The following is a 71,468-nucleotide window of genomic DNA, read 5'->3' as shown; positions in this document are numbered from 1 at the left end:
AGGATGACATACCACAGGACATACCATTCTACCACTCCACACCCTATGTTTCAGGGAGGCATTCCTATATGGCCCCATGCTATACAGCCCCAACAGTGTATTGTAATCCTACTGACGTAAACGCCTGCTGGCTGTCATTAGCTCAGGGTGAAATGACACACAAACCTGTTGCTCTAATTCCCCTGCGTCATGCCGGCTTGGCTTGGTGCTTGTCTTAGGACTGTGCTCCCCTGGCTTATTTAGGGAGCTGGCAAGTTGTCACAAGTGCGTTAGATTAGTGAGGAATGCAGCCCAGGATGGGCTTTTCCAGTTCTAGTGCTGGGCTGTGAAGTTGTATTTCCCTAGCTGATCATAAACATAGATGAGTTTGCACTGTATATCGCATATCTCTATAGTAAATTGTATATCTTTTTAAAATCTCGACATGCTATTCTGAGTCTTGCATTATTCTGTAAATGAAAATAAGAGAATTAGCATTTTTTCTTAAAACAATTTTCACAGGACATGGGGAAATAAAAAATGGAAATTTTCAAAAAGGAAAAGCTGTATTTTAATTGGACAGACATTATTAAAATCTGGTAAATATTACAGTGGCAGAAGGACTGGTGGGAAGTGTCCTGAACCTTATTTTTTTAAATTTCACATAATTTTAGAATAATTATAAATAAAATAACTTGTATTATTAAAAATTCTCCCTAAAATCATTAATCTCTACTATCACTACTGCTGAAATCAATAATGCATTGCTGCAAGTGACTGACTATAAATATGCTACAGAAATCTCCAGCTGCACTTCTGTAGCACACCTGCACTTTATTTGGGGACTAGTCTTGTTCTAACACAGCTGTTAGCTCAAAAACAACCTGATTTTTAGCTAATGCCTTTTTATTTTGAGGAAGAGATGCCAAAGCAGGTGGATAAGACTAGAAATTCTATCCAAGGATACACTACACCACCCCCGTTCCTCACGCACATGTTGCGTCAAAGGGTTTAGGTTTTTGTCTTTCGGCTGTTTTTTTGGATGCTTCCGAATGGCTGCCCAGTGCCCACGACAGACACATCGGTCCAGTTAATTACGTCTCTAATGTTGTCTTTGTGTTTGGTGTAGGAGGTTTTTCTGACAAGCTTTATTTTCTCCACATCTCTGCACAGCCTCATTCACCAGCCACGGCTCATCGCTCCACTTGTTGAACGAGAGGCATCGTTTCATTCGGCTCCATCCAGTCTTTTTTATTTTTTATTTATTTATTTTTTTTTATATAAAGGGCGTAGGAGGACGCCGCAAAGCCGATGAGTCATCAGTTTAATTTGATTTCCCTGACTTTGTCTCCATCAAGTAGGCAAGCCCCTCAGTAATGGCAACCGGGGCCCCTTTTTAATTGTTGGCTAATAGAAAACGGGTTGAATTGCCAGAATTGTTTTGAGTGCTCCCCCCATTTGCGGAGGATGTTTGGAAAGCAGCATGTCCCTGGAGCACCATGTGCTCAACCTGTCACTTCACTGTCATCAGATGGAAAAGGTCTTGGCTTGTGGGTCCATGCTGGCTGGACTCTGTGGTGTTATTGTGGGCTGTGTGGAGGAATTTTTTTTTTTTTCCTGTGAGGGGGCAGTCAGCTTAACAGGCCTCTGAGGCGGGGTGTTGGTGTGATATAACTGCTGCCAAAGGAAGACTAACTTCTGTCTGGTTTAAACCAGTGTCAAGGCTATAAAATGTGTTTTTAAATTCACCAAAATATCTGTGAAATAAGTGATCGATCTGGACATTACTAACAGATTAAGAGCCAGTTTTTCTAGACCCAGATTCAGTCTAAATGGGATTTTAAGGAAGAACCACATTGCACATTATAATGCATAAAGATCGTTATAGATCTGAGGTGTTTGCATGAGTAACTTCTCCCGTGATGCTCTTAAACCCTATTCAGAGGGGATTAGTTTTAACTGCGGATGTGGGGTAAAGTAGTTGTTACAGGGGTGTCTCAGTAGTCTTAATCCTGTCCGAAAAGACCATTTCACTCATTTTTTTTTTTTCCTGGGGTGCACGCTCCAGCTTCAGGAAAGATTCCTGAGTCTTTTACCTAAAGTAAAACAAGCAGTAAAAATATTTAGTGAATATTCAGTTATCCTGTGGTAGATTAATATATAAATGCTGGAGGAAGCATTTACTGATTAAAATATACAGTTCAAGTACAGCTCAGCTGCTGGACAAACATTATCACTCAGTGGAGAGAGCTTTGGTACTGTACGTTTTATTGAACGTGTGCTGTACTCAATAAAGTATGTCAAACTATTTATAATGGTGGTTAATAACAGTTATAATAAATTGTGTTAATAATCAGTGTTATAAAAAAGTCCTTTTCTCACCCATTATTTTGAAGGATGAATTGATGTTTGGTGGGAGGGCTGTTCTCAGAACAGTAGTGACAGTAGATCTCCTGTACATGATGCACGCTGTGATGATGCATGAATTGACTTGCCACTCCAATCTGTTATTTTTACCAAGATTTATCTATTGCACATTATCCATAAACATTACTGAGGCTCTTCGGTAAAATAAAATTAACCCAGCTCCCCATGTAAAGCGAATCCCATCGGAATAGGGCTTTAGAATGTTTTTTATGGATCTTGTTTAAATTATTCAACATTTTCAGCAACATGTAGAGTACTTGCACTAAATGTGTGGGTTTAATGGATGTCTATGATATATGCCTATAATATCTACATGGTCAGCATAATAAACCTGACAGGTGTTTTAAAATGGAAACTACTCTCAGCCTTGTCTTACTATCGGACAAGTACAGCCTTGTGTATGTTTAGTGTTGAGTTGCGCTTTGGCTGGTTCTGTTGCTATTGATTAAACACTTAGGCTAAATTGTAACATCAAATGCGCCACAATTTAATTCCATTTATACTTGACCTAGGATTAATCTGGGTCTGAGAACCTTGCTCTTACTGCTGCCTGTGGCTTGGTAATTTGTACAGTGTGGTTCAACAAGCACAAGCCTGGTCTTGTTGCAATGAGGCCCTGAAGGAAGGTCCTTTTCTCGTTCCACTGTGTGCTTGTATATCATGCCATTTGGAAAATGTCAACAGAAGTGGCCCAAAATTATTTAGAATCAAATGTCATTGCATTTAACGTGATACTAATGCTTTGAGTAGTGGTGCTGGCTTTGACTTCATTTTACGAGATCTGACTATTCAGCCAAGAGTACCTCAGCCCTGCCCATTTATGTTGAGGTTATAAGGAGTGTTTTAGCACATGCTACTTCTTGAAACAAGGCAAAATACTGGGTATCTTATCAAAACATGACTCATTTCATGAATAGTGGTCTTCAAGTTACAGTATGAAGTGTCGTGAATAGCCTTTGGAAAATGGTCAGGTAACAGCTAAAGCACCACACTTTTCCTGTCTTTCTCCCTCAGCGGTGCTGGCACGAGTGGAGGGGAGCTGGAAGAGGAGAGCTGGCAGCCACCAGACCCTGAGCTGACCCAGAAACTCGTAACTCAGATAGAGTACTACTTGTCGGATGAGAACCTGGAGCACGATGCCTTCCTGCTCAAACACGTCCGGCGAAATAAGCTCGGATTTGTTAGCGTCAAGCTGCTCACGTCTTTCAAGAAGGTTAGTAACAGTAACAAATGTGTATCAACAAGAGGCCGCATCTGGGAGAACTGACAACTGTTGCATAAACTGTTCGATGGGTCTGAGTCATGCTGTGGTTCAGAGAAATCTCAAATTACATGATGTGATACACTTTGGATTTCAGGAATTAATATGAACTATTTATGGAATATGCCATGCATTTGGGCCAGAGTTTTGGTCTCCACCTTAAGAATGCCTTTTTAAACTTCTACTTAAAACATTGTTTTCTAACATCATTGATTTCAGTCATTTAAGCTGCTAAATGTTCCCAAATGGTTGCTCAATATTTGATTATGTAAATAGTCAAATTCTCTAATTTCTCCAAGTACATGCAACCTGGGTGGTGCCAGTAAATGAGTATTTCAGCCCCATTGCATTATGGTTCAGTTTCTTGTGCACTGAAGCAGCTGTAACTTGCTGTCAGTTGCAAACGACATACTGACTTCCTCTTTATATCAACTTCCTGCTTATCTGATGCAACCCTCAGGCATTGTTGCAGGAACTTGATCAGAAAATGTGATTTTAGCTGCTCGCTGCTTTAGAACTGGGTCATTCGGGCTTGTCCTTATTGAACGGATGTTCTCGTAACAACTGAGCAAGTGGAATAGCCCTTGAGGTTGGTAATGCTGCAGTCTGAGTGGGCTGAGAGTGGGAGGACTGACAGTGAAGTTTTCTTCCTGTCTCCACAAACAAGATCATAAAAGCACACAAGATCCTTGAGTATTTCTAAATCAGTGTTGTCCACTGCATGTACATGTTGTGCACTGAATGTTGTCCCCCCCACCAATTTGTCAACTTTTAAGGGGTTAATAAGAATAGACATAAAGGAGCAACCTGTAAGCTATTTACTGTACTTGGTTATAAAATGTCCAGGGTGTGTGATCATGGATTAAAGAAACAGTCAAAGCTAAAACACGGCTGCCTTTCACAGCATTGCTGAAGCAGTATCTTAGTATATTCTCTTGAGAAGTGCCCAGTCCGGAGCACAGCTCCTGTGATCACGCCCTCTATCTAATTACATTACAGTCCAAACCAACTGCGTTGCTAGGTCTACAAACAGTGTTGTGCAGCCCTGAAATGACCAAGTGAACAGAGTTAATGTTACATTTTACCAGACCCAAAAAGCCCCATTGCCCTTCTAAAAAATCTCCATGACCAGAGAGTGAGTAAAATGAGAGGAAATATTGGCCTTGTGTTTGAAAGGTGGAGGCAGTTTAGAAACAGCAGTACGATAGAACAGGGCCAGAGCTGGCTATTTCTCTCCTAAACAGCACATCATTTCTGAAAAAAAATATAGAAGTACAGATGCCTATGTAAAGATTAAAAGAAGTAAACAAGGGTTCTGTGTTTTATATAAAGTGAGGCATAGCGACGTTTGAAAAGGTGATTAACATGATTAAAAGCTGTAAATACGTTTTGTTTTAAAGAAATTGAGGCGGATTCATGTTTTTCTGTGGTGCACGTGTGTTTGTAAACAAATTAAGGAGTAAACAGCTTGAAAAGCCTCGCATATTCACTTATTTAAGGTGGTACTGAGAAATCAAAGTTGCTAGAGCACAAAGGAAAATGTCTTAATGTAAACTGAGCACTGTTTAATGTAAAGAGGCTTTTAAGGTGGAAATTATCATGGTTTTTGGGGGGCATTCTTAAGGTGGAATGGAATGCTGACTGTCTACTGCACCAGTTTAAAGTGTAATGGGGTGGAGGTTTTGCAGTTCTGGCAAGAATGTATTGGTTTACATGAGACAGTTTGTTTAAGACGACACAACAAGCAAACCACATTTCTAGAGTCATGCTAAAAGGCATGTGTTTACATTGTGTGCTGCATCTGCATGGCTGCCCCTGGGAGACTTTTGTTCACTTTGGTTGATACTGTTCCAGAACCTCCTGTAGTGGGTTGCAGGTACAAATTAATGGTGTGTCAACAAAGAAATTCCAAGTCAACAGATTTTTATAATTGTGAAGTCAACCAAGTGTAGCAGCCCTTTTTAGCACTAAACTAATAACCAAGTATAATGGTGGCGATTAATTTATGGGTGAGGCACAAAGGTCGGGTAATTAGAACAGTGATTTGTCTCTTAAAAGCACAGCCAACATACTGTTTTAATAAAGAGATAATAAATAGAAACTGGCCACATTTTAGCTTCTAGAAACCCACATTTCTAAACAGATCTTAGAAAAGTTGTCTTGTTAAACTGACAGTCAATTTAAGGCCTCATTTTTCTGTCTCTAAGGTTAAGCATCTGACTCGAGACTGGAGGACCACAGCCTATGCACTGCGGCAGTCTGACCTCTTGGAGCTAAATGATGAAGGCCGGAAGGTTAGACGTCGGACGAGTGTCCCCGTGTTTGCAAGCGAGTCGCTGCCCAGCCGCATGTTGCTCTTGAGTGAGTTGCAGCGCTGGCCTGAGCTGGGCATGGCTTTGGCGGGAGGAGGGGGAGTTGGAGACGGAAGCCCTGGAGGTGGCTCTGCCCAGCAGGAGCGTCTCATGGAGCTCCTCCTTAAAGCTTTCGGCGTCTATGGCCCAATTGCCTCGGTACGAGTGCTGAAGCCTGGCAAAGACCTTCCAGCTGACCTGAAGAAGCTGAGTGGCCGCTACTCACAGTTGGGCACTGAGGAGTGTGCCATTGTGGAGTTTGAGGATGTAGAGGCTGCTGTGAAGGCACATGAGGCCTATTTGGGTGGAACTGGAGATGGCAAGGGCTTGCTCGGTCTCAAGGTGGTGCTGATTGGCACCAAACCACCCAAAAAGAAGGTGCAGAAGGAGCGGTCACCAAGGGAGGATGGAGGAGGCGGGATGCGTAAAAGTCGTTCGTTAAACAGCAGAGTGCGTGAGCTCCAGTATCACGATGACTCTGCCTGTAGCTCTTCGGAGACGGAAAGCAATCCCACCTCTCCACGACTTGCTCGCAAAACACGCTCCAGCTGCAACAAGCTGAGCCCCACAAGTGGAGGTCCACCAAACTTCCACCTTTCACCACGTACCAGCCCATGGAACAGCCCCAGGGCTAGCCCCAGTGCTCAGCGCAAAGCTACACCCCAATCTGGAAAGTCGCCGCTGGCCAGTGAGGGCAGGCTGAGCCCGGAGCCTGGACGTCGTTGGGCAGACTATTCCTCGGACAGTAGCCTGACCCCCTCGGGCAGCCCCTGGGTCCAGCGACGGAAGCAGGTGGCCAGCCAGGAGAGCAGCCCTGTGGGAAGCCCAATGCTTGGCCGAAAAATCCAGAATGCAGATGGGCTCCCTCCGGGTGTGGTGCGGCTCCCCCGGGGCCCAGATGGGACGAGAGGCTTTCACGAACGAGGTAAAGCAGCTGCCACTCAAACTTGACTCCAGAGAGAAGGGGGAGGACCCTTGCTACCCCCTGACCACCCCCAACCCAAAAAAGCAGCACTGGATTTGTACAGTAATGAGTTCCTTGCCCACACTGAGTTACAAATGGTCATGACTCATCCTGCCCAAGAAAGACCACTGAACTGCCAAGTGTCACTGTCTTTGATCTGAATGTTGTCTGTTACATTTTTATGAGCTTTGTTTTTGTTTTATACAGATTCTAATTTGACTTCATTTGAAATTGATTATTTTATTTGTTCTAAAGAAAAGGGATGTTATTTTGAATGAAAGACAAAAGGGGAATTCTTTTATTTTGCCTAAAATAACAGGTTCTAATGAAGCTTGACTCTGACTGTAATAAAAGTCGTGTGTGTACGTACTGGTGTGGACAGTGGTTTAGGCACATGGTTTTGATACATATCACCATATGCCTTGTCTATAAATGTTGAGCACCTGAAAAGCAGCGATGAAGCTCTCTGTGGCCATAACTTCTCCCTGCTAATTGGTTGAATAGTAATCGCTTAGGAGAAATGGTTTTTGTTCTTAAGTTTTATTGTTTTTTATTTTTATTTTTCTGCCTTTTCTGGACCCTTTGGTTTATTTTAGAGGTTACTATTCTAGCAGGGATGTGTCATTAAATTAAGCCCCATTTGTGCCCCCCCCACCCAAGTGTAGCATTGAAGGGAAAGGGGTAGTGAGGAGTCTGGCTCCAGCATGTAAATGCTTTGCTTTTGCCTTTACAGCTGAGCAGAGACTATGTACAACTCATTTCCTATTGTACAAATAAATCACTACTATGGCAATTGAATGTTCCCTTGCATTTGTCATTGCCTTTTGACTTTATTTTTGCTTTTATTTATTTCAGTGCTTTTATATTGGGGATAACACATCGTCCTGTGATGGATCTATTGGACCACACGGCCATTTTAATTGAATAATTGTCTTAAGACCAGCATGAGCAGAAAAATGACCAGACTCGGCTGTGTAGGTGGTGGTTAGGATTAACTGTAAAAGTAAATTGTATGTATGAAGTGCTTTTGTTACCTTAACTCTAAAGCTGGTGATCTGAATTTATAGGCAACCGTTACGATTCTGGGGAACTGCTACTCTCTGGTTTATGTTCAGAAGTGCTGTTAAAGTAGAACAGCATGTTTGAGGAACTAACTGTGGCTGAAGTTGAACGTGTCTGTAAAGTTTTTGTTCATTGTTTGCATTACCAGTCACTCGTTTCATTTTATAGCACTTAGTCGGTTTTCTGAAATTCAAACATCACAAAAGTCTATATATATAAATAAAATATAAAAAATAAATGTTATAAGTATACCCGCTTCTGGAGTAAGAATAGAGCCTCTCCGTTCATACTTTGCAATGTTTGGAGGCCTCTTTGCTGTCTAAACACCTCCAGGTATCTTTTCTCCACCTTGAGCAGAGAGTGTAGCATCTTGGCGTATATGCTTCACAGCGTTTGAAAAAAAAAAAAAAAAAAAAAAAAAAAATTTTTATATATATTGTTATACCCAGTTGATTCTGGGTAGGATCTGGACCCACCACTGGGTAAGCTGTTACAGACAATAAATGGGGGGGGACACATAAGGGGGCCTCAAATACATTAGACAGGTTCCTGGCACAGACTGGAAAGGGAATGTCCTCAATTTTACAAAGGGTTTTTTGATTAAATTCATGAACATTGCCTTTAATGCAAACCTGAAATAAAAGTGGACCTTTAGCTCATGTGCATTACACTGGGCACAATTATTTTAAAAGCATTCGTCTTCCTATCAACTCAAATTGTCTAATGTCATAGGGAGTGTGGGGTGGGGACTCTTCCCTAGCTTTCTTTGTAAGGAAAGGATCTACTTACTATAAAACTGTGCCTGATGTGGTTTCACTCGTGACAGAAATTCCCTTCCACATGACTTGGGATTGAAAGTATTTTTGCCTATAAGAAAACCCCTGCAACGCCTAGATTTGAGGCATTAAGTTTACTTTAGTTTTGAATTGTAGCTAAGACACGGGCAGCTAACAGCTCCAAATATTGGCAATGTGCAAACCTTATTCCTAAATCACACTTGCCTCAAATCACCAGGCATTTTGTTTCCATTTGTGAGTGCTGCTGGGTTACTGCTGCTCTCACGCGCCTGTGTGAAATGCAGTACAGATGGATGCAAGCTTATCTGGGTTTTTTGGAGCCTTTGTTTTGTAGAACTTGGACCCTATCAGACACACGGTTTTGTGTGAAGGAGACAGGCTGCAAACTGGCAATCGCTCAGCTCCATTACCTCTTGGGTAATTTATTCTAATGTGTGAGATGCCGTTTGTGTATCTTAGCAACCGCCCACAGAAAAGAAGCTTAATGAAAAGATTGGTGGAATTTAAAGAGCATTTGGACTGAGATGAATAAGGGAAGGATCGCACAGGGGAGGGATCAGTCATTCAAGCCACATTATTGCAACACAAATTGGACCTCTCTTATGTAAGTGATGTCATTAAAGGTTTTTCCTTTCCTCTTTTCTGCAAGCTCGGGTATGACATAGCCTTTCCTTGTAATTACAGTTTTTCTTACCCTTTTTGTCCATCATTTTTTAATTTTTTAAATTATATATTTAATGGGATGATTACACTAAGAATAATCATTATGCAATTTTTGAACTTTGAACTTCACGTCTTGGAGCCAGTCTTTGATGCTGTATAGATTAAGGCTAATGCTAAAGTAACAAACTGTATTAAAGGGAGGGAGGATTACAATAGTACCCTTATTCAAAATGATCTGACCAGCCAAGACTAGGTTAGTTTACGGTTTTGCACTGACGTTTGCTTTAATGCACACTACATAATATTCTTAACAAATACAGCTTCAAATATTGTGTTGATATGTAATAGAGGGAATAGGGACTCTTTTGTTTCCACACTGATATACACACTTTACAAAATCTGCAACCCACTGATTTCAATATAGTGTTGTAAAAATGAACTTGTGGGACACCACTGAAGGGAAAAAAACTGAAATTCTTACCTAGTGTTGCTTTTATGTAGCTAGCAAGCATATGCTGCACCATTTAGCATTCTGTAAATTCACAGCTAGCCAAAATATATGGAAAATAATTCACTTAGAATACATTACACTGCCTGAAATCCTCTGAATAATAAGACAGTAGTGTATGAATTCATATAAGAATTCAATCCATTCTCCTTAGTGTTTCAATACATTGTCTCGCTCCAATTAAAAACACTCAATTTTTGTGGCTTTTTAGTTGGCTACTTCATTTAAACACACAGCAGCTGCCCTTCAGGTTGTGGTAAAACATCATAATGAATTGACCAATAAAGATCCTGCAAAATTACATGGAATAAAATGTTTTTACATTGACTTTCATTTAAAGATATGGTTTTTCCTTCTGTAATGTTACTATTTTGGGAGATACATGTTTTAACTGCACAGTGATGATATACTTGCTTCATGTTCTTTATTTCACTGACTTTATGACTGGCCAACATTAGTGCAAGGCCTATTTTACTGTATGAAATCAGTTAATCAGTAAATACCATGAGCATCTTTTGTCTACTGCAAGTACAGAACTCTGTGGGCGTAATTTCTTTGGCTACAGGAGGCACTGGATGCAAATGTTCTTGCCCCATGTTGCTATAATTACAGACATTAGCCAAAACTGGACCCAGCATTAAGCACATAAACCTAACCTATAATTTTTCAAAATACAAAGTACATGTTTGTGTCATAGTTGCTATAGTCTGATAGCAACATTTCTTTCAAAGTTTCATTGGGATTGTCCTCAACACAATGGATTTAAGGTTAAACAGTGATTTCAAAAACTCAAATTTCAAATTCTGTTAGGTGTACAAATAAGTCTATGACGTTGTAATTTCTGTGGTAACTGTTGCATAGTATTTATTCATTCATTGTCTGTAACCACTTATCCAGTTCAGGGTCATACTCACACTCACACCTAGGGACACATTGGGGTAGCAAATCCACCTATCAACGTGTGGGTTTGGACCGTGGGAAGAAGCTTGAGCATACGGAGGAGACCCACATGGACACGGATGAGAACATCCCAAACTTAGGTTTTGTTGTTGGAAAAAGAAAAGACAATTGTCATTTTTAGTGCTACGCCATGGTTAGTGGAAAGAATGGATAGTGGGAGAATGTGCTGAATTTGAAATTACAATTACACGTCACCGAAAAAAAAAATCATCTAGTACGATACATCCCAGTAATTATCGACTTACTAATTCCAGCCCAAAAGCTGGCCTTATGTAACTTGTGAAATAATCTATTCAGCTTTGTGTTTTATATATTCACCAGCATAGCAACAAAGCAGAAGTGTAAGGGTCTGGATTTAATTAAGGTCAAGATCAGTAAGATAGACTCATTAAAATCAATAAAATCATTAGGCTGAAGGATATGCTGGTGTTAAAAAGCAAATCCATTACATGGGAAAACTGATTGTAGATAAGAAGTTAAGACACTAAGAAAGTTCCCGAGCATCAGTATGTGGGAAGAGAGTGGGAGTGATTGAGTAATGCAGATAACAGGCCAACTGACATTATACTGACTCCTTCCTACTACAGGGCCAAATGTGCCCTCACACATGGATGGAGTGAACACTGGAAAAGAAGGAGCCACAAACGTGTATAACGGGCATTTTCATTTTCATTTCATGAAGTGGTAACATGCAGATGGAGCTGGATATTCGCCCTCAAAGTTCAGTGGTGCTGATGTGTGCTGGGGAGAGGTGAACCATTTTTTTGGGAACTAAAAAATGGGCAATAAACCAGTTCAAAATCAAAATTTATCTGAACTAGAAATTTCAAGGAATGTTGGAAATCAGGTTTGGTTCCCTATTTAATGAAGTATAAGATCATCTATTTTCATTCATTTCACTGTCCTTGATATGTTGAAGCAGAGAACAACTGAGCTGTTTAAAGCAGCTGTCTTGAAATCTTGTAACTATACTCACTGTCAATTTTATCAACTCCACTGACCAACAACTTTGTAGTTCTACATTTACAGACTTCAGTACTCCTGTTTCTCTGCATACTTTCTTATCCCCATTTCACTCTGCTCTTTAATGGTCAGGACCCACACAGTGTTTATGGAGTTTACAGTACTCTAAGTCCACTCACTGTCTACTCTGTTAGACACAACTACCACGTTGGTCCACCTTGTAGATGTAAAGTCAGAGATAGTAGACATGTTGCTAAACAGTTCGCCTTGGCTGTCCCCTAGTACTCTAGATGCTGTCCACAGGACGATGTTGGCTAGATATTTTGGTTAGTGGACTATTCTCAGTCCAGCAGTGACACTGAGGGTTTTAAAAACTCAAGCAGCATTGCTGTGTCTGATCCACTCGTACCAGTGCAACACACATTAACACACCACTACACCAGTGTCACTGCAGCGCTAGGAATGGTCCACCACTGAAATCATACCTGCTCTCAATTGGCACTGTGGGGGTCCTGACCATTGAAAAACAGGATGGCATGGGTATAAAAAAAGTATTCAGAAGTACACGTGGACTACAGTCTGTAATTGTAGAACTGCAAAGTGCTTCTGTATGGTCTGTGGAGCTGATTAAATGGACAATGAATGCAATTATAAAGTAGGTGTTCCTAATCCAGTGATGGCTCAGTGTACTGTGTCATACAAGCTGGCCATTTTAAAACCCTGTCCTGGAACCTGGATCCAAGGTCTGAAAAATAAAATCAACTAAGATAGTAAATAGGATTTTTAATATTTTTGAAAGATAGTTCTGAGAATTTAATGGCGTTTGGCCACAGGAGCATAATTAATAATAATGGATTATAAAGTGTGTTTAATGTAATGTACTGATTCTCGATGATTAATTCTGGATTGAATGTCTCCAATGCCTTACAAAGCTTCCACTGCTCCACAGCCCAGTGCTGTGTTAGACCTGACTAGTTGATGCATGACGTAATTCCACGTTCGTCTAGGGGGGCTGTATCTGCAGCAGGAGCCCCATACAGTAGGTACATTTCATAATTATAAATGGCTGTGTAATTTTATACATATAGTGTATACAAATTGAATAATTGTGTTTGTAGAAACAGAATTCATTAAGGCCCACCTTCATCAGATTGAGACAGCATCAGTGCTGGAAAAAGCTTGAGAAACTGGCAGAGAAAAAAAGCATGAGGCTATTTGTGAAGAGCCAAAGCACGTATGGAATTTATGAGGTGACACACAGTTCACTCTGGCTTTCACCATCAGCATCACTTCCAAACGGCAGCACTGGCATGATGCCGGCAGAAAGTAGAAAAAATATGAAATGGTTTAGAGATTTGAGCTGGCATGTTCCACAGCAAAACCACTATAACATTGCTACATTTAAACCGCAATAAAAAAATTAATAAAAAATACAACAGTAGCAACCGTCAGCACTTCTTCAAGGACGGCATTTATGGTTCAAAATATTTGAAGCTTGAAAGTATTGAGAACACACAAATACTGCTAGGGATATGATTCAGATCTCAGCCCATACTCTGTGTAATTGGCGTAATAGGGATCGACTCTTGGCAAATGATTCAGAGTCAAACCTCATGTGTAACAGTTATTTTTCTAACGTCTTCTTGCAGCAAACAGCATTTCCAAATGTATATCACATATTATATGTATATCACATACTATATTTTGAACCCGATGTAAATAGTGGATTATGACACTATCCTGATTCTGCCCATGGCTCTGGTGTGGTCCTGGGGAAATAGCAGCTCTGTAAACCATAGGCAACATTTTTAAATTTGCAGATCAATATTTTCCACCTGGCATTTTTGCCCCCTTTTGATACTGATGTCACACCATAGTCATATTCCTTCAGAAGAGATCCACAATATTATATTATCATCCACTCCTCACTCTCCTCTTACATGAAGCTGAATTTGTGGATTTTATTTTTCAAAATCCTTCCAGTTCTACCTTAAAAGTTTCAGTAATATCAGACACCCGAATGTAATTGATTCAGCATTTAAGGTGGAACTGTAAATTAACTAGCTACCAACAGAAACGTTAGCTTCCAACGATGTTTTATGCTTGTCGTGAAATGTAATAAAATTGTTATCATAGCTTTTAAAGAAAAAACAAACATTTGTAGGTTTATTTCCAAACAAAAACCTCCTATTACTAGGTAAAAATGGAGAAATGGGATTGACACTAATTCTGAATATTGTTAACAGCGGTGCCAAAAACAAACAGTCCAAATTCAGATATATTTAATTTTATAACGTAGTAAAGGTTTAGAATTTGTGATGCCTGGGTCCTGATATAAATTAATGGACAAAATATGGGTTGCTTGAAAATGCCCAAGCAAGAGTTCAGTGTACTGATAAAAGCAAAAGTCCAGTTTGCTGTTTGACATTTTTGCTGTTTATTTTTTAAGTTTAGGTCCCATTCATGCATCTCATGACTGGTAAAGGTCCTCATTGTCGCCTCTCTCAAACTCTGACAGTGTAACCATAAATAAAAGGTTGGAGCTTTTTGGGAGCTTAAAGAGTCTGTTCAAACGGGGGAAGATGATGGACAAATAGTGGCACAAATTATGTCACTGTCTAGACAAACTTCCAACAATGATGTACAGTTTTATGTACAGTTGTGATGCTACACTGTGATTATATCCACAGGTGACACATCTCAAATAATTTCTATGCCTTTTGAAAATAAAAAAGCCATCGCAGTATCCAGAGACTCCAACAGTAAACAGCACTCAGCTGCGAGACGGGGGTCCATTTGTCTCTCTTTCAGGACACTTTTGCAATTATAGTTACTTCATTTCCCTGCCTCCAGGAGGACAGAACTGTAATTCTGCCTCCTGAAGCTTCACTCCTAATGCAGGGGCTGTGGAAATCAAAAGTCATAGTGCCCCTAATGTGTGTTTCCACGTGTTCGTCACTTCAGTGTTTGCAACATGGAAGGGTGCAGATTTCCCCCTGCCGCCTCCTCTCTCCTCAGCACATGGAGTGGAGCGCATAACCAATGAGCCAGAGTCCTCCACACAAGCAGATGGGAATTGACAGCAGTGGGAGTTTGGATGCTCACACGTGTGCTAACAGGAGCGGGAATCATGCGGACAGCTATGAAGTCAGTCAGGCAGGCTTGAAAACAGCCTAATCCACATCATAATCATCTTTGCTGGAGACGTTAAGTCACTGTTGTTTTCTGTCTTACATTTCTTTTCTAATATGCAATGTCTCAGATGTAGAGTGAGCCGTCAGCTGGTCCCACGTAACCCACGGCAATAAGAAGGACGTCTATCAGGGTCCAGATGCCCAGCCCTCCGAAGCTGAAGAGCTTTCCCAGCCCCTCTCTCCACTGGCCCAGATAGAAACGGTCAGCGCCAAACCCACCCAAAGTAATGCTGTATGAATGAGACAAAGGGGCATATCAAATTAAACCACAACTTTAATATGATAAGGGATTTATCTATGTAAAACTAGGCCAGACCGGCAGGCGGTTCGGCATAAGTCTTGGGTGATAACTAACTTAAATTATACTGAGGAAATTAAAGCAAAAACGCTTTGGATCTCAAGCAAGGTATCATTCTCGACAGCCATGGAGTAACCAAAGGAAATTTTTTTTAAATCACACGAATTCTACTTTTCACACAGAGTCACCGTAGCAGATTGGATATGGATCGGATTTCAATACCACATAAGAAATTGGCCCAAAGCTAATCTACAAAAGTCATTCATTGTGATTTTTGCTGTACACAGCCACTCAAGCCACACATCTGTGTCACATATTAAAGAAACAGATCAGATTGGGCCACTTGCTGTGCGAATGTAGCCCAATATAATACATGCTGATGAAAATAATCAATAGGACACCATGTTCTCAGTGGCAGTATAATTACTGTTGACTGTATGTCCAAAATGAGACCCATCATAACTGTTAAAATACATTAGCTCATTTCTAACAGTACCCAAGAATACTTTAAATAAATGAGTCAATATTAGAAATGGCACTGATTCAGCAACAGGGATCGTATTTATAAAAACATAAGGTTTTTATTAATTTGAGTGTTGGGAAAGAAAGTTGGTACAGTCACATCTCTCTGTTACATGGTTACTTTTGCTTTTATTTAAACAAACTAATGACACTGACAATATCCTGTAGCTATTTGTGGGGAGAAATCAAACTCGACTGTGTGGATTACCTGAGCGTGAGTGCTGTAGACCATTTGTATCCTCCAGTCCAGTTGCAGAACAGACGCTTCGGAAATTCTCTTATCCCTGTTTAGGTAAAACAGAAACGGTCAAACGTTAAAAGTCTTGCAACATAATCCCATTTTACCATTACTGACTGGACCACATTCCTAAGATATGAGCAGGCGTGATTTTCAGGTTCTGTAACTCGCAGCTTTTCATTAGCTTCATTTTCAAGCAGCCTTTTCTACAGAAAGCCAGCTTCAAATTGCTAATAGAGAATACACTAGTTCATGAACTCTAAATTGTCTACCATTCCAGATAAAAGGAATAAGCTTGGTACTTTTATTAGCCCCGTGGCTCATCTAATGATGAAGTCAATCACACACTGAAAGCCTGCTGGTTCTAGCTGCACCTAAAATGGACCATATCTTGTGGCTCTAAGACTATAATACCACCCACATTACTCTGGAGATTTTGCCTTCAAGCTTTCTGAAAAAAGATGTCTTAATGAATTCTTAGCAATAAGCCCAAAGGAGAGTAGTGGGGGAAAAGACTAGACCAATACATCTGCAGCTCAATAATAGATATTAGACATATTTGGTCTCTGCCAGAAAGCATTATAAAATGTTGGGGGGCTCCTCTCTACATCATCCATTTCTGTTACATCCAGTTCAAAACATTTCTAATTGGTATTCTTGTAATTAAAGCAAAGTGGGCAGATAGCCTTCTTCTATGGAGAGGAATTATTGCCTGTGCAATAAACCGCAACAGTGCAATCACTGCTATAGAATAATGCGAAATGCAATCCACATGTCACTGCTTTTCCACATTGTGTCAATTTTTTTTACTATCTCATTGTGAAGGACAGGTGCTGTGTTCCCATCTCTGAAAATTTCATGATGAATGGTCCAAAAAGAAATGCTAGAAGTAACCTCATTATGTTAAGAAATACATTTGATTGCGCAGATTACATTTCTAGGTGCAATTCAGCTTTTTTTTTTTTTAAATGCAAATCCTCATGTATTATCTTTCAGTAAGAGGTCAAGCAACGTGAAAATAATGGAATAGATTTTTGATTTTCATTTTGACATGTATGCTGCATGTTTATATGGAAAAGCAATGATGTGTGTGGATTGCATTTCACATTGTTCTATTGCAGTGACTGCACTTAAATTTGCCCCTAATTACTCTCCATGTTCTTCAGATAGAACAACATTAAAAATCTTTTTAAAGAGTTGGAAGTTAAACTTATATTCTTTTGTGGTTTATGGCTGTTGATAAGAGATGCGTCACTGAAAACAACTAATCTATGTTAGAAGCTTCCATTTAACTGTTCGATAAAGTCACGACGTGATGTCACAGTGTACACGGGACACGGCTAAAACACAAAGCCCAGGGAGGGCAGAACGCCTTTTTAAATAAATGATCTGCATCTGTTTTCACACAAGAAAATGCCAGTGATAAGGAATCCACACTAATGTATACTTTTGGGGCCAATGACAAAAACTGCATTTTTACTTCTTCAAAGGATGTTTACAGTCTAAACGTTATGTTAATACTCTGAGACCTTAACGTTAACCATTTAAAATACATCTGAGGTGATGTCTAAACTAGCCCCTAGCCAGGGCTAAAAGGCCACTTTTTTAGGGCCTGTTTACACATGACATTAACATGTATTTTGAATCTAGATAAGTATCTGGATACACATTGACCAGATTCTGTTTACTCATCATTCAACCCCAGCCTGACCAGATGAGATTTTACTTTCCCTCTTAAAAAGGACATAAACACATACTTTGTTTCCATTTTATTTCCGCTAACTGGGTGTAAACATTTTTCACCTGCTGCTACCAGTGCGTTTTATGTTCTCAAACCTTGAGAACGAATGTTTAAACAGGCAGCGAATTGTCTGCAGCTGCCAAGGAAATGGCTGTCTCCACTGAAATTTCTACAGTGATCAGCACCATGACTGTCCAGGCCTTGACAAAGATATCCAGAGGGTTGGGGGCAGGGGGGTGAGTGAACTCTTTGATCACAGTGCACTTGGGGATGTTTACACCTGGCTTTTCTGATCTGAACATGATCCAATCACCAACAACCCATGTTAATACCAGCTGTAAACTGGCCCTTACATTTGATGATTCTTGTTCAGAGATTAAAAGGATTTTAATTATACCACTACTGTGGTGGTTGAGTGGAATCACTGGTCGCAAGGCGGGAACACACCCTGGAGGGGATGCCAGTCCCTCACAGGGCAACACTCACACCTACGGACACTTTTGAGTCGCCAATACACCTACAAACGTGAGTTTTTGGATTGTGGGAGAAAACTGGAGCCCCGGGAGAAAACCCGGGGTATACATACACAAACACACAACCCTTACCGATGCAGTTGACATGGTCCAGAACCTTGCAGGTCGTGTTGTAGCGTTTTCGAGGGCAGGACACAGTCATGCAGGTAGTTGAGATGTTGCAACGGTACTGAGACTGCTCCAGTTGCCAACAGAATTGGCAAACCACAGTCAGGTTAAAGTGAGTCGGCTGCTGATTTGACCCATTCTGAGATAAAACACAGAACATGAATCACATTAGAATATCAAGGCGCAGATATCATCATCAATGTACATCTTTACATTGTACTATGCCTTAATATCATTGATTTATTAGAATGCATTCAAACTATTTTACTATTGGAGCAATTCTCATATTTTGAATATTTAACAAATCCTTACATCACAGGATGCAGTGATATTTGGCAAAGTGTACATAAGAAAAACATACACACTTTGAAATGTTTACTACAGGATGTGATAATAACAAGATTTGAAAATCCCACTTATATCTTCACATAAAGAATACCAGCTCAGACCACGAGCTCCTAATGTGGGCATGACACTTGCGTCACAAATTAACTGCCAGAAGTTACCTCTGAACATTTTCTGCCCAAAAGACCAGTTATGAGGAACAATTTTGTAGCAAAATGGAGTATCATGTTTGAATACAACCATGCTTGGTTTTCTGGTGTCCATTAATATACTGTATTAATATATTGGTGTTGTTAGCTCTCTTGAACTCAACAGCCAGATGTAGGTTTGGATGAATCCAAAAAATATCCAGATACTGCCATTAGTTTTATGGAAATAAGTATAACAAACACACCACACAGTGAACTCCATTCTTGGGTACGCATGTGAAGTTGGCTGGTTTGCCGTAGCTGCAGTTGTGATGGTAGTTACAGGTGAAGCAGTCCGCAGGTAACTTACTGCACAGTCCTCCACTTGGACACTTGGCTGTGTAATTCTCTGTAACAATTGTCGATTCTGACAGAGATCAAAAATAAGAATGTAAGAAGAGGAAAAAATAAAATCCAACCTTCATTATGCCCTTTAAGAACTACTCTGGATACAATTAAAACAGTAAATATCAATACATCAGTAAGCATGTATATTTGTCTCTGACATCAGTGCAGTAGGAGATAATGAAAACCTAACATGCACTAATACACATTTAGATATGATCTAGTCAATCACCCGTTTTGCATGTGAAAAACAAAATGCACGGCTAAATGTGACATTAATCCATTTACAAATTTGCGTTTTGGTTCTTAAAATCTTTGCCCTTCATCTGAAGCAAGAAACGTTTCCTCACGAAGAGGCGTTCACCTGCTGATGGAGTGGATACAGCTGGACTGCTCAGAGCTGGATTGTGCTGAGGAGAGTAAGGTGGCTCCTGACCCACATGGGCAGAGCTCAGGTAGCCTGGAAAACACAGGGGAACAAAGATTTCACAGAAATATGCGTTAATTTGAAGAGTATGTAGTTGACGTGGAGTCAAGATCCATGTTTAGATTCTGACCTGTGATCTGTGACTGAGAAGGAAAGGACACTTACTGAGTAAATATCAACATTACAAGCAGGTTACATTATAATATACATCTGACCTTAGGAAAAGGTAACTAAAAAATAATTAAGAAGCAGAATAGCCTCATTAGGTGCTTTTACACTGCTTGTTAGCTGGGTAGCTAGCTTGCTAACTATAGCTATATCAAGAGACATTCGAGCTGTCAATTCTTTAAAACTGAAGAGCAAGCTTTAAATGTATAAATGCTAAAAAGACAATGACATACACATTTAAAGCAAGACCATTAATATTAAATACAGAGAAATGCACGGAGTCTGCTCTGACGATATCGCTAACTAGGCTATCACAACCGAGACTAGCCTGCTAACGTTAATACAACACAGTAAAAAACATTGCATATCAGAAGCTTTTACCGTGAGCAGAACTGAGGAACAAGTCCAAGAGCAGCAGTGAGAGTATTCCGTAAGTCTTCATTATGCTACGACCTCTCTCAAAAACCCATTTTAAACCATTAGCAGCCATTCTGAGCTCTTCTCTTCACCACTGCACAGAAAAGAGCCGAAAACAAAGAGTCGGTACCGAAGAGTCGATTCTAAAACGTCTATACTTCCGATGATGATGGTGCTTTCCAGAAAATTCAATAACTGCTCATTGATAGATTTAGTATTTATTGTTTATTTCGGTTTTCAAAATAAATACAGATAAAAAAAGTACCTAAAAAGTAAACAACGATAATGATAACAAATATCAAATTAATACACATGACAGTCAAAACAAAAACAAACCGAAAAGGTATAAGCTGAAGCATTAGCTTATTGTGCCTACATTTTACTATATTAAGCTAATTAACAATCCTTCAATTAAATTGTAGATTTAGAAGTTATTACAATGAAAATAATATCCTAATGCCTTAAAACTGATTTATAAATATACACATACACGTATTGCTTCTTCAAATAATTTAAAGCTGGTTTGTGATGTAACTTTATGGCAACTCTTGAGTAGTATGAAAAATGACAATTTTCTATTTATTCAACAAAAATTTGGATAGGTGTTATGAATAAATGCTTTTGCAGTGATCTTTCCTTGAACAAACTCAGTGAAGGATATTGCTTGCCATTTTCATATTTTTATGTTTTTGTCTTTTTTAATGCTATATAACCATAAAATAACAAAAGATCGTGACAATGATTTAATTTTGAATTATAATTATACACTACACACACAGTAAATAAATAAATATATAGATAAATAAAATTTGTACACCTAATGTTTAATCAAAGCACCACCACAGCTCAAAACTCTATAGTTTTATGACATAAGAAACCCAGGCTTTCAGATTGTCTTTTGGTACAATGCAGTTTCAAAGCAGAAATGCTCAGCCATGCATTCGCTGCTTATTTCACACATATTGTGTCTTTACCAGACTCCAAATAGCAATGAATATTTGGCCCAAACATGGCCCACATATGAGCAGTAAGTGGCAATAGTGGCCCACATTAGGCCCAAATACATATCACAAAAGTAAAATGTTTTTCAGATTTTTAAAATATGAATAATGACTTTTTTCATTCATTCATTATGTGTAACCGCTTATCCAGTTCAGGGTCATGGTGGGTCCAGAGCCTACCCAGAATCACTGGGTGCAAGGCAGGAACACACCCTGGAGGGGGTACCAGTCCTTCACAGAGCGACACCCACTCTCTCACCTATGGACACTTTTTGTGTCGCCCATCAACCTACCTACGTATGTTTTTGGACCGTGGGAGGAGACCCACACAGACACGGGGAGAACACACCAAACTCCTCACAGTCACCAAGAGTGGGACTTGATCCCACAACTTCCAGGTCCCTGGAGCTGTGACTGGAACACTACCTACTGCGCCACCTTGCCACTCCATAATGATTTCTTTTAACAGCAAAAGTAATATCCATATATTTTTATGATACATAACAGACAATTGATTTCCATCACTTTAAAAAATTCTTATGATAATGATTTAGTATTTCACTAAAGTGGATTATCATGCCTTATCAAAATAATCACATTAGTATGAGATAGTATAAACAAACATGAGCCTTTAAGACCTTGAAAAAGAGCTCTCTCCTGGCTGGGTGCCCTTACATTCAACAGCAATATTGTTTTGTTTTTTTGTTTTTTTACATCTTTCACTCCTGTCCTTACTGTCATATTTCAGACACTGAGATGAACAGTGACACAATGAAGTCAAGAGCTTATCTCTGAAAAGGCCTTTATTAACCATTCGCAGCAGGACTCCAATTGTTCACCATTAACATCACATTTTGCTCCACCATCACAATCATCATCCAAACCTCACTCTTAATGAAACAGTTTTCAGGACAACAGACAGAACGTATCTTCTGTCACTGTTGCTTTCATACATTGAGAACATGGCACAAATTCACATTTTCACAAACGCTCAAGCCAAGCGTCACCTTAATCCAAATGTTTTCCCACATGTCCACAGAACTGCAGTGAATTAATATGCATTGAAAAGTAATTCTGCCTTGTTACATAAAGACATTTCCATATAATCTCAAATGTGTCACCAATGTCTTTCTCCTGATGCCATTTTTCCTCTAGAATTCATCCATCTATACGCCATTCCATTTTCCACTGCAAACATTTATTTTGTTTCTACATTTCTCATTTTCCCATATGCTTCTCTGCTTTTACTGATGAAAGCTATCGAATAACCTCATCCCAGTTCAAAGGAAAAAAGACCCCTTACTTAATTCTTCTATTACCTGCCACTCAACATGGACGAGATTCTTTTTGAGAATAAGTTTAAAAGGAACAACAAATTTTTTCATAATTTAATGTACGTCTGGGTCAAATTTGTATTTGTAAATGCTGCTGTAAATGTGCATTTGGTTCTTTAGATTTGCACAATGATATTTGTGAAAATATACTGACATCCTTCACAGCAAACAAACAAATAAGTAACTATATGCTTATTTTATTTGTTGAGTTGACCATTTTAGGTGAAATAGCAATACAAAATATTTTCATGGGTCACATTTTAAGGCTTACTTTAAGGCTATATTAAATATGTGTATTAATAAAAACTAGAAATTAAAAAGTATTGTGCTCTGTGTAAAGGATGCATTAATTTTATTTTTAAACAAAAAAAAAAAATCCCTTTAACCAGAGGTGTGACTGCACATTGTATTAAAGGAGTATTAAATGTGCACTAGACAGTGTATTTTCATTTTCTAACTGGTATAAATCCATGATAATGAAAAGGAAGAGTCAGTAACAGGAAATGAATTAATGAACTAGTATAAATAAATTGCAAAGTATGAACAACATGTTTTAAAAAGTTATTTTAGCAATGGAATCAGCACAAGTGCATTCTTTAATTAATGCACTTGTGCACTATTTGTGATAAGGGAAGCAAATGAACTACAATAATGCAAACAGGCACTACAGTGAACTAGTGCACCTTTAATGGCAATGTCACATAATAAAAACGACTTATACAGCCCTTCATTACGGAATATCCCCGTAAACAGGAAATAAGGGAAGGTTTTTTTTTTTGCTCTGAGCTGGGATCAGATCAATGCTTAAATCAGAACACCTCCTCTGCGTTCCTGCAGCGAGACTGTCTCAGCAGCGTGAGTCTGGCCAGGACCTCAGGCACGGACAGTTCCCCATGGACCTTGTTGTCTCTTGTGCGCACGTTGACGCTGTTCGTCATCTTCTCTTTCTCACCCACCACTGCCAAGGACAACATCCAGGAAAAAAAAAAAAAAAAAAAGAGAAAAGCAAAAATTACACACAATGATGTCCATGTTATTCACTGCGGCCGCTCCACAAGAATCAACAGCTGGCATCACACGCTGCTCTTGGGAACGAGCCGAAGATTCATTCACAGTGACAGATTGGAAGCACGTGCTGGAAGCACATACAGTAGCTTGGATTTATTATCCCTACATGACAATAAGGATGGATTTAGATCATTTTATCACATTGTTTACAAGAGAACACACTGATAAACTACACAGACGAAAAAAAAAATACTAAACATTTCTTCTGAATTTAGGGGTACAAAGAGGTCATTAACCCATCTATGGTGCAGAACAGATTCTAACCTTACGACAAGAAACTTGGATCTTTGAGGATATAATGCCATTCCTACATGGAAAAAACATGTTGATTCCTTTATAGCACATGCTCAGCATTAATGTGTTAGATTATTATTACTACTTCTATTATTATTATACATTTATAATATATATTAAGCTTAATATTACTACTTTATATTTAGTATCATGTCATGTACTTCTAAAGAGACAAATCGTGAGAGAGAGAAAGAAAAGGTGAGAAAGGGAGAGAGAGAGATACTGACATTTTTGTGCACATTAATGTATAAGGATTCTCTACTTCTAAGGGGATTCTATAATATTTTTAAAGCTGGATGAAATCAAATCCTCACAGAAACGTCCCCTTTGTAACACTCCAATATAAACTCCATATTTCCACTACATACCACCTTTCTTGCTGCATACCACCTCTTAAACTCCCTTACCCAGGATGAAGTTGTACTGAGCTAGCTGAGCATTGCGAATTTTCTTGTTCAGAAGGCAGCCTGAGTCGAGATCTGCATCCGCCATGCAGCCGGCCTCAACAAACTGCTTACACACCTGCAGAAGAACAAACATCTATGGTGAGTTATAGTGGACATCTGGAGGCAATTTAGAATAAAATTCTCATTCTGGGGTTTTGGGTGTTTTTATGGAGCTGGTTTACTCATTGTTGCTTTGTGATACAAACACCAATTCCAGAGACGTTGGGACACTTTCTTTACTTTATTTAGCTCATAAAGAAACTATTTTAGTATTTTCACTGACAAAGGCAATCACACACCCTAAAGGGTGCATCAGTCCATCACAGGGCGACACACACAGACACACACAGACAGACACTTTAGGGTGGGCAATCCACCTAACATCATGAGTTTTGGGATCATGGGAAGAAACCAGAGCATGCGGAGGAAACCCAGATAGGCACAGTGAGAATGCAAACTCCTCACAAGCAGTCACCTGAGGTGTGGCTCAAACAACCCCAGAACTCTGGAACAGCGCGACAGCAACAGTACCTGTTGCGCCTCTGTTCTAACCGACAATCTTAATTGCATTTTGTAAAAAGAAGCATCCAGAACTGTCAGTCAAATACAAATACATTAATTCATTCATTCATTCATTGTCTGTAACCGCTTCTCCTACATGGAATCAGTACAAAGACATTATATCTCAAATGATATCTATAGTTCATATCATGAAAAGATTCAGGGAATCGGGAAATCCATAAAACCCATCATGGGACTCTGATGAACAGAGCCAAATTGTCTCTGAAGTATTTAAGAAAATCACTGTTGCTTGACACAGTCAGATTTTATATATATAAAAAAAATGTTGTGCAGAAATGCCAGCAAGTTCTCAGGGCTCGATGTAAACTGAGAGGAAACAAAAGACAGTGGAAACGTGTTTTGTGGTCAGACCAATTTGTTTTTGGGAAAAACAGGTGTCAGATTCTACATGCCAATAATGAAACTGACCATTCAGACTGTTACCAATGAAAAGTCCAAAAAACCATCTGTGATGGCAATGGGGGAGATCAGTGCCCACAGCATGGAGCATCTGCATATGTGAATGACCATTGATGGAGATATATTGGAGGGACAAGCACAAGATGATCTCTTTTCCCAGAAACTCCATGTCAATTTCAGCAGGATAATGCCAGGCATCATTCTTGCATGAGGTACAACACTGTGGCTTCGTATTCACGACATGAGTTACCTCCGAAACAGGAGGTATCAGCTTAAGTAAGCAGGCAGTAATATGCTAATATATGGGCTATAAACTGTTCCTCTTAGCTACATTAGGCTTGTATTTCACAAACTACGGACTCTAAACATAGCTTGACTGCTTGTGTGTGAAATAAACTGATTTTGATCTGATTTTGGCTACTGTGGTTGATCTGAACTGTTTACAGATTCATCCATAATACAACTAAAATAAAATGGTAGAATCAAAGCTTCTTTGGCATGTAGTGAAATATATTCCCAGACCTAGATCAGATTAGAAAGGATTTCCAGCAGAGAATCCCCACTAACTCTGCCTGTAATCCACGTTGGAAAGTGGCTCATCTTGTTCTTACATGCAATAAAACAAAGGGCTGATTGAACCATGGTAAAGTAGCCTACCTTACTGGCGTATTCTTCAAGAGATGGATTAACAGGCACTAACATCACCTGCCGAGGGGATAACCACAGGGGCCTAAGGAAAGAAGAAAGGGAAGTGAAGTGTTTATACTTCTACTTTCCCTTTTATTTAATGCAAGTTACACTGCAGAAATCAAAGCCATTATAAAAATAAATATAAAATACCATTTCCCTGCATAGTTTTCTGTGAGGATGGCAATCATTCTCTCTACTGAGCCCAGGATAGCACGATGGATAATAACCGGCCTAGCTTTGTCATCTCCATCTTTCCTGTAAAGAAATATGTTGCGTATGCTGGTTAGAGTATCATTTAATGGATCATTGCAACAGCAGGAAGTGATCAGATTTAGAAGGGTGCACATCTGAAATTACTTAATTTTCTTTAATCTTTTTATAAACATTGTATAAGATTAAAAAATATACCCAGTGAATTGTTTCCATGTCACATAGGTCTGGTCAATTATGCAGTGAATTTGTCCACATCTTTGGCCTATCCGTGGGTTTTAGGTGAAATCACTGTATATAGTCACCATATTGAGGATTTATTTCTCGAACACAAACTCAAATAAAAGCTGTGTTGTTTAAACAGATTTATTGTTTCTTACAAAACATTTTGTCCTCATTTAGACGTTAAAACTTAAAGAAGAGAAGCTAGGGCTATGTCCCAGAGAGCATCATACTCTCTAGATAATAAAGAGTAATCACAGTTAATAAAACAAAAAATACTGCACCCAGGCAGTAATTAGGCACTAATTAGACATGGAAATAGCTTACCTTACCTTATAGCTCACTTAAAATCATTTTTGACATACAACACACTATGTGGATGCAGAAAATGTTAATTTATGACAGACACTGTGCACTATGGAGGATGCAGAAAGACATTTGTGGAAACACCACTCACTGATCACACAAATCTTAAGACAATGATATTAACCCTGAAGACAAATCAGAGAATCTTTTCAACTCCGTTTCAAATAAAAAAATAAGAGTAAAAAAAAAACATAAAAGAGTACGTGGCTTGTGCTTGTATTCTCTATTTCAGAGTGAAATAACATGCTTACTGAAGCTTGTGTATCTCACTCAGAAGAGCAGAGAAATGCATTAGAGTCTAAAGTGCTAACAGTTTTCCATTAGATATTATGATGAAAATGCTAATGAGGCTAACAGTCTTTTTCTCCTCATTATGTAACACAGTGAAATTATTTACCCCCCCCTGACAAAAAGATACGGTGGTGTTCTGTGCTTCTGAGCACAGGAGAAGAGCTGCGAGTGAGATGTGGCTATCAATCTTTCCCACCTTTACTTTAGTCCTGTGTTCTGGAACCAGACTATTGCTCCCCAATATGGGGCCACACCCACCCGTAGTTACTCAGAGAGCTCACCCCACGTAGGTCAAGTCGAAGCGAATGGGCAGCTGGAAGTCCAGCTGGATGGTGGCACATTGGTGATAGCGTCCGATGGCATCCTTAATCTTGATGTCAATCTGTAACACGGCATATTTGTTTTTAGAAATGCACAAAGAATTTTATATTTTACTATTATATTGATTCACCATTTTTTCTCTATCAACATCACTGAATACAAACCTTTGGACCGTAAAAAGCTCCATCCCCGGGGTTGAGTTTCCATGGTTCTCCAAACTCATTTAGGCTGTTTTCAAGTTGCTGCAAAACAGAGCAAAAGCAAAGAATACTATGATGTGATTAACTACAAGAAACCTGAACTTTCCATCGTACTTGAACTTAAATGTACTCTACCTTTTCCGCCTGGTTCCAGACGGCAATGTCTCCAAGGAACTTTTCTGGTCGGGTGGAGAGGTGCAGCTGGAAGGAGAAGCCGAACACGTCATAGACACAACGTAAGAAGTCCAAACATCCCTTCATCTCCGACTCGATCTGGAAGGAGAGAACAATGTCATTCAGACTCAATGCCACCCCAGTTCATCTTAAAATTGTTCAATGGTGATTCATCACTCCAACATATTCAGCTCTTTAATCTGTTAATAGAAATGATACGCACTGTTCTCTTCTGATGTGATGGGAGATGTACATCCCTTCAACTTTGTTTAAGTGCACCAGAGAAACTCGATTTACAATTATTTTCTCGAGGGTACACGTCCTTCCACATTCCTGGATGAGTTTGGACACAGAGGGGCTGCTATTCCAGATGTGTTATAAGCCTAGTCTCAGGGTGCTTTCACACATACCTTGTTTGGTCAGGACTTTCAGACCTTTAAGTTTGGTCTGAACCACAACTGCATGTGTGGTCGGGACCATGGTCCGGACAAAAGAACCAAAATTTGTTCAGACCAAAAGAGGTCTTAGTCCAGATCAAACTAAACCAATGCCTGGGTCGTGTGCAGTGTGAAAACACATTTTTGGATTGTTCAGACATCCAGACCAATCACAGGAAATACAATATAAAAAGCTGGACCAAACCAGGCGATTTACTCACTGCCTTTACTCAAAAAAAAAAAAAAAAAAAAAAGAAAAAAAACCATGTAAAAACCTTTCATTAAACTGTGAATTAATTACCACTACCATACCACGCTCCTTCAGTGAAAACTGCATCATCAATAAACAGTGAACATCACTTCAAATAATGTTTATGCGTGTATTAATATTCAGAATTGTATGAGAATAAAGTTTAACGCGCATCGATTATCTCTGCTTTTATATTGAGTGTTAGTGTACTAATGTACTAAACCTAAAATATTTACCCAAACCGCACACTACGTAGGGTATAAACCATACTGCATCTTTTTAGAAAGACACTCAGTAGTCTAAAAAGTAACGTGCAGGCAGGTGTTTCTGGGATTCGATGAGTTCAATCATTTGTGGTGGAACAGAATTTGTGAATAAGGAAGGTGCTAAAAAAGTTCATTCATTCATTGATTATCTGTAACCCTTATCCAGTTCAGGGTCGCGGTGGGTCCAGAGCCTACCTGGAATCATTGGGCGCAAGGCGGGAATACACTCTGTGCTTCACAGGGCAACACAGGCACACACGGACACACTCAAACCTACGGACACTTTGGAGTGGCCAATCCACCTACCAACGTGTGTTTTTGGACTGTGGGAGGAAATCGGAGCACCCAGAGGAAACCCAAGCAGACACAGGGAGAACACACCACACTCCTCACAGACAGTCACCCAGAGGAAACCAAAGCAGACACAGGGAGAACACACCACACTCCTCACAGACAGTCACCCAAAGGAAACCAAAGCAGACACAGGGAGAACACACCACACTCCTCACAGACAGTCTCCCAGAGCGGGAAACGAACCCACAACCTCCAGGTCCCTGGAGCTGTGTGACTGCGACACTACCTGCTGTGCCTGCTAAATAAGTAAACATTGCAAATGTTATAATACCTGTGTTGTGCCACAGATAAGTAGAAGTTGTAAATATTAAATAAGAGAAATTAATCCATTCATTGCCCTCTACAAACCGATCAGTGTTAAGGATGAGTAGATGCAGCCCGCACAGGTGATGATGAAAGAACATATGAAAGTGCTTTAGTCTGCACTCTAAATTGCCATTTGAAACCAAAATTCACTGACCCAAATGTATACAATGTAACAAAACACAAACCATGGTTCAGAAATTAACGTGTGAAAACACTCAGACCAAATCGCAATCCCCTATTAACAAAATTATTTGAATACTCCAGGATTAGCTTAATATAGTGAAGTTTCAGTGCACCTGCTCCATAGTGCAGAAGATGTGTGCGTCATCCTGCTGGAAGCGCCTCACTCTGGTGAGTCCGGTGAGTGTCCCTGAGAGCTCGTTCCGATGCAACACGCCAAAATCCGCCAGCCTCAAAGGCAGTTCCCTCCAGGACCTTGGCCTGTGGCTAAACATCAGACTGAACAACAGAGAAAAGGAAAGAATGAAAAAGAGTGAAAGAAACCACTACAATTCAGCAGATTCTAGCTACCTCATTACTGAAATAACATGTTTCGTTTAAAACATGCCGAGAAACGCTGGAACATTCCAGCAAAACCACTTTCTCACAATGTGTAAACAGCTTGGTTTGCCAGGAACTCAACTCTGAACATTACATATAATATATAAGGCCAAAATGTTCCAGGTCAAGAACCTATTATATATAATACTTCAATAAACACAAAAAGAGAACCTCATTAACCAATGTTGCAGAATTCATTCAGTAAAGAAATAATGACAATGATGATGATAAATATGATGTAAATTGTGGTAAATTTGTCCTGATTTTTAGGATTATTGTAAATTCAACATCTTACAAAAACTTAAGTAATTCAGAGTAATAAAATACAAAACACCTTAATATAATGTATTTCAAGCATATAAATATACGTCAGCATTTTAGGAACACTTCTTAGGACCATTCTTCGTTCACGTCATTGCGTGAGTTCAGTGTTTCTCAGGGAGGCGGGTGAAGAAACTGTCAATCACGGCTACAGAAACACTGTGTGCACTTCTGCCGGGTTCGTGCTCCAAAAAGAAGAAGAAAACACAATTATAGACCCGTTCCTGTGTGTTTTGAGGAGGAGAGAATAGACTGGCTCCTGCAAAGAGAACTTGAGGTAATATGTGAGGAGCATTCCCTCAGTTTTGTTTTTCCACCTGACAGCTGCAGCAACAGTGTCCTTCTTTCTCTTCACTGTGTTTACACATGCGCGCCAGACAGCACTCTGTCCTCCTATTGATCATCGTCAAGTAACATGGCGTACAATATGTCACATTGGGTCAAAAATCCCAAAAATTCCCAGACGTTTGATTATGTCACGCTACATGAACGTTACTCGCCCCCGACGCTCATATTCAGTTCTGACACTGGAAATTTGTCGAATACGTCACAATCAGGCTACACGGAATCACTGGGCTCAAGGCGGGAACACACCCTGGAGGGGGCGCCAGTCCTTCACAGGGCAACACACACACACTCACACCTACGGACACGTTTGAGTCGCCAATCCACCTGCTGTGGGAGTAAACCAGAGCACCCAGAGGAAACCAGCGCAGACACAAAGAGAACACCCCAAACTCCACAGACAGTCACTTGGAGACTTAAATGATGATGATGGATTCTAAAATTGCTTACTGATGTCAAAAACAAATGTGACCAGTTGAAAGAAAATGTTATAAATGTTAATAAAACCCCCCACTGCAGCCTTAAGAACACATTCTTTGATGCACAGGGACATATTTTGCTGTAGGAATCATGTTACCCTTTAAATATTATTGTATTATTTTCATAGAATTACAATTACCCCATCAAACACCATCATATATGCCCTAGTTGCTACTTTTAACTTGGCTTTTAAATGTAATGTCACTATGTATTTGAGCATCTAGTGTTTGCATTCATTCAATTTAGAGTTAAGGCATCTACAGGAAAGCACCTGGCAATGTTTTTTTAAATTTTATATGCGAACTGAAATTTTGATGCATCCTAGACACCTAGACTACCTCTAAAACCCCTAATGAAGCTTAGAGAGTGTCTAGAGGACCCTGCAGTTGTCAGAAACCTGCCTAATGATCTATGTGTAAAGATGGCTTCGGAAGCCAAAGCCTCTCTGCTCTTTATTTCTATTGTGCTCATACCAGTGTCCGGGGCAATTCATGGGCTTGAGGGCGAAAACATCCTGCTCCACAGGAAAAGAAAACATGTTTTCGCTGTAGTGCTGCCAGTGGCCTGAGGTCTCCCACAGCTTGCTGTTGTAGATGTTGGGTGACGCCACCTCCTGAAAGCCTCTCCTCCAGTACTCCTCCTGTATACAGAATAGAGCTGGATGGTTAAGAGTTATTACACAGCTTACCTAGGACCACAGAAGGCTGTAAGAGGCAGTAACATTGGTGAAAGAGGACACTTGGGGCAGGTTGGCAGCACTGGGCTAGGGTGGGGTGGGGTGGGGGAGTTTTGCCAAGAAAATAATCTTCAACAAGACAACTAACAAATCCCTTTATAAAAAGATTCCATTCCATTCAACATTTAGTCTTAAACAATAATAACAAATTAAATATAAAAAACATTTTGACAGTTCCAGACCATTTATTATCATGGAAAGTCTGTTATTTCCTATTCATACCAAACTACAAAGCACTGAAGCACTGTATTAAAATTATATGCAAGTGACTAGTTTGCATACAAAAAACCATGATAATGAGGGGAAACAACATGATTACATTTAACTGTGATGCTTTTTAAAATTTGTATTAAACGCAAGGACAACGTTTTATATACTAGAAGTAATATATACTAGATAAAGGAACATGGCACTGCTGGGAAGACATTTATGTAGAAGTACTAACATTTCACATAAAGGTCTGACTGATAGAACTATGTAGTATGTTCACAGCTTCGTTCCTTGTTGTCTGGTGTTCCGGGTTTAATAATTCAGAGATTTCACCCGTTTTTTTTTGGTTAAAATTAAATGAAAAACTGTGCAGTGATATTTAAAGGAACACTATGTAATATTTTTACCTTAATGTTTCAGCTTCAAAATCATTGTGAGGCACCACTGACCTGTAATTGTGTGAATAGATGCTCTGTCATTGCTACTCTGGACTCAGCACTGCAGAATCTGCACTATGTAATTTTTGGAGGAGGGTAGGAAACCACCTTTCTCTTTCTCTTTTATCTTACCTAGTGTTCGTTTAAGCGGTAGTGATGTAAACCCCTGGATAAGTGCAAGACAAAGTGTGTCCCAATTTTGTCCTTAGCTCTAACTCCTTTAACACTTTTCCACTGTATGGAACCTACACGACTGTACTCGACAACGGTTCTTTTGCTGGTAAGTAGTTTTCAGTCCCAGTTCCAACGGTGCAGGGTAGGTACTAAATGATAATGTGTAAACCCTACAAAGCACTGATTGGCCAGAGCCATGTCATTCGCTCCGGAATGCAGAGCTCATTCTAATTCAGCACAAATTCGCTGCTTGTAAAATCTCTAAAGTTACAGCAGCTTTCACTTTTTTTTTGTTTAAACCGGACTCACAGCAACTTGTAACTTTATCTCGAGGTGTTTTGAAGTGGTTTATTCGCTCCTTGGGCCGATGGCAGATGAAATTTCCAGTGAATCAACTATCTGTGAAAACTGGGGCACAGAGCTGTGTTCAGATACCAAATAACTAAAACAACATGCAAATACATGATGAGTAAACAGGGCCCAACTTTACCTCTGCCATTTTTGTGGTTTTCAAAGCCAGCAGTTCTTGTTGAGACAAGGTTTTGCGATGTCATAGGCTCCATTTCGTGGTGGAGCCCATAGAAAAGGGACAAGGTTTAAGCATACCAAGCCGTGCCGTGCAGTTTCGAGTCATGTAGAGCCGGACCAAATGCAGTGGAAAAGCGGCATAAATATCCTGGCTAGATGCATATTTTAGGTCCCAAATACAGGACATCTGATCACCCTACATTATTCTGACACCAAGTGGCCTGGATGCATTGGTTTCTGTACTTAACCAAATTAAAATAAAGCTGCCACCATGTGTGGGACCTGCTTTATGGTTCTCTGGTTCAGTGATGACCCCTAGCTCCTTTGAAGCATGAAAAAAAGCCTTACCCTGATAAACTCAGTGAGAGTGTTGTAGATGTAGGCCCCTCTTGGAAGGAAAAAACAGCTGCCTGGACTCAAGTCATGGAAGAAGAACAACTCTTGATCCTGGAACATCAGAGAGAGAGAGAGAGAGAAAGAAAAAAAAAAGAGGAAGAAGGAGAGTGAAGAGAAGAAAGTCGAGGCTTAACAACCATGTCTCATGTTCTCAGTAGGAGGACGTGCGGAGCTGAAGTTTTCCATCTCCACAGGGAATCGAGGTGACACATGGCATCAAATCTGCTCTCAACTCAAAGACAAACTGTTCCCAAAACCTTTCAACTCCATCAAACTTCCAAATTTGTGGCACATGGCAAGGACACAACAGAGAAAATGATACACCGACATACGGCATTACACGGCTCTCTGTGCTCTTCCATTTCTTTCTTATTTTAGATGTACCTACGTGAAAATTGAATCCTCTAAAAGTGCCACCCCCTCTGTGTGCTTCCTTTGGTTTAATTAGGAGGCAATCAGCTACACATCCTACTGAGAGGAGAAAGACATCAAGAGCAGACTTCCTGTTCTCTAAGAACCAGCTGGTCGTCATGGGAATGGCGGAGGATATTGATCACACTTTAATTGAGAATCTGACATAAGCAGGAGTCTTCGCTTCTCACTTCCCTTCTGCACAAAGGCGGATAGAAAGAGTGAGGACTTGCTCTATGCATGACACACATGTTGGAGTACATCTACATAACATTCATGTCATGTGGTGGGGATTCTTTAACATTAATTGGGGATTCACACAATAGTCCGACTACATCATGTGTCCTTAAAATAGTCCCTTTAGAGGAAAAGGAGAGAGAATCTTCTTGTGAGCAAAGGAGAAACCTGAAATACTCATTTAGACCAAACTGCAGTCACTTTATGTCATCAAAACAGGCATGAATATCATTCTTCACTGTGTGATTTTATATCATTCACCATCCAGCACACCTTAGTAGAGCCCACATAGCTCCTGTTCAACCTAACTCTAGCCCACGTACCAACCCATCATGAACATAGTGGGTCTGTCTATATCGAATAAATGTGGGCAGCCCAAAAATCTGTATACTCACTGACCTAAAAAACCCAAACCAACCAAGGAGTCGTATTTAGGATTGAATGAATCTTTACATGTGTGTAATAAAGATACATGTAATCTATAATATTAGAGCGAAAAGATACAAAACTGGCTCTAGACCCCTGTTAGGCCACCTCTAACCTTGATACAAGATGATATTTAGTATGTTGTTTCTTACAGGTTCAGGTTCTGTATAGCATTTTGTGACACATATGCCCACAGATGTTGCAGCTGGGCCTGTAGATCCTGCACATACATAGGTTGCCAAAGCTGGAATCCCAGCTGGTCCCATAAATGCCCACTGGAGGCCCTTCCATTAGAGGAACACATGTGACCGACATGTCCTGCACATATCGCTGAGCTGTTAGTGTCCCTTATATCACTACTAGGTCTGACTGTCATATGCGATGGCTCCCCAGTTCATCACAGTAGCAGTTGTGGCAGTGTGTTGCTTCAAAGTAAAGGCAGGACTAAAGCTCTCACCATGAGGCCTTCATACTCAAACAAGACCTTTGTCTGATCCCGAACAGAACCTGGAATTATCGCTAAACTCAATCCCATTCCTGCCGTAGCAATCCAAGGTTTCTCATTCATGACACCACTGCTCCTGACACTTAAAAGCTTGGACAGTGAGGTCGAGATAGCGGCAATTCGTCTAAATAACCATCCTGCTCCTCTCAGTGCAATAATGCACCCCCTCTGTCAACTGGGCAAAATGTCTAGCAGTCAACAATCTCTCACAATCTAGTCCTCACTCCAGCACCAGCCAATTTTGAAACAGATCACAATAAAATGACAAATTTTCAAGAGCCTTATATAATCATTTCAAAAGCTGTCTAGTTCCTGATGTGTTAAGACTAGCTTCGAATTAGTGTTTACATATTTCAAATGTTTCTGCACAGTATTCAGTATGGCATCTTTTAGAAGTTTAGAGTCAACATGTTGACTTCAATATGTCCAGTCCCTTTAACTAGTACCTGTCTCAGATGCAGCAAACAGAAATACAGATTTAAAATGTTGGAGTGCTCTCAACAGTGGTGAGAAATATCACAAGGGTATTTCTCCCTTCAAAAAGTGACATTTACATTTTTTAAATGCCCTTTCTACCCTTTCTCACCTTCCCAATTTTGCGGTGGTCTCGGTTTTTGGCCTCTTCCTGAAAGCGCTCCCACTCTTTCAGCATCTTGCTGTCAGGGAAAGAGATGCCATAGATTCGCTGAAGTGTCTCCATGTCCGAACGGCCTTCCCAGTATGTGGACGAGTTCTGAAAACAAACAAAATAAATAAGATGGGATGCGAAAACCTGCAATAATCTAAATCAGAGGTAATCAAATCCGAATTTTTGATCCAGGTTCAAGGCCAGGTTTTAAAATGGCTGACTGGTGACACACTAGAGCTACTAATGCATCGGACTGGCCTTGTATAGAGTCATACCGACCAGCCATTATAAAATCTCTGGAGCCTGGATCAAACATCTGGATTTGATGACCTCTGATCTAGTTTTGATGCAAGTCCAAAGATTATTTTGGAGACTAAAAATGCAAAAATGGATCAATCCAGATTACCACAAATGAAACAACCAATAAACGAATACACAAAAAGCTGTGGTATATCAACATATTATTAGGCAAAAATATAACTATCAATCTTAGTTCCAACATGAAAACATCTGTATTCCTCTCTGTAAAAACAAATCCTGGCACATCTGTGTTTTGTGTGTATTTTTAAATTTAATTCTGAACAGTAGACATTAACTGAACTGCACCATTTCCATTATTTTAACCAAGCAATCTTTCATATTTTCATACCTTATAGACCTTCAGTGCTTTGATCTTTCCAGTATGACGCACATGAGGACCACGACACAGGTCAATGAGGGGGCCACATCTAGATTAGTGAATATCACAGTGGTTACAATGTACAGAAGAATAATCAGGTCCATACAAGACATCTGAGTTACTCAGAAGTGAACTATATCTGAACAACAAGCTTTATAATTTTACAGAAGCACAGCACTCTGCTTTTTAAATGAAGCTGTTGCAGGCTGGTTTACCTGTACACAGTAGTGGTGGGTGTGTCCACTTTTTCATTCAGGATACGGCATTTAAACTTGTTGTACTGTAAAGCAAAAGCCAGACAGGCTTAGTAAAATTTAATAACAAAAAAAAAAAAAAAAAAAAAAAAAGAAATTATTTTATAAGAGAATATAGTGTAAACTGTTCCCTTACTTTAAACATTTCCAGTAGTGTTTCCTTGCTGATCTCTAGTCTCTCAAATGGCTGCTTGTCCTTCATGATGCTTTTACAAAGTGTTTCCAGGTCTCCAAACTCCATGCTCGACACTCCTCTAATAAACACAAAATAATGCCGTGCCTTTATTAATCTTTTACAGTTATTTCACTTGTGTTTAACCGACAGTCAACTACTGACAAAATTACACTGTTCCTGGACACAGCCTTACGTCATTTTAACAGGTCAATGGCTGTTTGTGTTTAGTAATAAGTAAGATTGACTGTGGATTGATTAAAACAATAATCTAATTGCACAATATGCTGCGATTAATCAATAATTAATCTCATTATCTCTTCATAACAATGAAGCTTTTAATAATAGACATTGAAGTGTAAAATGGAACTATATATAAACAGGGCCTATAGATAAAAAAATGAACCACAAAAATAATGGGAGATAAATGTGTAATGTGATATACTATACATGACAAACTGGCTAGAGGAAGCTGTTCCTTTTTACTTTACTATAATATCTCTGTGTAGATTTGTTGATTTTTAAATTAAAATGTCTTAATTTGCTCATTAAATGCTTCAAGAAGAGTTTTATCATCAGACACTGAAGCTTTAATATAGGAATATATGTTCTATTTTCAACAGAGGGATTAAGCAATTTAGAAACAAGTGTTTGGTCTGAATATATAGAGTGAGAGAAGAGGAAGTGTTAGTTTATTATATTTAGAAAAACTCCATCATAAATAAAATGTAGTATAACTTCTGAACTCAACAGTAGCAATGCTGTGACTACACTGCTAAACAAAACTGCTAATATGTCACTAATCTCAGTAAAAAGTGTGAATTGTGGGAAGAAGTTGTGGCCAAATTTGGTAAAATGATAAATTAATGTTAGAAAAATTAACCCCATGTGCCTTAACGTATTAATATTAACAGCACTAGTAAAAATTCTCCACTCACTTCTGCCCATCCAGGAACATGTCGTAGTAGAAGCCATTTTCGATGGGTGGTCCATAACAGAGGCAGCCCCCATAGAAGCGCTCCATAGCTTCCCCCAGGATATGAGCGCTGGAGTGCCAATACACCTGAAAGAAACAGAAGCAAAAATACACTTTTTCACAGTTTGCTCTCTGGTCTGTTTGTGCACATTCGAAAAAAAATCGAATATGTTTGTACGCAGCCCTGGCTCTGTAAATAGGAAACAAAAAAGTGGGTTGCCCAAACTACAAAACGCTACTCTAGTCAACCAGCAACAAGGGGTGTTCCTGGTCTTGAACACGACAGACGAATAGGAGGTTACAAGTAATTTTTAACGTAAACCACTAACCATCTACAGTTGGCTCAAACCTAGAATTCCACCTTAAAACATGCAGCAAGTTACATTACTTAAGGTGGAACAGATTTGAAATTTGAAATTCAGCCTCAAACTGCTAGCAGAAAGGTACATGCTAGTAGACAGAGAAGGTGGAGTTGGCTTCCAATAGTGGCAATGCTAGCAGACAGGTTCAGCAGTGAAGTACAGCAGCATTGGAGTGCAATGAAGCAGCAGCACAGCAGCAGTGAAGCGGCAGCACATTGATGCTAGCAGCGAGCAATAGTAGCACTGGAACCAGATAGCCACAGTGCTAGCAGCAAGGTTCAGCAAAGTTGGAGCCCAATAGCTGCTATGCCATCAGCTAGGAATGATAGATTAGGGCTGGCTACGAAGTCTTGGTCACTCAAATTTTTAAAGTAGTGGAGCTAAAACATTTGGAGCTTGATGCAGTTGACCTAATGAAAATCTAAGAGAGGAGCTGTCTGTTTTGCTGTGAGAACAATTGTGGTCAAGAATCATTAAAGGGCTGTTCCGCTAACTACAAAATGAATTGAAATTTGTAAACAAATCACTAACATGGAAAATTATTCATTGTAAAATTACAGAGACGTTTTTATAAGTTTATTTTGAGCTAAAGTCCAGAATAAACAGGTTTCCTTCCCTCTAAGTTACACATGTCTGCCCCAGCATGTCTAACATGGCTGCTCTGAATGTCCAAGTGGTGAGAGACTCACAGCTTGAGCGTCCTCATGGTCGAAGCGCAGCAGCTCCAGAGAACAGTCCTTCTCCAGCGGTCGGTCCAGATCCCACAGCTCGCCGTCCACTCGGGCAATAACACAGTTATCGGCCAGACCCTGACTATAACAACCACATTTAACAAATGAGACAATTAGAGAAAAAAAAAACAGATATATGTATGTCTTAATCTGCGATGGACTATGATGTCATTACAGAAGGGGTTCAGTGGGTTTATGATAGATTTTGTATGTGGTTTCTGACACTTTAGTGTGCCTTTCACAAGCCTCCGGAGAATCTCTGGAGTGTCAGTTCCGGATTGGCGTTTGCAGTATAAAGTCTGTGTAAAGCCCGGGGCACGTATTGCAGGTGTTCATGTTAAAACATACAGCTCCTCCTGTTCGGACAGTTTGAGATGAGTGATGATTAAGACATGCCGTTTTCTTGAAGTGTGGTACAAGCTTCTATTGTGTTCACTGCAATAGATTCATAGCTAAAACTACAAACACCCAGCGTGTCACACACTGATTCCACATGGGACAAGAGGAAATCATATTACATTTAGACCAACTATCCCAGTAACTGAAAAGAAACACTGATTACCTGATGCCACAGGCCAGTTTGTATGGTGTGGTGATCCAGGAATGGGCCTCCACTTTCTGTCCGTCCGGTAACTGGACAGAGATGGGCTGACTGTTAGCAGCTTGCTTGGCCAGAATGGCATCGCTCTCTTTCTTCAGTCTCTCGTAAAGCTCTAGACGCTCAGGTATGAAGCTGGGCCAAGGGTTCAACTGCAGCAGGGAAAAGAAGCATTAATCTGGGGCTAATATTATCTGGCTATGGAACTTAACTCATGTCTTATTTTCTTTTTTAACTCCTTTGACGTTTTAAATTAGATATTGATTAGATAAGGATTGACTAACAGCTTAAAGGTTGGTATTACTTAGATGTTTTAATCATTTTTAAACATTATCTTTTATTGCATACCTTTGTCAAATGTTGTTAAATGTGAGTAAGTAAGTGTTTGAGGGAATGAGTGAGTAAAACTATCCAGTTCCATCAGGCGTTTTGTATCTAAAAATATAAAGAGCACATGGAGCTCATCAATATGTATTGGTACCTTCCAAAACCTCTGTCACAACTCAAACCCCGTTTCTGTTACAGTGGGACCAGACAGAACTGTCCCCAGGTCAGTATAAATAGGGACACCCTAAATCCAGTCTGAAAGCAGGGCAGCTGCCACTGATGCAATACCAGAGCAACATGTTCACACTGTTGATTATGAGCTCACTGTGGGTATGTTTTATAAAATACCTCTCCCACTTTTCCGTCTGTTTTGGGTTTCTCCTTCTTCTTGATTTTCTCTGCTGTATTGTGTACTTCAGGAGTCTTGGGTGGTGCAGCAATCTGGAGTTTGGATGTGAAAAAAAGCTAACATTCAGAGGGTGTTATGCTTCTGTTCCACCCTGTAATTCGTCTCCTGATCCACAATAAACCCAAGAACAACACTTTGAGGATTTGACGCCATGCAGTGACTAACATTAGTGGGATCAAGTACAAATTTGATGCTATAAAAGAAGCATCTACAAAATGCTGCCCTTCATCTTATCTTCAACAATGTATCGTGATAAAATGTACAGACGATATATCGCACAACCCTTGTAAATAAAGCCTAGGTCTCAAATGGCTGTCAGTTCACAACCTAGTGCACTACATAGGGAGCTGTGTAGTGCAGTGGGCGAACATAAAGGCTTTTAAAGCCTAACAATAATTTGGATTTGTGTACGCATAGCTAAATCTCCAACGGCTCGTGGTTAGTTACATGTTGTTTTTCTGCCCGGGCCCAGAAGACCTAGTGCACTCCGGAGAGCGCCCGGAGCCATTTGGGTCCTGCCCAAAGCTGCGCCGACCTTTTGAGGTGCGCTTTCTTTTGTAGTTTCCCTCGAAGCCTGCTGTTTTTGCGGGTGCGTGTCTTTGCTCTTCCCGTTGTTTCTAGCCGTCTCCAGCTCCTGCTCCTCCTGCAGGCCGCGGCGGAGGTGGAGAAGCCGGTAACGGAGCTTTTCGTTCTCGCTGCGGAGGCTGCAGAGCTCGACATTGTCTCCCAGCTCCGCGGCGCCGTTAGCGGAGAGAAGCCCGTCCCGCAGGCACTCGATCTCCCGTACAAGAGCTGCGATCTGCCGCTCCTGAGCGGACAAACGCTCCGCCATGCGCTCCGCCATGCTTTAAATGCCCCTCACTCTGACCACCGGGGGCCAGTAATCCCGTTCACTTGGTTGTCAATTAGAAAACGTCTTTGGAAACAGCGGCATCTTGTGGACATTTGTGAACTGCAACGTGCGTTGGAATTAATACAAGTAAACATTTAGCCGTTGATTCAACGTTGAAATAACTGCCGTCTAATCAACGTTCTCTTAAGGTTGAAAATGAAAGTTGAAAAAACGTCCAAACACAGACATTGAAAAGACGACTATTAGACGTATTTTGGACGTCCATTGACGTTATTAATTGGTCCCGAAATAAATTACTTGTATAAAATGCATTTTGGACGTCCACTGACGTTATCAGCTGGTCACCACTTAACTAACTTATTAAGATAGACTTTGAACGTCCATTGACGTTTAAAATATGTGCTTGACGGACAGACTACTTTTAGACCTATTTTGAACGTCCAGGGACGTTCCTTGTTCACTGGGTAACCTACAGCCCAAATCTCTCTCTCTCTCTCTCTCTCTCTCACACACACACACACACACACACACACATGAGAAATTATGTCTTGCTGTTTGAGTTGTTACAATACACCTCTCCATTAGTATGTCATTTATGTACAAATAAACATATAGGTATATTTTGTTCTTGTAAATTTGTGTCAAAAAGACTTCTATATTCCGTGTAGGCTCCGGACCCACCGTAACCCTGAACTGGATAAGCAGTTTTAGACAATGAATGAATGCATGAATTAATACACCTATTACCCTGCTTATGTCTTAGTAATGTAAGCCAAAGTCTGTATTGTGTAATAAGTTAGATACAGTGAAGCGGCCACTTCCTTCTAGATAAATAAAGTGTTGACTCACTTATGTCTACAGAGCCCTGCAAATTACATCTCTTCAAAATAAATTAAGGCGTGGGAATGACGTATTATGTTATGTGGCCAACCTAATAACATGTGGGAAACTCTAGGTAGCACCCGGTAGGACTCTGTGGTGTACAGTCCGGGTAACAGTGTCCGTGTCCGCCAGAGGGCGCCGGAGCGCCGCCTACTACGCGCTGACGTCATCAGCTGTCAACCAGCATGCACAGGAAGAAAACACTGGATGGTACCCCACGGTCCTCGCAGTGGACCCTCCAGAAACTGACCGGGAAGGCAACGGTAAATACCTCTGAGTACTCGCTGTTTAACAGCCCACAGGGTCCACTCCGCTATAACAGAATCGGTACACGACAGAGTCGTATTTGTTGCTCAGGGGCGCGAGGTTCTTTCACACAGCGGGAATTCAGAGTTAATTTAAACGCTCAGAGATGGTTAAACTCACCGAGAAGGCCGAGCTTGTTCAACAGGGGAAGAGATAAAAGACATTTCTTCTGGGACTTTTGGTCTTTCTGGGTTTATTCTTAGCTCCCTTGTGATTTAAGGAGCCATTCCACCTTAAAACTGCAATTTAATGTGTCATACTTTGTGATGTAGTGCACAACAGTACAGCACTTCGTATCTCAGCCCTGAAATAATTTTGTGTATTTTGTGAATGTGTCCCTTTTGTGTTGTCGTCCAGCTCGAACTACAATACCCAGAATGCACTGCGCATATACAGTCTCACTACCTATCCAGAAGTTTACAAATATCCCTTATCAGTACTGTATACGGGGCAGCCATTTTGGATGTTGTATTTATCCTCTTAGTACGAAACCAAATGGAGCAGCTGCACATGAGCCTAATAACACCACCCTCAGTGCCATAACTCAGCAATAAGTGTAAACTCCCTGCTGTGGAGCAATGGGCAGCCTGTTCCTTTAGGATGAAGTAGAAGGGTGTTTCTGATGCATAACAAATCATCCAATATCAGCACCTGACCTGGCTGAATGCCATCAAATCCTCACAGACATGTTCTACAATCTAGTGTAAAGCAAAATCATGTGTTGTTGGTAATGATAAATAGATCCAGTGACTGCTGTGTTCTCTTCTGATTAGCTGGTGGGTGTGTCCTGTCCAGGGAATCATGGCCTTTGCTCCACCCAAGCTCTCTGACTTCGTTCTGACGGAGAGACTTGGGAGTGGCACCTATGCAATGGTCTACAAAGCCTACAGGAAGGTAGGTCTGTAGGATTTCAGAGTTAGCCACAACCTAAGCCTGAACTTGAATCCTCAGCTTGTTACCTATTGGATAAGCTTGACCTTAGGTTTAATTTGTCTGGCTAAACTCAGAAATCCTGTTTTCTTAAATAGTCTCACAATTTGAATGATTTAATGTAAAATACTTGTGACATGTAGTAATGTTTATTTACACTAAACTACCCAAAAGACCACCCAAACCCCTTTTTTCAGTAAATCTATTTTAAACCCATGCGGGCAGCAAGCCGCTGTTACTGCTGTCACATGTCACTAACCCACAGCAAAAAACTGTGTCGCAGGTAAGTTCCTAGCATCAAATGGTACTGTCTTACCATAGCAGCCAAATACCATTGCAAAACTGTCTCAAGCCACAGCTCAACCCCTCTGTGGTTGATTCACATCAACCTTTCAGTACTGTTTTTTGAATATGTGAGACCCTGATCCATTTATATCCGCTTCAGGCCAGAGAACCAGTGAAAGGGGTGAGTGGGTGGGGCAAATATCAGTCATTTTCAACTACAGCCAATGGTCAGCAAGTCTTAACAATTCCAAATAAAGGCAGTAACCACGTTACTACTGGCCTTATATATATATATATATATATATATATATATATATATATATATATATATATATATATATATATATTACTCCAAAATGCAAATGGGGTATAAAACCCACCAGCATTTAGACTGTACAGTCACACAGTTGGTTCTGCAGCTTAATAAGATCCTTGACGGCTATTTAAATGCTGTTCTAGAGATGCTACAACTATTACCAGGAGCTAACAGATGCTGTCATAGATTAGCCCCCCTTAACATGTTTGTACAAGAGTCAGAACCTCAGTATCACACTCAGTATAGTAAATATTCAGTATTAATTCCAGACGTCTAGTTACTTTGGCTTTTACTACACACATATCTGTGTTTAGACGGACAACAGAGAGGCGGTGGCCGTGAAGGTGGTGAGCAAGAAGACCCTCAACAAAACTTCGATGGAGAACCTTCTGACAGAGATTGAGATCCTGAAGACTGTTCGCCATCCACATATTGTGCAGTTTAAGGACTTTCAGGTACACGCAAAAAGCATTTTCTTTTTGTGTAATATTAATCAATATTAATCAGTTCAAAGTGGAGAACTATATATTTTTTCTGAGTAAAAAACACATACCTCTTGCAAAAACAGAAATTAATAAAAATAAGATTACAGCATAAAAATGTAAAAAGGTAACTGGTGTTAAAAGTAAATGGTGTAAAACCCGTTTCCATGCTGTTTACGCAGTTATTGTGTACGGCTGAAGGTTATATTTAAATTTGTTACAATCCATGCTGGATGTTCTAGACCTGCTGACCACTTCCATCTTATACCCAGGAAAGCAAATTTATCAACAATAACAGAATGAAATATTGCCCACCCCTAGTCCAACTCGACCCTCAGGACTGGTGTGTGGCAGATGTGTTTAGGAAGGAAAGGTAACGGCTTTAATATTGATGGAAACATAATGAGGGGTACTACGCAATACCAGGCCACTACCTATTTACTCAGCTGTCACTCAGAGTCTGACACAGAGCCGGCCAGGCTGCCTGCACTGCTGCTATTTTAAATATGTCTATATATATATATATATATATATATTTTACCCTCTTTTCTCATGTTATTAATGTATCAAATTATAAATTACTACAACCGCATTTCAGTGGAAATAAAAATCTGTTTACATTTAAGTAATAATATGGCTTAAATGCAAGTAATTTATTATGCCTAATGTGGGCTTGTGTGTGTGTGTGCGTGCACTGCAGTGGGACAATGAGAATATCTACCTGATTCTGGAGTGGTGCTCAGGTGGAGATTTATCACGCTTCATCCGGAGCCGAAGGATTCTGCCCGAGAGAGTGGCTCGTCGTTTCCTTCAGCAGATAGGTCAGAAAATCATTTTAGAAAGATCTGAAATATCACAAAGCACTGCAGTTGGTATAAATGCTGCACACATTGAGAAATCCATTATCACATACAGAAAAAAAATGAAAGAGTTTTCTTTGACGGCAGAATAACAGTCGAGCTGCTGTTAAATGTGTTTAAGTGCTCTCAGGAGGCGCCTCTCTTTAAACATTGGCACTATCAGTATTCTCCTCCAAGAATGTTAAGATCCAGTCAAATGAACAGAGGCTTGCTGGCTGTTTTTATGGCAGCATCAAGTGATTGTGGAAGACCTAGCAATAGGATAGAACTTTATTTATTACTATAATAATTATTAGTATAATTAATCTAGTTTTAAAAAGGTGACACAACAAAAAGTCAATGAAGCCAATTATTTTTCCATACTATTATTCATTCATTGTCTGTAAGCGCTTATCAAGCTCAGGGTCACGGTAAGTCCGGAGTCTACCTGGAATCATTGGGCGCAAGGCAGGAACACACCCTGGAGGGGGCGCCAGTCCTTCACAGGGCAACACACACACACACACACGTACACCTATGGACACTTTTGAGTTGCCAATCTACCTACTAATGTGTGATTTTTGACTATGGGAGGAAACTGGATCACCTGGAGGAAACCCACGCAGACACAGGGAAAACACACCCACAACATGAGCCCCCATGAACCCACAACCTCCAGGTCCCTGGAGCTTTGTGACTGCGACAATACCTGCTACGCCACCGTCCCGCTCCATACTGTTATTAGAAAGTGTTGTTTTGTGTTGGCATTTGTGAAACCTACGTTGTCCAGCAGATGGAGCTGCTGTTCTGAGTCTTGGACAAGTCTTTGACAGTCATCAAAATCAGAGCCAGTTTTCTATATGATAACAATCTTGCTTTGGCATTTCCAAAAGCACACAACATAGAGCTTATTTCACTGAACTCACACACTGAACAGAACCTTATATAAGAAGCAGTTGTGATCACTGAGATTTGTGTTAGCTCTGTTCTTAAAGCCTCTCTGACTCTACACTGTGCCCAGCCTGTGCTCTGAAGTTCCTCCATGAGAAGAACATCTCGCATCTGGACCTCAAACCACAGAACATTCTTCTGAGTGGAAATGTGCTGAAACTTGCAGGTAATCACAGCATCTGAGTCCTCACAGTTATGCAGATGTGCCGATGTAGATGTTTGTAATTATTTAAAATTAAATAAGAACTGATCTACTGTCAACTAAGTGGAGCTGAAGGTCATTGGCGCCTCTGAAAATAACAAAACAGTATTAATGAACATGCAGCTCTCATGTGTTCATGTATAAACCTGTTTGTGCTCCATAGAATGGGTCCTGTACATGGGGGAGGGGGGACCTGTCTTGCTTAACATACATTTAGTACAGACACATAACATGAAAAAGGATAATGGGGAAAAAAGCTGATTGAAATTTGTAATATTATGTAGTAGTTTTAGTGTATGCAGTGGTTTTATTTGATTACAGATTTTGTTTCCAGATGTTTTTTCTGCTCTGTAAGCTTATCATCTTCATTTTCTCCCTGTGGTCAGACTTTGGCTTTGCTCAGTATATGTCTCCTTGGGATGAGCAGAGCGCTCTGAGGGGTTCTCCACTCTACATGGCTCCAGAGATAGTCTGCAGGAGACAGTATGATGCCAGAGTAGACCTCTGGTCTGTAGGGGTCATCCTTTATGGTAAGAGAGGCTTGTGTTTGCTGTTTTGTTTTTGTTCTGAATCTCAAACCTAAAGCAAAAAAACCCTGTTGTTTTCTCGAAATAAAGTTGACCTAAATGTAGACTCAAACATAAATATTGTAAGCAAATTTCCTTTCAATTTTATACCTCAACACAAATAGTTTTTTAGCCAAGTAGTGGTGTAACCACAAGATAACAGTTCTGGGGCCTTAATGAAACGTCTGTGAAAAGCTGAAAAGCTTTGGTCAAAATACCACAGGGATCAAAGATCACAGCAATGTTCTTTCCGTTTCTAAAATGCCCTGTTCAGAAAGTCCGGTTTCAGCTTCTGTTCCTTTAAACGAGAACATGTGCATGTGTGCATGTGTGTATGTATATATATATATATATATATATATATATATATATACACACACCCCTACGGACAATTTTAAGTCGCCAATCCACCTACCAACATGTGTTTTTGGACTGTGGGAGGAAACCGGAGCACCCAGAGGAAACCCACGCAGACACAGGGAGAACACACCACACTCCTCACAGAAAGTCACCCGGAGGAAACCTACGCGGACACAGGGAGAACACACCACACTCCTCACAGGCAGTCACCCGGAGGAAACCCACACAGACACAGGGAGAACACACCAAACTCCTCACAGACAGTCACCTAGAGTTCGACTCGAACCCACAACCTCCAGGTCCCTGGAGCTGTGTGACAGAGACACTACCTGCTGCGCCATTTAAACAGTACACTTATTTCTCCGCACTTGTGTTTGTTTTGCTCTGTTTAACATTGTCTTCGCACTCTCTGTCACTGTAGTTCTATTTTGCAGTTTGTGGCTTGGTAGGAGCTCCAGATCCCATATATATATATATATATATATATATATATATATATATATATATATATATATATATATATATATATAGAGCCTAAACCAAATGTAGGATCCATAACTTCTTAACTACATTAGCCTCATAGTTTCAGTGCAGAACTAGAGAAGCAAACCTCCGACACCAAGCATGTCTTGGATGAGTTTTTTATTATTTTTTTCTTTTTTGATCTAAATAAACCAATACATCTACCACAGTAGCAGGTTTGGGTGTTATTTGAAGCTGAAATAGTACACATATATGGACTGTCCCTGTTTTACATTATTTATATTTATGTGTGTTGTATCTTAGAGGCTTTATTCGGCCGAGCACCATTTGCATCCCGCTCCTATGCTGAACTGGAGGAGAAGATCCGCAGTGATAAACCCATCGAGGTAAACTGAGGCAGAGTTCTGTAGTAATACTGATGCTGAAAAGGCTGTAGTTTAGCTTGTGTTATTACAAGGTGGCACACTTGTTACTGCTAAACTCATCAAGGTTTCTCAATGTTCAAATATTGTAATTAAGATTAAAGGTGAGGAACATCACCAATCGTTATGATTCATGTTTCTGGTTTTAAGCTGCCGGCCGGAGCCAGAGTATCCAGGGACTGCAGGGACTTGTTGCTCCGGCTTCTGGAGAGATCCCCAGATAAAAGGATAACATTCGATGAGTTCTTTCTGCACCCGTTTGTGGATCTGGAGCACATGCCCAGTGCAGAGAGTCTGGGCAAAGCGGTGAGTGTGTGTCTGTGCTTATACATCTCTCACTAACATACCCTTTTGTTTGTTGTTAGTCATTCTAATGATCTGGTAGGGTTTGATTGCAGTGTGCTATGCTGCACAAGTGTAAAACAGCTGTTGGATGACAAGCAGAGCCACGACAAACCCTAACTGAGAGGATAATAGGGTTTTAGACCATATGTTTGTCGTGTTTGCTTATGCATTTACATTTAGGCATAAATAAAAGGCCTGTAATTACATCCATACACAGCAATGTGAAGAGAGCTCTGATTTTTGTGGCAAAAACAAGCTAAATACCAGCGGTGGACAAAGTACATAAACCATTTACTTGAGTGCAAGTAGAGATGCTTGAGGTAAAATATTAGTGGAAACAAACATACTTAAGTATTGATTAAAAAATAACAATTTATTATGGCTCTAACATTCTATTATAATTTTTGAAACACGAGTCTCGAAATAATTTAGTGTCATTCTTGATTCACCAATTATTTTAATAGAATATGATTAAGTTTGATGATAGTTTGACACTAATGTCTATTAAAGTTATCATAAGCATAAAAGCCAAACAGTTCCCATTAAGTAGAACCAAGTGGCAATGACATAAAGTGGGGAGGAGAGGGAAGGGTTTATGATACACATAACTCATAGTGATATGACTGAAGAGTATATTCTGAAGAGGACATATTCTGGGGTTGTGATATTTGGCGCTCTTTAATTTCAGAGATTTTCTTTTTCTTTAACGAGAAGTAGATTATATTGTGCTATGTTTTTTTTGTTTAATTAATTATTAGAAATTTGAATTCTGTTAAAGTTTTTTATAAAATGACAGTGACTCATGACAGAAGTTAAAAAATGCTACATAGCAGGAATTTCTTTACATTAAATGCAATTAATTGTTATATATACAGATCCATAAACCACGTGATATGGCTCTAACACAGCTGAATACTAAACTGTACAAATCATTAATTCATAAAGGTTCTAAGAACTGAAAGAAGTGATTATTACAGACTCGTACTCACACCAGTTGCCTTTGTTTTTACTTGTTTTTTTTAATCGAGAAACCGTAGGCTCTTAGAGCTCTGACTGTTTCCGTCTGTCTTCTAACAGTGGAGCGTTCCCTGTGGGGAGCATGAAAATTTGTTCAGACATGTTATAATTTTATGCACACATCCAAAATTAATTCATAGTGTAGTGGAGTAAAAGCTAAGATTGTTTTTTACTTTGAAATGTAATGGAGTTAAAGTAAAAAGTCAACAAAAATGAAAAAGTACAAACACATGACAAAACTACTTATGTACTATACCAAATAACTATTACTGTATTACTGTTTACCACTGCTAAATACACTCTCTCTCTCTCTCTCTCTCTCTCTCTCTCTCTCTCTCTCTCTCTCTCTCTCTCACTCTGTCTCTTGTAGAAAGAGCTGGTTACAAAGGCAGTCCAGATGGATCAGGAGGGTGAAAGGGCTGCTGCACTCTCTCTCTACTGCAGTGCTCTGGAGCACTTTGTACCTGCCATTCACTGTAAGATTCTTTATAAATTTCTCCCACTCTGTACATAACTACACTGAGGGGCTTTGGGTGCCCTGGAATAATAACATATTTAGTTGATTTTCTAGTTTAAAAGGCTGGTGCACAGTTTCAATTTCTGTAAGTCATTACTTTAGCAAAAATAAGTGGCTAAAATTATTTACCAAAGGATTTTTTTATCGTTATTTGTTTTTTTTCTAAACTGTAACTCACACGAGATGGAGAGTCAAATTATAGACTCTGAATGAATGAGTTTATGCTCCCTAGATTGGGTCTCCCACATGAGACAGCCATGTTTAAAACTGAGTAAGGTGTCACTAGGTGTCAGCGTACTGGCTGTTTGGCACAGGGTAAAAATGTTATGTTCTTTTTTTATTTTATTTTCACATTATATATCATAGAGCAAATAAAAATTAGTTGTGCATAAAATGTGAAGATGTATTTTCACTTAAAAAATCAACATTAGGTGCAGTTTGGCATAGTATAGCTGTACATGCACTGTATACGTGAGGGAATGATGCGGAATGTGGGCCCCCTGACATTTCATAAATACAGAAAAAGTGAAGACTTAATCAGGCCCTGGGCAGCGTTCCAAAAACAAAAAAGTCTGTATACTATAATAACCCCTGAGAGTAAGATACACTGTAGGTGGAATTTCAAGCTGATTTGTTGCATTTTTCATGCCTTTACTGTATGAATTTGGTCAGTTTCACTGTAACGAAATATCTTATCACTTGCATGAATAGGTGCCTTTATTCTACATGATCTGTTCTGTTTAATAGGTCTAAACTGATCTTTTCTTTCCTCAGATGAGCCAGATAGGCAGAGGAAAGAGGCTCTTAGACAAAAGGTGAGTACAGTTTTATATATGATCGACCCTAGCACGAATGGTCGTAAATAAATGATGTATCACCTGATTCAGAACACTTCTAAACGTCTTATTCAGAGATGTTCTGAATTAGGTGATTGATCATTCATTATTTTCCTTTCAGGTCAGGTGTTTCTGATGATCTGATTATTATGGCATTAAGCTTGTGAGTACAGCAGTTAGAGTCCAGCTAAAGGCTAATCTAGTGTCTGAAACCTTTCAGGTCAACCAGTATGTGTCTCGAGCTGAAGAACTCAAAGCTCTGGTGGCGTCAGACAACAAGATCAGCTTTGAGAATGCCAACTCATTCAGGAGTATGTTAAGAGGTAAATAAGATTTCTGCCAGTCTTACCACAACCAGTATTCTCTTTATTCTTTACTTCACAGGGGAGAGGTAGGTCAAGATACTTGCACATTACTCTATAATGGGCATCATAAAATGTTGGGCTGGGTCCTGACTTTAACTGAATGACTGTTCTATCCAGATCTGTGATCATCTTTTAATAAATGAAATTAATAAGTGTATAAATAAGGTTTGTGGCAGTCATGGCAAAAGACAAAAGCCTTCTGTAGCCTGCTTTTACAGTTCACTAGAGTGAGCAGGAGGAAGAGAGACCTGTCTCCCACTGATGGTCAGTCCTAGTGTTCTAACGGCTTGTGCTAGATTTAGTGCTAGTAATGTTTTTTAAATAACTTGCTAAAAGGTCTAGCAGCAAAATTTGCGGTTTGGAATCTGATGTGACGTTTTGCAATATCAACAGGTCACAACTTAATAGGCGGACTGATAATTCTTAATTGGCTCAGCACGGCTCAACACGCTTTTAGCTCTGGTCCCTTGTCCCTTTTCCATTAGCATAGCTCCCCAGTGAAATGTAGCCGGTGATGTCACAAAACTCATTCTCTAACCCATCCATGCGTATGGCTTCATGCCTCTGTTCTAACAGGTTAGTTATTTTTTCCTCACTTGTTGCAACTCCCGCTGAAGTCTTTTGTTAGCCAATGATTCAAATATCATTTCAACCTCTTCAGAATACCTCAGCGTAGGTTTATGAGCTGCTGTTGTGAGTTGGACGAGAACAAATGTGATCACTGCTATAAATTGGAGATTTTAAAGATGGCTAGTTTGTGCTGGATGTCTACTTTTTATGGTCATTAACAAGTCTCTGTGGCCTATAAGCTCTTTTATATAAATGTATATGTTTAACCTTACATAGGACCTTTCATATGACCTAAGGATGTTTTACTATTTGAGGGCAAAAAAAAAAAGATTAATTAGAGGGATTGGAAATAGTCAGAAAAAATGTTTTTAGCTGTGTTTTAATGATGGAAATAGGAAAACAGGAGTGAATAGTTGGAGGTAGTGTGTCCGTAAGGAAGGGGCAGCCACATTTAAAGACCTGCCACTCATAGTGGAAAGCCTGAAGAGAGGAACAGCTAATAAAACCTGAGCCAGAGGACTTTAAACTGCATGATGGACCATTATGATGGAGTAAGACAGACAATTAAAAAGGAATAAGGCCATGCAAGGCTTTAAAGATTTATATATATATACATATCCAAAATGAATCCTAACCCTAACTAATATTGCAACAATATTTAATGTTATGATCTCTTTGAAATGAAAGAACCATCACATCACAGTTTGATGAAATATTGTCATTGAATATGGGCCCCTCCTACACCATTAGTCAAGCTCTCCACATCCTGACTGTCAGATTGTTTTCATTTGCTTTACTATTTTCCAGAAATGTCCAGGGACCAGCCGAGATTACTGGCAGCTCTGGATCTCGCTGCTACTGCTGTAGCCAAGGTGATGGCCTTCAGTGCTCTGTGTATAATGAGTGTTCTAAGTGGTCCACTGTTGTAATGAACTGTGTTGTACAGGAGGAGTGTGGGCTGGAGGATTATGAAACACTGGACCTCTATCAGCAGAGTCTGGGAGAGCTGCTGCTGGCCCTGGCTGGTGAGAGCTTCTCTCTCTGTCTCTATCTTTCTCTTTCTGTATATATAAACACTACCATGTCCGGAGGTTTGTAGGCACCTTTATAGTAAGTGAAGTCAGCTATTTTAAATCACAGATGTACACACACTGTTGGTGTCCACAGAATCTCCACAGAAAACCATGAAACAAAATGAGAATTTTTAGAACAGCTGCACATGAGCTTCAGATCAGTATGTTCAGTGCCAGTCATGGGCCAGAGGAGTATAAAAACCTCCAGCACTGGGCTGTGGAGCACTGGAACTGTATTCTATGGAGTTACAGCCATCCATCTAACACTAATGGGATGAGTTTGAGATCCAGAACTAATCAGCCAACATCAGTACTTGCCCTCGTTAATGCTGTGAAATCAGGTGAAACGAACCCAAAACACAAACACGCAAAAGTCTGAGTAGAAAGAGAAGCAGAATATGAGTTCTGGAGACTTGCAGTGAGAGATGGAGAAAGAGAAGAGAGTGTTAGAAAGACTGCTAAAAAGAGAGTTGGAAGCCAGATGTGTGGTGTGTGAGTGGTTTGGAGAGCACGAGCCTGTGCCAGGGCTGTGTGTGTGGTACTGTTCCGCTGCCATATGGATCCCATTCAGCGCAGCTCTCCTCCTCTCTCACTGTTATTAAATACTGGAAACAAATGAAAACTGTTATCTCTCAAAGCACTCGAGCGCTCGAGCCAGCCGCCCTGGGGATAAAGGGGCTGGGGGAAGGCTCGAGACCACCCAATCCACAGTGAGAGCACATGAGGAGCACTTTAGCCAAAAAAATGCTGTTAATAATGAATGGAAGTTAGCAGGGGTGGGCTAGCGTTGTGAGCTGTGAATGTGATCTTACGATTGCTAAAGGAACAGTGGAACGAATAATGTTTTCTTCCACATTTTCCACAATTTCCCCCTTAACCCAAAGGTCAACAAGTGTTTGGGGTCCAGTGTTTGATTTTTAAAACAAGCTCAAACAAGACAGGTTACATATCTAACCCCCCTCGCCCAACCCCGATCCTGCAGGGGGAGCACAGGAGCAAAAATACCAAATCTGACTTACTGTTCCTTGAAGTATTTATTTGATTCACTTGGAGACAAGAATGTGATGCTTTAGGAAGGTGTTAAAGCTGAACTGATTAATCAAAGGGTTGATAATATCAGCTGATATGGACTGTCTCTAATTTTATTGATATAAAGCAAAAAACATTGGCGTTAATACACAACTTTTTTTACCCTGTTCTAAAATGGTCAGTTGCGCTATTAGGAGTGGATCAGACACAGCAGTGTTTGTTGGTCCACCTTGAACATGTAAAATACAAGACGGTAGCTCATCTGTCCTTCATCAGTGGAGACAGCACACCGCCCACAGGACACTGGTTGGTTAGTGGACTATTTACAATCCAGCAGTGACACAGAAATGTTTAAAAACTCCAGCAGCACTGCTGTGTCCGATCCACTCATACCAGCACAACACACAATAACACACCGCCACCAGCAAACTAAGTATGCAGAGCAACAGATAAACTTTGCACTCAGTGAGTAGTCAGTACCACCTGTTTAACTATATTTTATGGTCAGAAATGTTTAGACACCTGCTTCTTTAACATGTCTTCTGGCTATTAATAGCGAATAGTTTCTATTCCCTTTGCTGCAGGAGCAGCCTCTTCTCTTCTGTTAAGGATTTACACAAGTGAGGATTATACCCTTATATAGCCCACACTTGAAATCAGGCATGAAGAGTGCAGGCTTGTGTGTGTGTGTGTGTATAGCATTATATAGAATATAAGAAGTTTAAAAACATACTGTACACTTCTGAAATGAATGTAATATATTGTACAGTCAAAAATGTGCGCTGTGGTTTGTGTAGAAATTAATTCTCTTTCTGTCTGTTCCTATGTTCTTCCGCAACAGCTGAGTCTCAGGGGCGCAGGAGGGAGCTGCTCCATAGTGAGGTGGGTTAAATATGCGTATATATGATTATTTATCATTTAAGTGCTTAAGGGCTTAGATAATTGTACACACTGTATAAACATTGTTAACAAATCCAGTGACTTCATATATCTATCTCAATGGCACACAGAATATTAGCTCCCGTGTCTCTGTTATTGTCTCTTATGGAGACATCTCTCATATATATGACCAGTTGTGATGGCAATAATGTTTTGGTAAGTTCAGGACCTGCCAGTTTTTCTTAAGCAGTTACAAAGTTAAAATGAAGCATCTAAATGCACCAACGCTAATGGAATTTTATATTAAATGATGATTAAGCATCTCTCTTACAATAAGACACGTTAGTTAAGGAAACATTAGTTATGCCTGTGATTTGGCTTCCTAAATTATTTTACTTGCAGTTTTTGAAAGCCTCTGCATAGTATTATTCTACTAGGAGAACTTCAGTTTTATTACTTTGTCTTTTTTAACTGAAATTAAATGATCACTAATATAATCAATAGTGACAGCCCAATAATTCATGAATGTTATTGAACTGGTGCCGGTAGTTAAAAACACAACTGAGGAATTCGCCTGGGTCCAAACACTGCACAATTCTACATATAAACATTTTGCTTCTTAAGGAGAGAGAGAGTGGGAGAGAGTGAGAGTGAGTGAGTGAGTAAGATGAAAGTGTGGTTTTTAGAGTATTCCCATTTGAAATTTTATGACCCCTTAAATAAATTCAGATGCAGCAGTTAACCAAAAGCAGAGCCCTGTCTCCTCTCTCTCTCTCTCTCTCTCTCTCTCTCTCTCTCTCTCTCTCTCTCTTTCTCTCTTTCTTTCTCTTTCTCTCTCTCTCTGTTTGTATTGCTTACTGTCAAGCCCTGGTTTCAGTGCGTGAAGCATGTGTGATTATTGTTCCTCACAGTTTTTACTCTTAAAATAATCGCATCCTAAGATTGCTTATCACTCAAATATCATTAAATTCACATCAAAAATTAATCAGTGGCATTAAAGTAAATGAGAACGCAGATAATGCTGAAAACACGTTTTCTAACTACTGAACCATCTGCAACAGTCCATGCTGAAGCCCAGCTGTTTGCAGACTGTTGTTATGGTATATGTCTGCAGTCATTTTGTCCAGCTTTATTAACATTTAAAGGAACGCTATGTAGTATTTTTACCTTAAAACTACAGCTTCAAAATTATTGCAATGATTTTCTGACCTGTAATAGAGAGAATAGAGCCTCTGTTATTGCTAGTCTGGGTTCAGCACTGTGTAACACTATGTAACATTTGTGGGAGGGTAAGAAACCACCCACAAACACCCCCTCCCCTTAATTTAAGCTGTAGGGGAGCCTAGGAGTATAATTCCAAATCTTACCTAGTGTTCCTTTAATCACTGGCAATGTAAGGACTACGGTAAGTCAATGAGCTACAAACAAACAAAAGCAGTTGATATTATTCATCTAAATAATAATAATAAAAAAACACGATACTAATATATATTATACAACAATCAATCATTACTTACCTTGGCCTTTAGTCCATCTGTTGCTCTGCATACGTTGTTAGGACATTTTCATCATCCTTCAATGCTCAAGACCACCACAAAGTAGGTATTGTTTGGCTGGTGGAGCAGTCTCAGCGCTGCAGTGATGCTGATGTGGTTTGTGTTGAACTGGTATGACAGGATCAGACACAACAGTGCTTCTTGAGTTTTTAAACATAGTTAGACACTATGTTGGTCCACCTTGTAGACGTATAGTCAGAGTGCACAGTTGTGTTGGCTGTCCTCTAGCTTTCCTTCAGTGGATACAGGTCTCAGTTGACTGGATATTATTGGTGAGTGGACTATTCTCAGTCCAGCAGTGACACTGAGTGTTTAACAACTCCAGCAACATTGCTGTGTCTGATCCATTTTTACCAGTACAACACACACTAACACACCACCATGTCAGTGTCACTGCAGCGCTGAGAATGATCCACCACCACATCACACCTGCTCTGTGGGGGTCCTGAACTTTGAAGAACAGGGCGAAAGGGGGAAAACAAAGTATGCAGAGCAACAGTCTGTTACCGTAGAAATACGAATTGCTCCTCTACAGTCGGTGGAGCTCAGAGAATGGACAGTGAGTGTAGAAACAAAGTTCATTGTAATATTATACTATAATAATCATATCCATTCTTATTATGATCCAGTACTTTTTTTTCCTTTTATTAAGAAATAAATGTTTTTCTGTTTGTAATTATCTCTTTCTGTACACTTTTATCTGCAGATCAAGAGTTTGATGAGTAGAGCAGAATATCTTAAGGAACAGATTAAGGTAAGTTACTGGGTGCTTTGTATGTTTAATAAAACTAACACTTGTATTTGGGGTAATATCTGCATTCGCTTAGCAGTGTTTCAACATTTATAAACAATTTCTGTACTCAGGTTATACCTGGTGTTTATGTTTAAATTTTCTCACTTGTTCAGTGCATGTGACCATACATTTCAGGATCTGGAGCTCCTACAACCCACAAACTGTGAAACAAATCCACCTAGTCAGTTTAAGGCAGTGTGGGCTGCTTAAATCTTAGACCATATAATAAATCAAACTGTTCTGATTATTACATAGATAGCAGACACTTTAGAATTGTCACAACTCCTTGTCTGAGTCTGTATAATAGTCTTTCAGCGTATGTGTGAACCGAATGGCAAGTTCAAAGGGACCTTCTATGATTGAGGGAAAAATGCTGTCATCTCTGATTTGTTTACATTCAGAAGCTCTGCGTATTTTAAGGTGGAATATTATGTTTCAGGGAAAAAACCACTGTTTGTCCATGGCTGAAATTTAACTTTTTATTTACTGTTTGAATTACCACAGAAATTAATTTATAACTCAGGTTGTTTTGTTTTAGCCATCCCCTGAATTTGGAGATATTTCACTTTAAGTAATATGAAACAGCAAAAATTAGTCCATATTACCCACCTACACAGCAGGAAGAGAGCAGTATCCTCATCTCTGATTGTGCTTTTCAACGTTTGGAGTTCAGATGCCTTTTCACTGCCATGAACAGAGAGAGACAGAAAGCCTAGCACACAGCACCAAGACTTTTTTGTTTTTTTAGCCATTTACTGACATTGGGGCTTTTTTAAACACATTAGTTTAGATTAGGTTCTGACAGCTAGAAAAGGGTGAGGAAACACCTGAATTTTATAAAATATACTTTACAATCATGAACGTCACCTTTATCTTGTGGAAAACGTGTGTAATGTGTCCCCTATGAAAAGGAATCGAATTCACTGAAAGGCCAAGCCGAATCCATTGTTCTGTACACAATAATCATGCAGCAAATCTTTAGAAGTTCACCTAGGTTAATATGGTTGTGTGTGTGTGTGTGTGTGTGTGCATTTTCAGATCAGAGAAACCCAGCGAGATGTGGATAAAGACCCTGTGTCTGAATCTGTGCGGACATGTAAGTTTGGAACAGCTTCAGGTTTTCAGACACTTTATGTCCAATGCTGGTAGACACCAGATTTTCCCATTTCTTTGTGAAAATTGAATGTATTTCTGGGTATAGTCCTACTGTGGCAGAGAAAACCCAAAGCACTGCAAAATAAAAATGAGCTGCCAAATCCCAAAACACATCCATCAAAATTACAACACATTCGCTTCATTTCAAAAACATGATCCCAGTTCAGAATACGAATACAACTTCTGAAAGCCAATTACAACACAACGGAAGCGAACTCTAACACAGTGGGATTTTTGCCTATAACTATGGTAATCATTGTTAAAGGAACACTAGGTAAGATTTGGTATTTTTGCTCATGGGCTCCCCCTACAGTTGCAGAGTGTAATTCAATTTTACAGCACTGTCCTGAAATCAAGGGGAAGTAGGAAGGAGGTGGGGTAGTTTCCTACCCTCCTCCAGAATTTACATAGTGCAGTTTCTGCAGTGCTGAGCCCAGAGTAGGAGTGACAGAGGCACTGTTCTTCGTATTACAAGTCAGTGACACATCAAAATGAATTTGAAGCTGTAGTTGTAAGGGAAAAATGTTACCTAGCAAAGCTATAATGAATATAACATTTTTCTTGTTCGATTGCCCGTACTTGGTGGTTCACTGCACATATCATGTAGCTCTTGCGGTGCAGCATCTTCCAGCATCCTTTGGGGGGAAAAATCCATTGTGGTGTGGTTGGATTTGCAGCATTTCAGAAGTTACATAAGTTTTCTGAACTTGCAATGCATTTGTTAAATGAAGTACCTATGCTCTCATTTTGAAGGATTTGTTGTGATTTCACAGCTCATTTCTGCAGCCATTTGCTGCAGACACTACCTATGTTTGTCTTGTTCAGATTCAAGAACATTAGTGAGGCCAGGTACTGAAGATGTGACCATGATGAGGGATGAGAACCTTAAATCTTGTTAGTTCATTCTTTATAAGAAATGTCTACACACTACAAACTGTGTGTACTCTTGTGTAACCCCTGACTATGTTGTGTTTGTTATTCAGCATGTTGCCTACAGTAAAACTGACTGAATTTCACCATGGAGTCGTCTGGAAAAGTCATGTAACTAGATGTCCTAGGTGGATGTCCCTGCACTTCAGGCCTGAAGAAATCTGACTGGATCACAGGAGTGATTGCTTCTGCCCTCAACCAATCAGGCGGCTATTGCTCTTTCAGCCCGTAGCATTAGGAGAGGATATGAATTCTGTTTTTACATATTACTGTATGTTCTTTTTTGTTTCCTTTGGTTTTTGGTTTTGTTTGGCTCTTATAATTGCCAGAAAACTGACTGCTGTACACAAAAGAATAGCAAGGGAACATCTGCAAATGTGAGTGATATCTTACCTAAAGGAGCATTCACACAGTTTCTCCAATGATTAATTTCCATGTTAAGAAACAATCACTATACTGACACCCAGCGACCTGGATAAGTTTGTGTGCTAAACCTTTTTTAAAACATGTGTGTTTTAAACATGACCACCACCGAGAAGCAGAGACGTAGTCTGTAGTCTGTCCAGTCACAGCGCTGGACCCGTGATTATGTGAGAGCCCAATGACGAGTTTAAATGGAGGAAAACAAACAACGAACATGGACACATAAGACTACTAATCAAATATAAAGAAAACAAGAACAAAAAAAGAGAACTCAACCAAAATTATTCAAATTCAGAGCTTCCGCTCCTTGCTACTCACTCCTGGGTTCTCGTGCTGAACTGAGCTATAGCTCATTCCTCATTAAAAGGAACAGCAGCCAGTCTGAGGGCTGTTTGGGCAGGGCGAGAAAGTGGACAACGGGGAATTGTTTGATCCACGTGGTATTTAGGACCAAAGCATGCCACAGATGTTTAATTAAGACCCCAGAACTGTGTTAACTTGTGGAAAAGGGGCGTTAAATGTCCCCTCTATGGAGCATAAAATGATTCAAAGTATTAACTTGATAATCAGTTTCATGACTTTTGGCATGTTTTTGGCGGTGGAAATGACATACTGCACCTTTAAATCCTACTGTAGCATTTTCCATTCAAACTTTCCTCTCCACGCTCTCTTTCTCTGCCCTAGTCTCTCTCTCTCTCTATCACACACACACACACAGCCTTACCACAGCCTGTCCACAGAATAAGTGGGGCTTTGGGTCCATGTGGCTTTCCTCCCTGTTTGCGCTGCTCTTGCATTTACTTTCGGGTTGCCACACATCAAGAAAAACGTATTTTATCCCTCCCTGCCTCGCGCGCTGCTGGTTAACAGTTTAGATTGGTGGCTCAGCCATAAAAACACTGTGAAACTTCACATATCTATGTCCAAAACATGCAGAAAAAATTATAATGAGGCACTTACTGCTGGTGGTACAAAGACTAGTCAATGTACAGACAGCTGATTTTGGGATCTAGTACTGTACCCTGGAAAGTGAAGACGGTTTATGAAGCTTTTTTTTGTGCTCGTTTGTATAAGCATTTTTACAGAGTAATTATTGTTTGTTGGAAATATTTATTTAATATCTGCTGTACAAATGAACCTAATTAAAGAGATCTTTCCTCAACTGGTGTTTAAGTGCCTTTATATGGTACAATAAATTATATAAGACATCCGAAATTAATCAGTTTTACACATAATGGCTACTCTACTTAGTACAAATGGATGTGTCCCTAAATCTCCAGGAATCTTCCCTGGGATTGGGCTGTAAACCTATTATATACAACTGTCTACAATTCTTTACAAACAAAATATGTATATGGTTGTAATTAATGAGTCAAGCATTCATAACAATTTCATTTGATAACTTTGAGGGGTTTTAAAGGATCAATATGTAATATTTTTCCTTAAATGGCAACTTCAAAATGACTTGCTCCATTTATCAGTAATAGAGAGAACAGAGCCTCTGGTGTTGCTATTGTGTGCTCAGCACTGCAGAAATTGCACTATGTAACTTTAGGAGGAGGGATAACTACACCAACTTCCTTCCCTCCCACCCTCACCCCAATTTCAGGTGAGCTATAAAAATGAATTCCAAAATATAACTTAGTGTTCTTTTAAGTGGCAGACATCAGCTTCCTATCACCACAAACGTGAACAATACTTACTCTTAAATTTCTTGAACCTAAAATTCACGACTTTGTTTACACCTTAACCATTAATTAATTATGCAGAAATTTTCAAAAACAATGGAGTTGACCTGAATTTTCTTCTCCTTCTCACCAGAGATTAGCCTAAATATTCTCAGTCCTGCATTAATTCACTGACACATACTTATTCTCAAACATACTCTCACTGCCTCGCGCTCTCATACATTCATACTTTCACTCATGCATTCGCTCACAAAGCAGCACTGTGGCTGTAATTGGCCCCATTTTGCTTGAGTTCTGCCGGGGTCTCTGATGGCCTGTTCTGGCTCTCTCCCAGACACTGTTCCAACTGGCACTGAGTGAGAATGTGTGTGTGTGTGTATGTGTATGTGTGTGTGTGCTCTGAGAGGGTTAATCCTTGAACACAGAGCTCTCATCAATACCACACACACACACACACACACACAAAGTATTCATCTTACACTGACGTGGCCATCATGAATAGAACATTGTACCCATGGGACACAAAGCTAGACCTAAAAATCTGAACTCGTCCCAGTGCTCTGTGTGCATGTGTGTGTGAGGCTTGAAATATGGGTCTGTCCCAACACCCAAATAAATTAGACACCAAGGCCCAGCTCCTGTTATCCCACCCCACCCCCTTTACCCCCACCCCCTAACTCTCCTGCCTTTGTTTGTTTTGATTTTGTTCCCAGAAGCTGGCTGCAGGGGGACAGCTAAAGAGGGGGAGGGGGAGGGCCAGGGCAGTAGAGAGAGAAAGATTTGGAGCAAAACTCAGACGCATGCCTCCAGTGAGTTGTTTTCACAGGGAAACAGCCCCCTACTCTTTTCCTTAAAAGCAGAGAGCATTGTCGTTTAAAGTGCAGCAACAAAAACCATTAGTCCCAGCTCCATTGAGGCCAGAGAAGGGTAGAGTAGCCTAAATACATAATATATATTTAAGATATACATAAGAGTACTGCTACTCTGGTAAAGTAATGGCTCAGTGCTCAAAGAAATGTGCCACCTCAAAGATCTAGTGTAGAACTATCAGTGTTTCTTCTAGAAGTGCAGTGAAATCTCTAAGAACTGCCGGCACAGGGGCTGATGTGTGTACTACTGTGTTCTTCTCATTTTGGACTATTATAAAGATATTGATTAGTGTAAAAAAATTATTGTGGATCATTGGAAAAAAATAAATAATAATCTGAAGTGTCAAAATCAGAATAGTGACCCACTCACAAAGCAGCACAGCAACAACACACCATCAAATTTAGGAGCCGAGGACTCAATATTAGCAGATGAAGAGAAAAAAGAGAAAGAGAAAAATTAGTTCACACACTAATTATTCTAAGAAGTAAAATTTAATATGATTTGAAAAGAAAGTAGATTCAAATCAATTAATATATCCACTCATTGTCTGTAACCCTTACCCAATTCAGGGTAAGCGGTGGGTCTGGAGCCTACCTGGAATCACTGGGCACAAGATGGTAACACACCCTGGAGGGGGTGCCAGTCCTTCACACACTCACACCTACAGACACTTTTGAGCTGCCAATACCAAAGTGTGTTTTTGGATCCGGATGTTTTGGACCGGAGCACCCGGAGGAAACCCACGCAGACACGGAGAACACACCACACTCCTCACAGACAGTCACCCGGAGGAAACCCACGCAGACACAGGGAGAACACACCACACTCCTCACTGACAGTCACCTGGAGGAAACCCACGCAGACACAGGGAGAACACACCACACTCCTCACTGACAGTCACCCGGAGGAAACCCACACAGACACAGGGAGAACACACCACGCTCCTCAAAGACAGTCACCCGGAGGAAACCCACACAGACACAGGGAGAACACACCACACTCCTCAAAGACCCAGAGCGGGAATCGAACCCACAGCCTCCAGGTCCCTGCAGCGTTATAACTGTGACACTACCTGCTGCACCACTGTGCTGCCCCTCAGTTAATATAGACTTACGCATATACATGTTATTAAGTTATTGAGAAGACTTTATGTTTAAAAGTTCGGTTTGACAAATGTACAGTGGTCTCCCATTACCCCATATGTAATCAACCAACCAATAGCTCTGTCTAAAAATTCTTTCTGAACCTTAGTGTTAATAAGAGGATAATTTAACAAGTAGCTTATTAGCATCACAAATTGTTAAACAGTTTCAAACAGACTCTTATGTGATTTCTGGATAAAACGTTTAAGCTTTCTACTAATATGTCTACTAACTCTGTTTTTATTTTTTAAAAACTTGACACGTTAGCTTAGCTAAAACTAGTAGTACCAGCTGTGCATTTTTATAGAAATGTGTTAGAAAGCACATAATTAAGTCTATTCTTGGCACAGCTTAGTTTGAAAATATATTTATGTACACATTAGCCTTTTAAATCCAGTGCAATTTAACCCCAAACAGATATTTATACAAATACCAGATTCAAAATTATCTAATCAGTTAGCAACAATCCAAGAAGAGAAACTTTCCATTTTTAGCAAATTATATATATATATATATATATATATATATATATATATATATATATATATAGGCCCTGAAAATACTGTACAGTTTCACTTCAATTAGAAAAAAACACAGTTGAACCAGCAAATAAATTTCACATTCATTTTTATTCCTTCATATTTTTCAAAACATAAATATATTGCTTTCTGTACAGACCAAGTTTCTTAACAAATTTAAACAAAGCACAGTTCAACTATTGTCAGAACTTTAAATGTTAACTCTCCTAATGTTATTCCTGATTTAAATGAAGATAGGAGAGATTTCAATCTAAAATTTAGCTGACCGCTGACTACTGCTGGGAAAGGTCTTGGGAGTTAGTCAGGAAAGAAGGTTTTTTTTTTTTTGGTCATTCTGACGAGACTATGAACAGACCATTCATTCAGGTCCCTTCCCTCCGAACAAGACCGAAAATATCAGCAGAAGTTTCTAAGTTATAAAATGAGGGATTCTGTTGCTTTTAATCAAATCTGCAATCAGTCAAGCTTTCCATGTGCAAGAGAAATTTCATAACACCCAATTAGTTTAGAGCACAAACAATGGCCGGGCTCAGAAGCAGAGAGAGAGAGAGAAAAAGAGGGAAAGACAGAGAGGGATCAAGTATTTCCTCTAGGAATGGGGGAGGGAGAAAAAGAGAGGAAAGAGGTCATGCCAGGGGATGATTCAGTGAAATGAGAGAGGGAGCAAGAGAAACAGAGGGAGAGAGAAAATGGAGTAAGTGGAGGAGGGGGGGGGGTGTATTTTAGTGGCCTGTGAAGAGCCTCTCCACTTAATTTAACAACTTGATCCCGAAACCTGCTCTTTTCTCTGGCTGTCCACTGCAAATATTTGAAGTGTAATGGTCACCACAATGAGCGTGTGGGCAACAAGAGATCCGCAAACATACACCGAGCAAGTTCACTGTTTGTCTTACGTCTTACTTAGAAAAAAAAAAACACACGCAGCAATGAGGCGAAACAAAACATAGGGTTAGAAGCTGAGGGGAGAAAGAGTGGGAGAGAGAGAGAGAGTGGGAGGGAAAAGACCGTTTACATCTTCATAGTCTCTCATCAAACTGACTATTCTTTATCTAAAATGCCATAAATCTTGAAGCTTAAAGAAATACTCCAGTGTTTTTCCACCTAACTCCTGTCTGCTGCGTTTTTTAGCATACAGGAAAACTTCACTCAAAACACACTTACAATAAAAGTCAATGGGCAGTTGCTCAATCCCACAATCATCGGAGGCTGACCTGCCATCATTAAAAAATGTTATTTTAATCTAATACACTTTTTATGAAATCCTCACTATTTGATAGTGCTCCAGTCTGTGTGAACACCAGAAAAAAATCCTGTGTTTATACACAACCTGGCTCTGTAAATGGGAAACAAACTAAGTGTCTGTCAGACTTATTTGGGCTTTAACAGTTACATTAATGAAGGAGGAAGTGACTCCAAATTCAGGAGACTGCTAATTTTGTATGTAAATAAACACCTACCGAAAGTGCTACTAAAATACACAGCTTGAGTTACAAATGATTTTCCCTCATAATTAGACAGTGAAAAAAGTCACGAGTAAGCTAAATTTAGTTTCTAACTTAAACACACCATTCTACTTTAAAAGATGTGGAGCTTCTGAATGAAGACAAACAGGAGGAATGGAGTTATTGTCTATAAGAGCAGTAGGTCTCCAGAATTGTCTACGTTGTCTTTAAAGGAAGACTGGGTAAGATTTGGTATTTTTGCTCCTGGGTTACCCCTACAGTTGCAAAGTGGAATTAATTTTTACAGCACAGTCCTGAAATCAAATGGGAGGTGAGGGAGAGAGGTACAAGGTGGTCTCCTACCCTCCTCCAAAAGTTAGATTGTACAGATTCTGCAATGCTGAGCACAGAATAGCAACGTCAAAGGCACTAATCTCATTATTATAGGACAGTGGAGCATCACAATAAATTTGAAGCTGTAATTTTAATGTAAAAATACGACCTAGTGTCCCTTTAAAGCTACTGCAAATGCCCATTGACTTCTATTTTAAGTTTGTGGTGAGTATTATGAGAAAAAATGTTCTACATTTCTGAGTAAAAATATTTCTGCTGGCAACTGAGGTTATGCTACAGATTTAGCCCCTAGAGATTAGGCTGAAGATACATGATTCGGAGAACAGCTGAAAGTTTTAGCTTCATTCTTGGAACTTGGAAGTTTCCTGTTCGTGTAGCTTAAATCTTTCGTAAAACAAAATCCACACTTGACAGTGCAGGCCAGTACAAAATTCCTTACACACCTCTGGAATTAGCATTTGTCCATAGCCCTTATATACAAGAGTAGAAAAAGTGTCATAGAAATGCATCCTTATTCACAGAGCACCTTCATTATACCTTGGATGCCCCTTTGGGGCACACATAGGAAGAGCCTGGGAGGTGTTCAAACCCTGAGAAAATTCAGGAAGAATGACCCCCATATTAGAAGTATATGGCTTGAGAAATGTTTGGTCCCTGAAAATTGCACTGCAGTGTCCACATCCGTTTCCCTCTCGCCTTTAACTTCGTAGTCCTCGTCCTCATAGGCATCATCAAGGCTGTCATGGTCAGAGTAAACCCCTCTGTCTCCGACAGAGCAGAGCTTGACCATGTTCTCCTTGACCACCTCGCAGAATGGCCTCTCAACTCCATCGCAGATGCACTTGTCCAGCAGGACGCCGTCCGGCATGAACAGCAGCTCCTCGATAGTGGCCTTGCAGCGAGCTGAGCACTTTCTGCCATTGAACAGCTGGCCACAGGAGGACAGGTAGGTGGTCAGGGACGTCCGGCAGTTGGGGTTCTCCTCGCAGCGCTGCCGGGCCTCGGTGCAGCCCATTCCTCCAGGATGAGTTCTAGGCAAGCAGGGTTCGATGGCCTTCTTGGCCCTGCGGCACTCCACGTCCTGTCCACACTCGCAGGTCTCTAGCTCTGGGCCGCTGGACGTTTGGTTGAGCCGAACCAGAGCCCCGACACAGTGGCTGGGACACTGGCGCCTCGTCCCTCTCAGGTTTCCTTCACACGCCGTGAGGTACTGATTATACGCCAGCTCGCAGTCTCGCTCCTCGTGGCACTGCAGTACAGCCTGCCAGCAGACCAGATGACTGTCCAGCGCCATGGAGAGCAAACTGAGGATGAGGAAGGACACAGAGAGGAAGAGCGTCGGTGGGCCACAAGTGGCATCCATCCTCGCAGATACACACCAACTGTGAAAAGTCAGCTTCGGTCCACATTTGTCAGGCACAGAGTCAGGGCTGTGAATCTGAGAGTGATCCACATGCCGCAAGGAGGGTGGTCAACAGGTAAAATCCAATCCGAGAGAGAAAGAGAGAGAGAGAGAGAGAGAGAGAGAGAGAGAGAGAGAGAGAGAGAGAGAGAGAGAGAGAAGGAGGTCACTTGCTCCTTACAAAGAGAGAGAGAGAGAGATGGAGATAAAGAGAAGGTCTCAGATAGATTTAGAGACTTCCAGAGAGAGAGACAGATGAAAAAAAGTGTTCCCAGGAGTTTCTGGTGAAGTCCAGACCGTGTGACTGAATTCTTCGCCGTTACCGTCCTCTTTGCTCAGCTCTCCTCACTTTCTGGTCCCCAGGTCTCCGTCCATGTGCCCGAGTTAGAGTCTCTCTGTCCGTTGTTTGTCTCTCCTCGCCCAGTTCCGTTCTGCACGCTTGGCTGAACTGTTACTCCGCGCTCCTCCTTCTCTCCCTCATTTTTTTCTCCGCGCAGAGAAAAGAAAACTTTTCCCTCCGCCTCTCGTTGTTTTGTCTTTTGTTTCCCACCCGTTTTCCCTCAGGCTCGGCCCCTCACTCTCGGATTGGCCACCAACTTCATGCAATCAGTTTACCATTCTGCTCTCAATTTTCATTTCATCAGCTCCAACGACCACGTACTTATACAGTCCATATGTTGCTCTGCACATTTCCGTGAACCCACCCTTTCACCTTGCTGCTAGAGTTTTTAAACCCCTCAGCGTCACCGCTGGACTGAGAAGAGTCCACAAACTCAAATTATCCAGCCCACAGCGTCCTCTGTCCGCTAAGAAAACCAACTGTGCAACAACAGATGAGCTACTGCCTCTGACATTACGTCACCGAGGTGGACCAACGAGGCAGAAGTGTCTAACAGAATGGACAGTGAGTGCACTGTGTTTAAAAACTCGAGCAGCACTACCGTGTCTGATCCACTCTTACCAATAATGCAATAAATTCTAACACACCACCACCACCACGTCAATGTCACTGCAGTGGGCCCTGTGGGAGGCCCTGAAGGTCGAGGAACAGGGTGAAAAGGGACAAACAAAGTGTGTGGAGCCACAGCTGGACTATAGTCTGTAAATGTAGAGCTATAAAGTGCTCCTGTATGGACAGTGGGCATTAATGTTCAGTTTCTGTTTATTTGCTGCGGTTTTCTTGTGTGTATCTTTGTTAAATGTATACTCTGTTGAATAAGAAGCGGTTTCCCTGTGAAGACTGTATGAATACAATATATTTATTACTGTATTGGAGACTTTATAACTGACAGCAGCAGGAGCCAATCACAGCGTAGGCGGGCGGTGCTCTGAACAACACCCCCCCCCCCCCCCCCCCCGGCGTATGAATATGGGTGCGGAAAAAAATATAAATAAAACAGACCCGCCCCTCCCCCTTCAATCTGACACGTGATTGGACGCGTCCCATTTCTTAGGGGGAGGTGGGATAAAACCCGCGTGATTCAGTACCATAGTAACGGCGAACTTTTTTACCTTTGTCCTGGCCACTTCTGCCTCACTGTAACTGTCACATCTGTCCAATGTACATAACATTATAACGGATTAATTACACATCTGGGACAAGCCTCCGGATAATACAACCATTCTCTGATTCCCTGTTGAACAACAAGAAGCCTAGAATAAACTGTCTCTTCGCTCTCTCTCGCCCCACTCTCCTTCTCTTTACCCCTCCCACCCCTTCTGGTGTTTTAATCTGGTATTGAAGGGCACAGAATAGGGGAAAAACAATAGTGTTTTCTGGCCGGTTTCCCCGCCTTTGTGGCGGGGTCCAGGGGCAGAGTTTGGGGGTCTTTTTGCTCTAGGGGCAGGACCCGGGGGTCTTTTTACTCCACGGGCTCGTTCACGCCCCGTGGCGCAGCAATAGGGCGCTTTTTTGCGCCGATATATTTTTACGGCGCTCTCCTTTCACCGCACACTCGAAAAGCGCCGCTAAACCAAACCTCCCCGCTATTGACATGTAAAACTCTGAGAAGTGGGGGTCGGGCGGGAGTTAGTGAGAGGGTGAGAGAGAGAGAGAAACTGGCTAATAAACACACAATTAAAAGAAAACGAAAAATGACTGAGGGCAAATTTGGAGGTCTACTAGAGTTTTGCTATAAATATATTGAATCCAGGAGCATAACCACTTTATATCACACATACGTATTATTATTATCTCTCATAGTTGGTAATATTTGTATAAATGTGTTTTCCAGAATAAAAGACTTTAAATCTGAATGTAAAATCTGTTTGAGGAGATTATAAATGAGTTATATCCTGTACAGGACAGTAATCTGAGTGGTTCAATGGTGGACCAGCAGTGGTCTACAGTCAGTGGTGTGCCAACTTTTAAGCCAGTTGACCAATATATGCTCGCTGTCTGGGTCAAACACTCAGACTAACCCACTGTAACTAAGGCTAACCAAATCCATCTAAATATAAATCAAGCTAAATCTCTAACCGTTAACTGGCTCTAAAACAAGATAGCTAATTCTAACTCAGTGTAACTCACTCTAAATCAAGGCTAACACACTAATATATTCTAACAGGCTAACATTCACAGAGGCTTATCTACACTTAAGTCTAAATCACTGTATCTCAGGGTAACTCAATCTGACTCTGTCTAAATTAGGCTAATTAATTCACTCTAATTTAACTAAGGCTAATTCAGGCTAACATTTTTACTCAGGCTTATTCACTAAATCAGGCTAAAATTTTTTCTAACTAACTGTAATCCAGCTAACTTGAACTAAGTCACCCTAACTGAAGTTAACACACACTAAGTGTTCGCTTATTTGGAGTCCTTGGGCCGGACCAAACAAGAAAAAGGTACATTGTTACAATTAATCCTGGTTTCCTTTCCCACTGACAAATATAGAATCAAACCAAGTAACAAACAAACAAGCAAACAAAACAAAACTGTTGGTGTAACCAATTGCACAGCAAGAGGTGGGAAAATGGATAAATGAATGAAATAAGATATGCTGTTTTTTTTTTTTTTTTTTTTTTTTACACATTTAGCGTCACATCATCCAGTCTAGATCATGTGACACTAGGCATGTTTTGGTTTTGTGTTTCAGTATTACTCTGAATTTTACTGCAGAATCACTGGAGAAATCTTCATCACTTAGTAACTACTGTTATACTGCTGAACTCTTTACATTAGCTTAGTGGGACTCTTTGGTTTAAAAGCGATGTTCATGATTGTAGTAAAAAGAATTCGGAAGATGTTTCCTCAACATTTGCTGCTCTCCAGTCTAATGTGTTTATTAAGCACCAGTGTCTGTAATGAATGAAAAAAAAAAAAACAACTTGGTCCAGTATGCTTGTCTTTCTCTCTCTCTGCTCAGGGCATAGAACTCACTGCAGAGAACTCCAAATTTGAAAAGCACAAACCAAAGTGAGGATTGCTCTATAGGTGGGTAATATTGACTTATATTTGCTGCATTCAGATCACTTAAAGTGGAAATGTCTCCAAACTCGGGAGACAGCTAACTGCATTACCGAAACTGCTACAAAACTAAACCAATTTATTATCATCCACAAATCTACCTTTTCACAAAGTCATCACTGATCACATAGTGCCACTAGCCTCAAGAGGGTGGGGGCAAGCTGCCTCAGATACCAACGTATGTTTTTGGACTGTCGGAGGAAACCAGAGCACCTTGAGGAAACCCACACAGACACAGGGAAAACACACCACACTCCTCACAGACAGTCACCCGGAGTAAACCCACGCAGACACAGGGAGAACACACCACATTCCTCACAAACAGTCACCCAGAGGAAACCCACGCAGACACGGGGAGAACATACCACACTCCTCACAGACAGTCACCCGGAGGAAACCCATGCAGACACAGGGAGGACACACCACACTCCTCACAGACAGTCACCTGGAGGAAACCCACGCAGACACGGGGAGAACACACCACACTCCTCACAGACAGTCACCCGGAGGAAACCCACGCAGACACAGGGAGAACACACCACACTCCTCACAGACAGTCACCCAGAGGAAACCCACGCAGACACAGGGAGAACACACCACACTCCTCAGAGACAGTCACCCGGA

At 40.3% G+C, this 71,468-nt stretch overlaps 5 protein-coding genes across 5 annotated transcripts in view; 2 read left to right on the top strand and 3 right to left on the bottom strand.

The window, feature by feature from the left end:
• larp6a (La ribonucleoprotein 6, translational regulator a) overlaps positions 1-7,780 on the top strand; it is a 9,802-nt gene extending 2,022 nt beyond the window's left edge. Inside the window, exons 2-3 of the mRNA XM_066685718.1 lie at positions 3,421-3,619; positions 5,875-7,780. Of these exons, the coding sequence (XP_066541815.1) occupies positions 3,421-3,619; positions 5,875-6,969 (1,294 nt within the window). The 3' untranslated portion in view covers positions 6,970-7,780. The remainder of the gene's footprint in view (positions 1-3,420; positions 3,620-5,874) is intronic.
• A 6,364-nt stretch (positions 7,781-14,144) lies between these two features.
• Positions 14,145-20,601, bottom strand: tm2d3 (TM2 domain containing 3). Its single transcript, XM_066685216.1, has 6 exons — positions 20,424-20,601; positions 19,812-19,907; positions 19,309-19,469; positions 18,534-18,708; positions 16,158-16,233; positions 14,145-15,359 (listed from the first exon to the last, which is right to left on the bottom strand). Exons 1-6 carry the CDS (start codon positions 20,530-20,532, stop codon positions 15,194-15,196), a joined length of 783 nt encoding a protein of 260 aa, XP_066541313.1. The 5' UTR covers positions 20,533-20,601; the 3' UTR covers positions 14,145-15,193.
• Positions 20,602-22,186: 1,585 nt separating this feature from the next.
• Positions 22,187-41,456, bottom strand: tars3 (threonyl-tRNA synthetase 3). The gene is made up of 19 exons (XM_066685308.1): positions 41,109-41,456; positions 40,513-40,605; positions 39,802-39,989; positions 39,198-39,321; positions 38,109-38,233; positions 37,135-37,252; positions 36,960-37,024; positions 36,715-36,793; positions 36,024-36,170; positions 33,811-33,909; positions 31,851-32,017; positions 29,967-30,129; positions 28,019-28,156; positions 27,848-27,925; positions 27,644-27,744; positions 26,424-26,528; positions 26,241-26,313; positions 24,564-24,678; positions 22,187-23,752 (listed from the first exon to the last, which is right to left on the bottom strand). The coding sequence occupies exons 1-19, from the start codon at positions 41,415-41,417 to the stop codon at positions 23,604-23,606; spliced, it is 2,436 nt and encodes an 811-aa protein (XP_066541405.1). The 5' UTR covers positions 41,418-41,456; the 3' UTR covers positions 22,187-23,603.
• Positions 41,457-42,472: 1,016 nt separating this feature from the next.
• ulk3 (unc-51 like kinase 3) lies at positions 42,473-61,080 on the top strand. The gene is made up of 17 exons (XM_066685050.1): positions 42,473-42,571; positions 43,388-43,508; positions 44,460-44,600; positions 45,328-45,448; positions 46,488-46,583; positions 47,006-47,149; positions 48,332-48,414; positions 48,601-48,756; positions 50,183-50,288; positions 51,104-51,144; positions 51,386-51,488; positions 52,908-52,972; positions 53,047-53,125; positions 55,044-55,084; positions 57,344-57,391; positions 58,469-58,526; positions 59,569-61,080. Exons 2-17 carry the CDS (start codon positions 43,416-43,418, stop codon positions 59,583-59,585), a joined length of 1,392 nt encoding a protein of 463 aa, XP_066541147.1. The 5' UTR covers positions 42,473-42,571; positions 43,388-43,415; the 3' UTR covers positions 59,586-61,080.
• Positions 61,081-64,264: 3,184 nt separating this feature from the next.
• On the bottom strand, positions 64,265-67,774 carry si:ch1073-459b3.2 (growth arrest-specific protein 1). Its single transcript, XM_066685314.1, has one exon. The coding sequence runs from the start codon at positions 67,334-67,336 to the stop codon at positions 66,557-66,559; it is 780 nt and encodes a 259-aa protein (XP_066541411.1). The 5' UTR covers positions 67,337-67,774; the 3' UTR covers positions 64,265-66,556.
• Positions 67,775-71,468: the final 3,694 nt, after the last annotated feature.

This window comes from Hoplias malabaricus, chromosome 11, assembly GCF_029633855.1.
Source record: "Hoplias malabaricus isolate fHopMal1 chromosome 11, fHopMal1.hap1, whole genome shotgun sequence".
Classification (NCBI taxonomy): Eukaryota; Metazoa; Chordata; class Actinopteri; order Characiformes; family Erythrinidae; genus Hoplias; species Hoplias malabaricus.
The sequence above is the reverse complement of the archived record's forward strand: the minus strand, read 5'-3'. Positions and strand labels throughout refer to the sequence as shown.

What these genes read in the sequence shown, in the direction of transcription:
- tm2d3 (XM_066685216.1), bottom strand. Translation starts at nt 20,532, where the DNA reads ATGGCTGCTAATGGTTTAAAATGGGTTTTTGAGAGAGGTCGTAGCATA. An exon ending in GTTCCTCAGTTCTGCTCACG is followed by an intron (nt 19,908 to 20,423) that starts GTAAAAGCTTCT and finishes TGTGTTTTCCAG; the next exon opens with GCTACCTGAGCTCTGCCCAT. An exon ending in AGAATGGAGTTCACTGTGTG is followed by an intron (nt 18,709 to 19,308) that starts GTGTGTTTGTTA and finishes GTTTTATCTCAG; the next exon opens with AATGGGTCAAATCAGCAGCC.
- tars3 (XM_066685308.1), bottom strand. Translation starts at nt 41,417, where the DNA reads ATGGCGGAGCGCATGGCGGAGCGTTTGTCCGCTCAGGAGCGGCAGATC. An exon ending in TCTTCTGCACTATGGAGCAG is followed by an intron (nt 28,157 to 29,966) that starts GTGCACTGAAAC and finishes CTCTCCTTCCAG; the next exon opens with ATCGAGTCGGAGATGAAGGG. An exon ending in GAGCTTTTTACGGTCCAAAG is followed by an intron (nt 27,745 to 27,847) that starts GTTTGTATTCAG and finishes GCCGTGTTACAG; the next exon opens with ATTGACATCAAGATTAAGGA.
- ulk3 (XM_066685050.1), top strand. Translation starts at nt 43,416, where the DNA reads ATGGCCTTTGCTCCACCCAAGCTCTCTGACTTCGTTCTGACGGAGAGA. An exon ending in TGTAGGGGTCATCCTTTATG is followed by an intron (nt 47,150 to 48,331) that starts GTAAGAGAGGCT and finishes GTTGTATCTTAG; the next exon opens with AGGCTTTATTCGGCCGAGCA. An exon ending in ATCTTAAGGAACAGATTAAG is followed by an intron (nt 57,392 to 58,468) that starts GTAAGTTACTGG and finishes GTGCATTTTCAG; the next exon opens with ATCAGAGAAACCCAGCGAGA.
- si:ch1073-459b3.2 (XM_066685314.1), bottom strand. Translation starts at nt 67,336, where the DNA reads ATGGATGCCACTTGTGGCCCACCGACGCTCTTCCTCTCTGTGTCCTTC.